This window comes from Scardinius erythrophthalmus (genome assembly GCF_964197995.2).
Source record: "Scardinius erythrophthalmus genome assembly, chromosome: 14".
NCBI lineage: Eukaryota > Metazoa > Chordata > Actinopteri > Cypriniformes > Leuciscidae > Scardinius > Scardinius erythrophthalmus.
The window spans coordinates 6,595,401-6,667,489 of NC_138234.1; the positions used below are offsets into that span (position 1 = coordinate 6,595,401).

At 41.4% G+C, this 72,089-nt stretch overlaps 2 protein-coding genes across 3 annotated transcripts; both read left to right on the forward strand.

Annotated features, from left to right (window-relative positions):
- Nucleotides 1-13,202: 13,202 nt before the first annotated feature.
- LOC308702117 (uncharacterized protein) lies at nt 13,203-19,117 on the forward strand (the record flags this gene model as incomplete). The annotated part of the gene is made up of 6 exons (XM_081384778.1): nt 13,203-13,215; nt 16,236-16,559; nt 16,821-17,114; nt 18,061-18,381; nt 18,604-18,747; nt 18,848-19,117. The coding sequence occupies 6 exons, from the start codon at nt 13,203-13,205 to the stop codon at nt 18,862-18,864; spliced, it is 1,113 nt and encodes a 370-aa protein (XP_081240904.1). The 3' UTR covers nt 18,865-19,117.
- Nucleotides 19,118-40,509: 21,392 nt separating this feature from the next.
- Nucleotides 40,510-46,280, forward strand: LOC308702288 (uncharacterized protein). 2 transcript variants are annotated; one of them, XM_081384999.1, is made up of 8 exons: nt 40,542-40,745; nt 41,189-41,297; nt 41,388-41,512; nt 41,822-42,115; nt 45,196-45,295; nt 45,380-45,513; nt 45,749-45,892; nt 45,992-46,279. In XM_081384999.1, the coding sequence occupies exons 1-8, from the start codon at nt 40,700-40,702 to the stop codon at nt 46,006-46,008; spliced, it is 969 nt and encodes a 322-aa protein (XP_081241125.1). In that variant the 5' UTR covers nt 40,542-40,699; the 3' UTR covers nt 46,009-46,279. The 2 variants fall into 2 exon arrangements, with proteins under 2 accessions (XP_081241124.1, XP_081241125.1); XM_081384998.1 differs by having other exon boundaries at nt 40,510-40,745; nt 41,189-41,512; nt 45,196-45,513; nt 45,992-46,280.
- Nucleotides 46,281-72,089: the final 25,809 nt, after the last annotated feature.

Consider the following 72,089-nt stretch of genomic DNA (forward strand, 5'->3'; position numbering starts at 1 on the left):
TCTTTGTTAGCTTGTTTTTAATAATGACTGGAGAAAAATCAGATTTCATCTTAATGTGCAACGTCACTCGATGTCCGAGTAAAAGTCAATGCTTTTTTCTTTGTTCAATGTGTACAGTTCAAGGATTGAAGCCAGTTGAAACTCTTAATTTGACCTCTCAAAGTGCATCAGATTGATGCATTTAACCTTAAAATGTACACAATTATGCGTTGAACACACTGTTCTGGTGTCGCTAGAGTTGCAACTATGGCAACTGAGAAGACCATTCTTTGTTTTCTTTATGAAGAATTTTCAGGGACTGATGAAGTCGGTATAAATATACTACAAAATAATACCAGTGTTGCTAATAAACTGGATGGTATTTAAGTTCTGTTGCTTTTATATGAAAATAAATATAATGAACAAGACATCGAAAGTAGTCTACTTATTTAATTCCATTCCAAATACATGTTTATCAGTCTTTTTCTTTAATACAGACATATGTTTTTAATAAAAATTACATTGCATAACCCATAGAGATCGCACTGAGATAGTTTGGGAATATTACCACATAACGTATACACATAAAACATAATATCAGTGTTTTATTAAAATCAAACCTTTTAAAAGAGAACAATACATCACGGTTGTTTAAACCAATGAACATCAAGCTGTGGCGTCTGTAAGTCGCGTCCCATCATGTTTTTGATCAGCGCAGTCAGTGGAGAGCAACTGCGTGCGACTGCAGAATCCGCCTGGAGCGCCTTGTGCTCGCGGGAGATTTTTGACATACGTCAGCATGACATCAGAGGAAGGCGGACCGCACTCGGATCCGTCTCTAACCGGCATGCATTTCGCACTGATCACCGGTGCAAGCCGTTTCCGGGAAACATGGCGTTATTATTATTATTTTACATTGAACAAACAAAATGCTCTGATTGTCCCAGATAAATGTCTTCTGTTACAATTCGCATAAAAAATCACAAGTACCCGACAAAAGTAAAATGTAGAATTCTGTTCAAAATGTTATAGGATTTATAGAATGACGATTTACTATGGTAAAATAAAACCATACAAGTGTAGTCGTTGTGCGTTTTTAAATCTGGTTCACACAAAGAAAATACATTAATTATGTTTGAAAAAGATACATGTATTTCCCCACACTAGGGATATATGCGTTTATTAAAAACTTTACACCCTATCTGTTTGTAACTTTACAGGTAGGTTATATTAAAAACGTCTTAGTTACTTCAGACATGAATTTATTTCGTAACACATCGTCCATCCACATTTCAAGAAAATATCAATAATAGTTTGAATATATTTAATATTGACGTTCTCTTTAGAGAATGCATGTATACAGACAGATCTGATAATCTTACGCCATATTCCTGTAACACAGTCTGTTTTAATCTATCTTTATAAGCACCAGAATCCGAAGGTTAGTCAAATATCTTTATTAGTTCTGCCATGTAGGCGCTATGAGATTTCAATCAATAAGAATCAATCATGTTACAAAGTTGTACATTATTTTATTTTAGAATATAAAAGTCACAAACATTTTTATTTCACAATATAAAAGTCACAAACATTTTTCACTACATAAAAGTTACAAAACATTTCCAAACAACAAAAATGTTTTTCTTTTATTAGAATGTAAGAAGTAGAAAGTTAAAAACATGTATAATATGAATTATATCACAAACAAACAAAATTCAATTTCACAGACATTTCAAATTCTTCTCCATGATGCATTCACCTAAAATATAAAATCATTTTACAAACATTTTTAATCATTTTACAAAACACTCAAGGACATATTATATATTGTCCAAACAAAAGGCAAATTTATACGTGTATTTTTAAAAAAGCAGGTTACATTGACAAATTATATAGTCTATTATCCACACAAAAATGAATTTCTAGAATGACACGCAAAATAGACTTGATAATCCGGTGACCTGTGAGTTCCATGGCATCCGACCGTCTCATCGACAGTTGTGTCGTGGGCCTCGGCGACTGTGGCAGGTGTTTCCAACTCCATACCTTGTAAGGAACACCAGTTTGTGATATCCAGGTTCAGTACAGAATTTATTTAGCCAATCGACGCTTTTCTGAGGTAATCCATTTGTCATAATAGGTAATCCATTTGCTGCATCCGGTAATCCTTTTGGTACGTATCCGTCGTAGCTCCCAGGGGTTGGAATGATGATGAAGAAGAGTCACCTCCTTGAGTCACGATACGTTTGAATGAATCGGCTAGTCCAGAGAGTAGTTTCTTAATGCTTGTAGAGAGTAGGTGGGGTTATATAAGATCCGCGTCTCTCTGGGACCTCCCACTCGGGATGGAAAAGTTTCACTTTAATGTTGGCGTAGCGTTCATACGCGTTGGTCCACTGGAAAAGCTGATTGATCTTGGAAAAAATCTCAGCCATCACAGGTAGATCCTTCCATTGGAACATGAATTTCAGATCATATAATTTTAAATGATCTTTTTCAGATATCGGCCAGGTGAATTCTGGGTACGTTCCAAAGTCACTACAAAGTATGTAAATAAAATCGTCTGGATATTTGTTAACTTGATCAGCTAAAATCCGGTATCTTGTACCCATGGTTAATCCATTCCACTCACCAATAAAAAGGGGCGTGTCCATCCCTTCCTGTAAATCTGGCCATACTTTTGAGTAGAATAAAAAACAATCTCTTTCAGTGAATTTTAATGCTGGATCATCCGTTGAATTCATGGTGAATCTCTCATTGTTATCCACGTTAAAAAATCTGACTTCTCTGTTGATTTTGTCATAATCATATGTACACGCACGTCCTTCAGACAAGTGAAAAGTATATTTCACAGAATCTGCAGGCTCGTGAAGAAATCGCGTTAAACATGGCCCATGGGTTTCCCGTTTTTTTCGTGGTGCTAAAGTCAAATCCTCCATAGCATCAGTAATCCTTCTCTCAGGTGTTTTCGGTGCCGCAGTAGCCATTGCAGGTTGTCCGGTATGCAAAATCAGAAGTATCTCTAGTAGTGCTTGAGTTCCTTTTTAAACACCTCTGTCACACTGTGGGAGGGAATTCCCACGTGATGTAACCATCGGCGTCATTTTTTACGCACACCTTTAAATCGCAACAGACCTCTCACCTTTGAGAGGCGTGTTAGTGGGTGGAGTCTGTGTCACGTTCTGGCCCGTTTATGTATATGTCATTTAAGTTCGGACGCTGTGCTGAACGGTCACTTTTCACGATAGGGTGTCTTTGCTGTTTCCCCTAGTGATTTGGTCTTTTGAATCTTACACAAATGTTTGGACACGCGTGATTCGTGTATAAAGATGATTTTTTAAAGTTAGTCCATAAGCGCAACTATTTACACACATACAAAGTAGGAGAATAACTCCTACTTGTGAACACTCCATTATCTGTTTATCTGGGGTCTGAGACTAGCCTTACCTCATATGTTTCTTTAATTTGTGGAGGATGTTGAAGTGTTTTAGTTAAAAAAGGTATTAGTTAATAACAAACAAACAAACATTAAAACATTAAACCCCAATGGATCCATACTATTAATACATAAAATATGGTATAATTACAGTTTGAAAATGACTTCCATAATATTTTCTTTTAGTAAAGTCGAGCATCCAACACAAAGTTCTGTGTTTGTGGGTATGATCTCACAAAGATTACATCAATATTACTTTTCTCGAACACAACATGTATGGACTATGTTTCGTTATCTAGGCATAACACATCAAACAATATTAGGCTAGAAAGATCTAATACCGGATTAATAACTAAATTAAATTAAATGTACAAAAATTTAAAATGTTGTTTTGATTAAGCCTTTTTTACCAAGATTTAAATCTGTAGCTATACCTCTACACATGTGTATTTGCATTGGCAAAGTTTTTAGGTGGGCGGAGACTCGCTTCACAGACCGATTTCTCATTCGTGTTGTGCTTTCGGAGCACAAGGATGCTTTGCGAGACAGTGAAAGATCTATTTTAGCTAAGATCTATACAAAAGTTTATAGCGAATTGTAATGTTAAAAAGTTTTGCTTAAAACTATTCACTTTATGTATTATTTTTTAACTGTTGTTGTTTGATATGTTGTTCACGTTTGAAACATAATTTACCATTTTTCTGGCATCTTTAAAAGTTGTTCGTGAAAGACATTCTATAACTTGTTTTAAAATATTTAACGTTGACTTTTTTGTTTTAACAGGGTTTAAAATCTGTATACGTAAGAAGACATTATTGTCTACATTTTTCTGATAGGCCTAGCGTTTTAAATACTAGCCTACACCTATGTATTTTTAACTAAAATCTAGCTATTAATTCTAGCTTTTTCAGATAACGTTGTAAACGTACGAATACTAAACCGTTGTATTTTAACTTTATACATACATTGTTTTTAAAAAGTTTTTAAATGATTGCGGAAAACAAAACTCTTTTTTAATTAAAGCAAAACATAGTTGGGTTGGGAGGGATCTTGATGTAGGAGGGGGTCTAGGTGTGGGAGGGGTCTAGGGGTGGGAGGTCTCTAGGGGTGGGAGGGGTCTAGGTGTGGGAGGGGTCTAGGGGTGGGTGGTCTCTAGGGGTGGGAGGGGTCTAGGGTGGGAGTGGTCTACCTGTGGCTACAGGGCAGATGTCACAGAGGTCAGTCTAACTTTTGGGATGTAACCGTGTGGACGCTTTTTGCTGAACTCCTCACGAGACTTTGTAACTTTTGTAAATAAAATCTCTAAACCTATGGTTCCGGATATACCCTTAATGTTGGATAAACCTCTGGTCTTGGATATACCTTTTGGATATATATTTGGATATACCTCTGGTCATGGATATATCCTTGTTGTTGGATAAACCTTTGGTCTTGGATATACCTTTTGGATATACATTTCATGTGGAATATACCTTTGGAGATAATAAGAGTTTTTGGTTCTCATTCAACAAATGGTATGTAAAAAGTGTAAGACTTTTTAACTATGTTTTTAAACTAGTTTGTGTTTTATGTAACAGTTTTACAAATACTGTGTGGATGGATGCACTTACTTTTCTGTAAATTATTGATTTTTAACATCTTAAAATAACGCTAACTCATTTTTAATAACTCTTTTAGAGAAAAATGCAATTTTAACTTATTTCATTAATGTTTTAAAAGTGATGGACACATGAATGAAATGAAATTACATCTGTCTTCTTTAATAAATAAAAAAAACACTGATCTCATCTCTGATTATGTCTTTATTGTACATTTCTTAAAAAAGTTTTAATATACATTGTCATAATGTTATCTGTTAAACAATACAGAAGTGGGGAGGGGTGGGGATGTTTGTAGGGAAGGGGGACCATGGGAAATTCCCACGGTCCGGAGCTGAATATTGCTTTTTCAATGTTTTAACATTTATGTTTTAACATAAAATGTTGTTTTAGATGTTTTAATACTATCACATTTTGATATCTTTAAGAAAATATAATTTAAACTTTTTTTCAACAGATGTTTTAACATCTTTAAAATGTTGTTTTAGACGTTTTAATGCTAACGCATTTTTTATATCTTTAAGAAAATATACACTTTTAAAGATACTTTATGTAAAATGTAACGTTTTATAAATAATGTGTGAAAGTTAAATGATTATGGTTCAACATTTTTAAAAATTATCTTTTTGTAATGAAAAACTCTCTTAACTCGTTATACTCTTATGTAAATGACTGAATATTGATTTTCAATGTCTTTAAACACAATGTAATTGTGAAAGTACAGCTTTTTTCTTGTAATTGTGAATGTACAACTTTTGTTCAAATGTATTAGAAAATAGAACTATTTGCTCGGTATAATTTTAATACATGTTGTTTTAAATGTTTTAATGTGGATCGTGGGAAAATTTCCCACGGTTTATGTTTTAACATAAAATGTTGTTTTAGATGTTTTTCATTGACATTTTAAAGTTTTTAATGTGCAACTAATGTGTTTTACAAATGTGTGAGAACACTAAACACATGTGTATTTTAACTTTATACAACGTTTTATATTATTAAATATATAATTTAATATATAATTTAGTTTATAATATCTCCCTGGTTCTGTTCACGCCCATAAGGGAGGAGCAACCGTGGGAAAATTCTCACGGTCACATGACTTGTCCGGAGGTGGGAGGGATGGGGTAGAAGGGGGGCGGGGCAAGCGTGGGAAAATTCCCACGGTCAAAAAGGGGGCGGGGCAAGCGTGGGAAAATTCTCACGGTCAGAAAGGGGGCGTGGCTTAAGGGCCATAAATCAATCAAAGTGACATATGTAGCCCTTTAACCTCTCTTACAACATTCAAATTACTAAACAAAAAATTATATCCTGAGAAAAGTGGATTTTTATTGGTATAGCGCCATAGACCTCCATTCATTCTGCACTCGTCCTGTGAGCGCCCTCATATGGAATCAGAGAGGAACTGCAACCAGTTCAGAAGCCGGAAGTGTACTGAGAGTGAAACTTCTCGCCATATTAGACATTGGCTGCGTCCGAAACCGCATACTTCCCTACTATTTAGTATGGGAAAAAGAGTAGGCGAGCGAAAAAGTATGTACGAATCCAAAAGAGTAGGCGAGAATTACCTGGATGACGTACTAATTATCGCGAGATTCGGACTTAAGTGCGTCCGAATATGCCTACTTTCCTACTATATAGTAGGCGAAAACAGTACGTGAAGGAAGCAGTACGTCCGAAACATCAGTATTCATAAAAGAGTAGGCAAGAAGTTCCCGGATGGCTTACTTCTTCCGGCCCATAGACAGTAAAAGAAATGGACACAGCGACCCCATTGGATTCAGCGGAGACAAAGTGAAGCCAATTAGAAAATCTTACTTCCTGGGGGTCCAGCGTACTGCGCAGACTCAAACTGAGCTCGACGACGTAGATGTGACGTGAGCAACCCGTCTGTCTTCTAGTAGCTGTGCCAAGAGAAATCTGAATCATTCCCTTCTGAAACTCGCAGAGACGGAGAGCGTGAGTAGGAGATGTCCATGATCTTGGAGCAGGAGAAACTTTTTGTAGGTGTTCTGATTAATTACTTTGTCATTTTGCCTCGACGTCCTCTCGATTGCCCGCGAGCTTCTCCTCCTGTCCATACGGTAATCTCTCTACTGTGCGACAAGGAGTCACGTGGCTGTGACGCAATCGTTAGCCTACTTTTACAAAAACTGCTTCTACAGGGCCATAACGTAAGATACAAGGTAATGGAGCCTTTTATACATTTTCGTGTTTCTTTAGAAATAAATAATGGACAAATGGAGTCTTTAAACGCCTCAGATGTGAAGTTATTCGCTGTCAAAGTGACGCCAAAATGAATGGGAGTCAATGGGATGCTAACTGCAGGCCAATGGCGGCGCCCGGGGGGACCTTCAAAATAATACAAATCCCTGCCCCCCTGTTTCGGCCAGATTAGGCTCTATGCACGAACGCTGCTAACCTATTTCCGGTAGGATCTCAGCCGGCGTCTTTACTTCCGCATAGCGCGTTCAATAGGACAATTCACTTTAATAAAATTCATTTTCTCAGAAACGGAGACAACGATTTTAGAAACTGATTCGCTAGTCGGATTTCGCGCGATATGAGAGAATACTCACCATCAAAGTTGTTGATGTAGCTCGAAATTTATAATTTAAAGAACTTCTCTATCTTACGTGACAGTTAGCCTCACAATATTGTTAACATCATTCAAGTTAACCGCAGGAAGTTCTTGTAAACAGCGAGTGTAATTTGCCATTATCTCCACCTAATGCAAAAACGGCTTCTGACGCAGCACCGGATGTAACTGGGCGGGCTGAGACAAAACGCGGAAGCGATCGTGCATAGAGCCTTTTTCGAGTGCTCAACGATGGATACTCTTCTATCCCAGGAGGCCACGCGAGAGGATACGTCATTATAAAACATCGCAGAGATCGGCGACGCGGGTGCTTTCAAATGTGAGTAAACACGGTTTCTTGTGTTAAAATTGCAAGTGTTGAACTACTGTAGAGTAAACTGTTGAATTGTTGAAGGTGTAAAGACGTTACACAGTATAGTATAGTTGTGATTTTGCTGTAAAAACACGTTTTATTATGTATAACGTTAGCTAACAGGGGAGCTCCAGTAAGGACACATAAGCTACGTCTCTAAAGTGGATTTACATAAACCATATATATCTTAAAGATGCTTATTTTAAATATCTATTTACATCTGACAGGAACATCTTCAGTAAGTATTGCAGAAGAGCACATCACAACATGATGAAATAGACATCTGAGTGATGAATGTGTGCTATTATGTAGAACAAATCTATAAAGTAATAAACATAAGTTATCTATTTTATTTGTCCATTACTGTTGATAAATTGAGGAACATTTATGTTGGATAAGAAGTTAAAACAACCTCAACATGAAAATGTTGTTGAGTTCATAAATGGTAACGTGGATCTTGTCTGGATGTTACAGGGACAGATGAACACGTGTGAGTTTATCTGGTGGAGAGTTGCTCATGAAGCTGAATGCTGCCATCAAAGGCTTTGAGTGAGTATACTACAGAAATGAACAAGAACAACTATTTAAATATTAAGTTGTAGTTTATTTTAATTATTGTAATTTCAAACAGAGCTATTACAGCACTTTTCTGATTTTTGATTTCTGTGCATTTGCTGCAGAGCTTTTGTGGAGCAGGACCTGCAAGAAGAGATGATGGCGGCGTTTGTGAAAAAAAAGCATTTTTGTCTTCTAATACTGAAATCAAATGACATTGTGCGGTTAAAATGACTGCTTTTGTGTTATGTTTGTGCATTTTTGTAGGATCTGAAATGTCAGCAGGCTGGTGTGAGCACTGAGGATGAGGAGCCCAGAGCTGAATCCTGGAGATGGTGCCATGGATGAGTCTCTCCATCACTCCACCTGCCCTTATGAGACCCTCCATCACTCCACCAGCCCTTATTGCCTCAGATTGTGAAGCACAACACATCACGCAACAACCTCCGGCACGAGGGAACGGCTCACCTCTGGCGGTCAGCTGATTCATCAGAGCTGCAGAATGGGAACCGCTGTGTTGAGATGGCAGAAGGATGTGGGGTTCAGCGCCTGTAGCCTACATACATGACTGTAGTTTGAATAAAGCTTTGTTTCATGTGTTGACTTGTATATGCATTTGTTTATTGTGTGATGGTGACTTTGATTCATTCTTTTATTAATTTATTAATATTTCTCATTGTTGTCAGTAAATAAAATATAATAATTTAATTATTGCTTTATTTAATTGTTTGAATGAAAATGTAGATATGTTCACTATATACACATCTAGAGTGTATTCAATCATGCATAGCTATGTCATATGACATACATTACATTTTGTTTTATTGAATTATATCATTTTCAGTAAAAAGTAATATAATTAAGTATTGGTCAGCATTTATCGTTGTTATTATTGTATGTTTTGGGGTGGGATAGCAATGCAATTCATTCTGGGGTAATATTAATTTTTAATATTAATGATACTTAAATTTTTTGAGTATAAAATCAACAGTTTTCTCCAAAGGCAAATCTTCGCACAGCGAAGTGCAGACATTACAAACATTAGTAGGGTTAAATATAAGAACTTTAATCAAATGTATATACATGTATTCACAAAATAAATGGGCAGCAGTTTCTTCAAAATGAGCAAGTTTAATCAATATCAAGATATTTACAGATAGATGAATTAAACGTGTCGTTCAAATCTTTTAAGTTGTTGCGCTTGTGATAATGCGTCGTAGGTCACATGATGATAACGTCAACATGGCAGATGTCCGGTTCGCATTCATACTCAATCTGATCTGGCTATAAAGTACCATACTCTTTTAGTGCTCGTTAAGTAAGTACTCATTGAAATGAAGTACCTACTCATTGAGTATGCGGTTTCGGACGCAGCCATTCTCCTCTTTTCGAACGCGGAAGTAAACATGGGTCCAATATCCGGTTTTTGTGTTCACTTCCGTTTCCTCGCTTCCCTGGGCTAAATAACGATATCGATCGCGAAGGATTATGCAGAGTTGACAGAAAAATGTTACACACGCCGTAGCAGATGAATACTACAAAGAACTAAAGCCCCGCCTCATTCAGTTAGGGTACCGGACCTGGTTGAAAACACTCATGCATCTAGCTGGCAGAGTGCCAAAACTTCGCCGGCGCCTTCAGCCCCGCCCTAAACACAGTCGAGCCAACGCTGGACTAATATATCTATGGAGGTATTTTGTCATGTCAAATGTATTAATAATGCCATCAGAGTGCAACCAAAGCATATAGCAATAAGTAGATGGCTATAAATAATTGTAAATCATACAAAACTAGATGTACCGCATCGCGGTACAAAATATGACCGCCGCTCAGGCCTGCACTGGCTTTCCACAAAAATAAATGACGTGGAGTAATTTGGCTGTATTGCGTGTTTATGTATATACCTAAAAAAAGTAATAGTATGTGCATGTCTGTCTGTGTGTGTGTGTGTGTTTGTGTGTGTGTTTTTGTATGTGTGTGTCTGTGTGTGTGTGTGTGTGTGTCTGTGCGTGTATGTATGTGTGCGTACATGTGTGCGCGTGTGTGTTTGTGTGTGTGTGTCTGTGCATGTGGATTTGTATGTGTGTGTATGGGTGTGTGTCTGTGCGTGTGGATGTCAGTGAGTGTGCATGCTTGCGTTTGTTTGTATTCCTGCATGTGTGTGTGTGTGACAGTATCATCCTAAACCAGCAACCCTTCGCTCAACAGCACCATCTACAGGCCGATGAGTGTACAGTCACTAAATGTGCACATAAATTAATTTATTTTATACCCCCCATGGATAGGAAGGGAGGGGAAGTGGCCCCCGGGGACCAAACGAAATTTTTCCGTAAAAGTCTAGTAGACCAACATACCATAAAAATTTCTTCATCCTCGGTGCCACGGTTCAGGTAGTTATTTAGGAAAAACTGCATTTTTTGGGGTTTGGGGGGGGGGCAGCGCGGGGGGGTTAGTGGCCCCTGGGGACCAAACGAAAGTCTAGAAGTCTAGTGGGGCTACATGCCCACCAAATTTCATGTTCCCCGGTGCTTCGGTGTCCCTGGTATCGTTGACGAAAAATGTACGGGGGCCCCAGCGCGGGGGGGGAAGTGGCCCCCGGGGACCAAACGAGATTTTTCCGTAAAAGTCTAGTAGACCAACATACCATAAAAATTTCTTCATCCTCGGTGCCACGGTTCTGGTAGTTATTTAGGAAAAACTGCATTTTTTGGGGTTTGGGGGGGCCCAGCACGGGGGGGGGGGAGTGGCCCCCGGGGACCAAACGAAATTTTTCCTTAGAAGTCTAGTGGGGCTACATGCCCACCAAATGTCATGTTCCCCGGTGCTTCGGTGTCCCTGGTATCGTTGACGAAAAATTCAGTAAGGTGACGAAAAAAAAAAAAAAAAAAAACTTTGACATTCCCTATATGACCGCTTTCGCTAGCTACGCTAGCGGCGGTCATAATAAATGCCATGATCATGCCATTATGCCATAATCACTAGATTTTATACAGGGGTTACTATAATGATTTTGTTTCTCCTTGGAGTTTTTATCATGGTTTTTATTGAGACTTCATAGCCCAGCCACTTTTCTGGTATCGGGTGGTCGATCTTCTGTAGGTGTTCACGAAATGAAAAGAACAAACATACGGTCGTTTCGATGGTTTCTTCAAATGTAAAGCTTTTAACCACAGGCGAAGGGATTCCTCAGGCCGGCGACACACTGGCTGCGTGGCGTGTCCGTTTTTATTTCGGCTCCCATGTTAAAGAGCAACTTGCAGGTTAGAAGACCCAACAAGTCAATGTATAGAAAAATAATGTAGGAACTAGATTTTCTTTAAAAAAAACTTATAAATATGCTACAGTGGCTTCTGGAGTCGTTTTTGTGAGAAAATTTTACTTCCGCATCTGAAAATGGGCGTGACGGGCGAGAGTCGTGACGTAGCACGAGGGAGAGCGGTCGATTCAAACAACAGGGAAAGGTGTTCGGCTCAAGATGGCGACGTGAGCGGTTGGTGTTTTTTGAGCTGAGACAGAGAAACATAGGGTCCGCTTAATTTAACAAAACATAAATCGCATGGTTGCTTAGTATTGCTAGTTACACATCTGTAAAGACACTTTTGGAGATTTTCAACTACAGGTTTGTGTATAAATGATACTTTCTCAGCCACTTGGTCGACATACACCGTGAAAGATGGAGACTTCTGTGGAGATGGAGACTGCATCTACGAAAGAAAAAAGGTGTATAAATGATCTCCATTCTTATAATTGTAAAGTGGCTGAAGGAGGTAACTGTAATACAAATCCTAATACTCCAATGAAACATCCACCAAAGAAAGCCAAGAATGATGGAGGAAATGAACTTTCTTTGACTGAGATGCAAGAGAACATCATTCGCGTTCTGACTGCGAAAATCGACGAACGATCCGATCAAATTGACATGGCAGTTAAACAAAACACTCTACAAATCGAAGGACTCAAAAAGTCACTCGATAACTTTATCAAGACATTGCTGATTTAAAGAAAGAAAGTGCATGTCTTAAAACACAGAGCGTGGAATCTCAAAAGAAGATTACTGAAATGGAGCAGAAGTTAAACGAGGCCGAGCGATACAACAGGCGATGGAACTTGCGTCTCTATGGTTCTCCTGAGAGACCAGAAGAAGACGTTAAAGCGGCTGTGAAAGAAATATGCAAAGAGATCCTTCCAGAAACTGAATGCTCATTTGTGACCGGTGCAATCGATGTAGTCCACAGGATTGGCAGACCTCCTGAGGTGAAGAGCAACGTCACACCGCGACCATTGATCATCAGGTTTCTTTCACGGACGGCAAGAGACTTGGTATGGAGAAATGCCAAAGAGGATCTGACCGCTGCAGACAAAGAAGCACGCACCAAGTTATGGTCTCTTGTTGAAAAAGCACGCAAAGAGGGAAAGAGAGCGTACTTTGTAGGTAACAAGGCTTACATAGACAAGAAAGAGGTTCGAGTTACCTGATGTTGCAGTAACTGAATGGAGTAAATGTCCTACTTTTGAGTAAGTAGGAGTCTTTGCTGTATAGGTAACAAGTTATGTTATAAGAACTGACGTCTGAGAATCTATTGGTTCCATTTCCTGTATTTATAAACATTAGAAAATGATAAAGGGTGTTTCTCAATATGCGTTCTTCAGCGATCTTGCGTCCTTGTGTTCTCGTTTTACGTCATCATGACCGTCGAAGGTCAGACCCAATAGAGAGCCTAAGTCCCTCCCCTTCCGGTCGACCACCATGGGACCTTATTTCGGAAAAATATTGTATGGTAGTAAATGGCGAGAGACAACAAATATTTTGATCTCGTTTGAATTGTGCCCTGATTTACACATATGATGTTTGTCAATTTAAAAGATCCATTTTAAAGTCAAGAAAGTCGCAGCTTGGTGTAAAACTGCTGAGGTATAAGACTGTGAAAATACGTAATTAGAAAGACTACAAACCCAGAAGGCGCACATGCGACGTCATACCTTTTCTCTCAATGAATGAAGCTAACTTCACTGAAGCTAACGTCTGTCATTTTTTCTATAGTCTTACATTATAATTGTAACGTTACGCCGTCATGCCTAAGAGTTTTGAGCCAGAATACACACATACGAGCAACAGATCTTGTGACGTACATAATGGGAGACGAGAGATGTAGTTCATTGAGCGATTTTCACATAAAACTAAACGTAACTCTTCTGTTTTATGACAAACTGCGACTTTCTTGACTTTCATAATTACCTTTTAAATTGACAAACATCATATGTGTAATTCAGGGCACAGTTCAGACGGAATAAAAAGATAAGTCATCTCTCGCCATTGACTTCCATACATATTTTTTCCGAAATAAGGTCCCATGAGCCGGAAGCGGAGGGGCGGGACTTAGGCTCTCTATTCCTCAGACTCTGTCCACTGTTGTGGTCCTACTGAAGCTGTGATCCGATTGGTCCTCTCTGCTCTGGTGGGCGTGGCTACTGTCATTATTATGGTTTATGACATCAGATCCAGAAGAGCTGAACAGGATCCGCTCCATCAGTGCTGCATAACGTCAGTTTGAGACTGAAGGTTGTTTAAATAGTTTGATGCTCATCTCTCATATCTTCTCTAACATTCTATTCTATTCTATATAAACATTTGATATGATTACAGCAGTATTTCCTGTTCCTGACACAGATATTCAACATCCTGGTGTGTTTGTATTAATTGAGCATATTTATCTGAATATTAATCATGTGAAGATATCAGAGAACACTTTCATACACACAGTTATAGCACGCGATCTGTTCCTGCTCCATAAAACCATTAGAGAAACTCTGAAATCAGTCTGAGAGGAGAAACAATAGAGACATTTGATCAGAAATGAACAACAAACGTCCTGAAGAGAGTTACAGGAGAGAGCAGAGCCAAACACTCACAGGATCTCATGACAAGATCAAACTGTTGCTTTAAGATGTTTTTAACACGTTATTGGTCAGTTTATTTCTGTTGAAAGTGATGTCATTGACTTACAGGAATTGTAGGCCTACTGGAGCTCAAAGTGACAATGATCAAAGTGTGAATTAATCATCCAAAATAGAGCTAGATGGTCACATGCATTAACACTGAATAAATAGGCAGATATTTTTACTTATTGTAGAGTTTCACTTCACTTTACTACAGAGCAGCTTCACATCAGTGCGTCTGTTTATTACTGAACCAGTCTTGAAGAGTTTGTCTTTTCATATTTGTGGACTGAAACTGATGAAGATGTTTCTCCCTGTTTTGCTCTGCTTGTGTTTCTGGCGTCTGGATGGTGAGTTTAAATGTGTTTTTATGACTTCAGTTGTTTCTGTTCTGATGTGATAAATTACTGGTTAAATTAGTCAGAGAGGATCAACATTCACTGTTATTCTCATATAAATAATTGAACTGTGATTTTACTGTCAGATCAAGTTTGAATTCTAAGCTGTAAACTCAGTTATCATGGATTGATTAAATAAAATAATATAAATATGAAGCTCAGATACTCAACAGCATTAGTTTTAGTGTGACATTAAACATTAAAGTAAAAGTGTCTTTTTAGTTATAAATCTATTTCTCCTTTCATTCATCATCTTTTCTCTTTGAACTGCTGCAGAATATTATTAATTTCACATTTAAATGATTAAAAGTATTTTAGTGAAGCTTCATCAAACCAACATCAAGTGATTTTAAAGCTTTAAAGGGGTCATATAATGCCATTTTTGTACAAGCTAATATGATTCTTTAGGGTCTAAATTAAAAGTTTGTAATATACTTTAATTAAAAATTCTCATTAGTATTGTAAGAAAACACTCATTTTACCTGGTCAAAAACAGCTCTGTTTTCAGCACGCCGTTTCAGTGCATGTGTCTTTAAATGATAACGAGCTTTGCTCACCCCGCCCCTCTGTTCTGTGCATACACCATTTCTAACACAATAACCACGTGTTGTTCATTATAAACGTGGGATTATGAAATATATTGAGAATGTCGTACATAGAAAACATGCTGTAATGTACCCTGAGTGTAAACCTTAGACGCATTCATCGTGAAGCCTGCAGCAAGGCTGGCAAATTTCGCAAAGATTAATATAAATACTAATATAAAGGTTAATAAAACATTACACTCACATCTTCTGGAGGTTCAGCAGGAGCACGTTGGTACCGATCCGTTTTTTCTCGTTTGTAAAGCTGTCTGGTGTGAAATGATTCGCGCAAACATGAAAGCATGGACGATCCTGGGGAATCCCCGTGAGGGAATCCCAGCGTCAATCCTTTGGGCATATCGCTTCAAAAACAAAACTCAGCCACTGCATCTTCAACGGCTCGGATTTAGGAACATCCAAATGACTGCTGTGTTCCTTATTACATCTAAGAACAGAACACCACAATCGCTTAGACGCCATTCTACTCCAGCATAACAACAATGGCGGACTACTATGACGGCTGTCACAGCTCGCTCAGGGCGGGTCTTGTGTTGAAACACGGCTGTCAATCTCAATAGCGGGAGGGGCGTACGATCTTATGACGTCACAATATCGAACGGCTTGATTTCAGAGAGGGTCAAACATATAAGGAGATTAAAACAAAACCACTGGATGGATTTTTATCATGATAGGATGGTTGTGTACAGGCACTGCCAACAGACATTTCAGTGCAATCAACTTGTAAAAGTGCATGTACCATTATATGACCCCTTTAATCTGTGAAAAACTCTGTTCTACAGGAGTGATTGGCGATGATGAAGTGAAGTTTGTGTTAGTGATGGAGGGAGATTCAGTCTCTCTAAACTCTAATCTTACTGAAATGAAGGATGATGATGTGATTCAGTGGAGGTTTGGAGATGAAGACACTTTAATAGCAGAAATCAATAAACGGGCCGACAGAATCACTGTATATGATGATGTTCTTGATGGGAGATTCAGAGACAGACTGAAGCTGGACAATCAAACTGGATCTCTGACCATCACAGACACCAGAGCTGAACATACTGGAGTTTATAATCTACAGATCAACAGTGAGATCAAGAGTTTCTTTCTCTCTGTCTATGGTGAGTTAAATATTTGTTTCACTTGTTTTGTTGTTGTTGTTTTTTTAATCAGCACAAAGATACAATTAATAATTCAAACTCCATTTTGCTTTATATTTAATGATGATATTAATTTCAATTTCAAATGTCAAACTATTTACTTTTATAAATCATTAACTGGTTGTCTTAATCTGTTTCTGTTTGTTCTGTGTGTGTGTGTGTGTGTGTGTGTGTGTGTGTGTGTGTGTGTGTGTGTGTGTGTGTGTGTGTTTGGTGATTCAGTGTCAGTGAAGGAGGGAGATTCAGTCTCTCTAAACTCTGATCTTACTGAAATGAAGGATGATGATGTGATTCAGTGGAGGTTTGGAGATGAAAACACTTTAATAGCAGAAATCAATAAACGGGCCGACAGAATCACTGTATATGATGATGTTCTTGATGGGAGATTCAGAGACAGACTGAAGCTGGACAATCACACTGGATCTCTGACCATCACAAACACCAGAGCTGATCATGCTGGAGATTATCAACTACAGATCAACAGTGAGAGAAAGAGTTTCAGTCTCTTTGTCTTTGGTGAGTTGAAAAAAATGTTTTTTAATGGCACAATTTAAATTAAATTAATTCATTCACCATTTTATTTTTGTTATTTTATATTGTTTATTTTTAATGTAAATTTTAAACCATTATTCAATTTAGTAAACCATTATAAAGTAGTTTTTCTACTAAAATTAATCTTTTTTTATTGCCTGTGTGTGAAGGGGTTGTAATCTCACATTAAAATGATCCACTTTGCGGGTTTTGCTATTACTTCGGAAAGCAAGTATTCTTATTTTTATGTGAAGGTGCGGGGTCGGATTTACCGCGAAATCCATTGACGTGACCTGCATGCGCGCTCCCGTGCCTCTCGACTCTTCTACTGACTTTGCACTCAACAGCGACGACACTGCAACTTATGACATAGACTTATGACTTATGCAACTTATGACATGTCTGATAACATTAAGAAACGACCTGCTCCCAGCACAACACAAACTCCACATATTGATTACAAAAAAAAAAAAAAACATGGATCAACATCGGCAGGGCATTTGAATCATGGAGAAACCTTATCTACAAACTTAGAATGTAGATTTCCTGAAGAAAATGTGAAGTTGTGCTTGCAGTGGCAAAATTTGGCACAGTTGCTAGGGTTCCATACTTATCATGGTACGAGCATGGACATAAGTTCAATGTCAAGCTGATAAAAGCTGATAAGTAGCCTATTATTGTAACGTTGCAGTGGGAGTTTACCTGAGTTTCCAGCATGCTGTGTGATGCTTTCTCCGGTGTGTTGCGTCTCAGTCTGGCCGGTACCCAGAGTGCTCGTTCATGAGTTTGAGCACGCGCACTAGCACTCGCTTGTAAACTTACTGGTTGCAATCTGAAACATCACTGCTAGAGGCCGCTGAAAACTATAGCCCCTTTAACAGTATTAATCTTTGCAAACCCTGTTTCTGTTTGTTCTGTGTGTGATTGACAGATGAAGTGAAGTCAGTGTCAGTGATGGAGGGAGATTCAGTCTCTCTATACTCTCCTCTTACTGAAATGAAGGATGATGATGTGATTCTGTGGAGGTTTGGAGATGAAAACACTGTAATAGCAGAAATCAATAAACGGGCCGACAGAATCACTGTATATGATGATGTTCTTGATGGGAGATTCAGAGACAGACTGAAGCTGGACAATCAAACTGGATCTCTGACCATCACAAACACCACAACTGAACATGCTGGAGAATATAAACTACTGATGTTTTCAGGAGGAAGATTCTCATCAAAAGTATTCATAGTTTCTGTCTATGGTGAGTAGAGATCATTAGTCTTGTCCATCAAATATTGCTATTTTATTCACTATTTGCACACTGAATTGTTGAATCTTAGAGTTTGAAATGACAAATCATATAAGAACTGAATATAATATTGTTGATCATATTTCTGTGTATTCAGAAATATTAGTTGATGTCAGCGCTGATATTAGTGTTTATTGACTGATCTGATCTCAGTTTGATGTGTTTATTCCTCAGACTCTGTCCACTGTTGTGGTCCTACTGAAGCTGTGATCCGATTGGTCCTCTCTGCTCTGGTGGGCGTGGCTACTGTCATTCTTGTGGTTTATGAGATCAGATCCAGAAGAGCTGAAGGAGATCAAGCACATATTCACACATCAGGTACATAATTGATGATGTCATTTCTCACAAACTGATACTGCATGTATAATTATCTGTGAAATTTATTAATTTATGGCTTTTTATGTTTCATCTTTTTCAGGAAGTATTGAAATCTAAAGCAAAACGCTGAACTTTAAAGGTTCTTCAAGTGTGTTTTTTTTCTTCTAGTGTTTTTTCATAATAAATCCTGATGATTATTTGAGTTTGTGCTCTCTTTCAGTGGCAGATTTTAACAGTCACTTTATTTTTTATAATTTCTCTCAGATACAAAAAAATGTATAAAGAGACCCACAGATCTCACTTTACTACTGCTGTATATTTGCTGTATGTATTTTCTGGCCTTTATCAATAAAGTTTCTCACTCTGAGGTTCAAGAGTCTCTCATGATTTATTCAGAGGAATACAAACTTTATGTATATTTAAAATATTTCAGCAGTGTACCATTTACTGCTTTATTTCTATTTTTTTCACAGGTGCGTCTTATAGCCTCTCCTTGAACTGCCACCTTAACGTGGTGGAGGGGTTTGAGTACCCGAATGACCCTAGGAGCTATGTTGTCCGGGGCTATATGCCCCTGGTAGGGTCTCACAAGGCAAACAGGTCCTAGGCGACGGGTCAGACTAAGAGCGGTTCAAAAACCCCTTATGATAAAAATTAAAACGAGGACTGTGACGTCGCGGAGCCAGGCCCGGGGTTGGGGCTCGTATGCGAGCGCCTGGTGGCCAGGCCTCCCCCCATGGGGTCCGGTCGGGCTCAGCCCGAAGGAGCGACATGGGGCCGCCTTCCCGTGGGCTCACCACCTGCAGGAGGGACCATAAGGGGCCAGTGCTGAGAGGATCGGGCGGCAGTCGAAGGCGGGGGCCTCGACAACCCGATCCCTGGACACGGAAGCTAGCTCTAGGGACGTGGAACGTCACCTCGCTGGCGGGGAAGGAGCCTGAGATTGTGCGTGAGGTTGAGAGGTTCTGACTAGAGATAGTCGGGATCACCTCTACGCACGGCTTGGGCTCTGGAACCACACTCCTTGAGAGAGGATGGACTCTTCACCACTCTGGAGTTGCCCATGGTGAAAGGCGGCGGGCTGGTGTGGGTTTGCTTATAGCCCCCCAGCTCAGCCGCCATGTGTTGGAGTTCACCCCGGTGAACGAGAGGGTCGTTTCTCTGCGCCTTTGGGGTTGGGGATAGGTCTCTCACTGTTGTTTGCGCAAACAGGCCAAACGGCAGTGCAGAGTACCCGGCCTTCTTGGGGTCTCTGGGAGGGGTGCTGGAAAGTGCTCCAACTGGGGACTCCGTCGTTCTACTGGGGGACTTCAATGCCCACGTGGACAGCGACAGTGACACCTGAGGGGCGTAATTGAGAGAAACGGCCCCCCTGATCTGAACCCGAGCGGTGTTCAGTTATTGGACTTCTGTGCTAGTTACAGTTTGTCCATAACGAACTCCATGTTCAAGCATAAGGGTGTCCATCAGTGCACGTGGCACCAGGACACCCTAGGCTGTAGGTCGATGATCGACTTTGTGGTCGTTTCATCTGACCTGCGGCCGTATGTCTTGGACACACGGGTAAAGATGGGGCGGAGCTGTCAACTGATCACCACCTGGTGGTGAGTTGGATCCGATGGCGAGGGAGGAAGCTGGACAGACTCGGCAGACCCAAGCGTACTGTGAGGGTCTGCTGGGAACGTTTGGCCGGGTCTCCTGTCAGAGAGATCTTCAACTCCCACCTCCGGCGGAGCTTCGACCGGATCCCAAGGGAGGCTGGAGATCCCCACCTCCATTGTCGAAGCGGCCGCTCGGAGCTGTGGCCGTAAGGTCTCCGGTGCCTGTCGAGGCGGCAATCCCCGAACCCGGTGGTGGGCACCGCAAGTAAGGGATGCCGTCAAGCTGAAGAAGGAGTTCTATCGGGCCTGGTTGGCTTGCGGGACTCCTGAGGCAGCTGACGGATACCGGCAGGCCAAGCGCACTGCAGCCCGGGTGGTTGTGGAGGCATAATTCGGGCCTGGGAGGAGTTTGGTGAGGCCATGGAGAAGGACTGTCAGCTGGCCTCGAAGAGATTCTGGCAAACCGTCCGGCGCCTCAGGAGGGGGAAGCAGTACCCTACCAACGCTGTCTACAGTAGAGGTGGGAAGCTGTTGACCTCAACTGGGGATGTTGTTGGACGGTGGAAGGAATACTTCGAGGATCTCCTCAATCCCGCTGTCACGTCTTCCATTGAGGAAGCAGAGGCTGAGGGCTCAGAGGTGGACTCGTCCATCACCCAAGCTGAAGTCACTGAAGTAGTCAAGAAACTGCCCGGTGGCAAGGCACCGGGGGTGGATGAGATCCGCCCTGAGTACCTCAAGTATCTGGATGTTGTGGGGCTGTCTTGGCTGACACGCCTCTGCAGCATCGGGTGGCGGTCGGGGACAGTGCCTCTGGGATGGCAGACTGGGGTGGTGGTCCCCCTTTTTAAGAAGGGGGACCGGAGGGTGTGTTCCAACTACAGGGGGATCACACTTCTCAGCCTCCCTGGGAAAGTCTATGCCAGGGTACTGGAGAGGAGAATACGGCCGATAGTAGAACCTCGGATTCAGGAGGAACAGTGTGGTTTTCGTCCAGGCCGTGGAACACTGGACCAGCTCTATAACCTCTACAGGGTGCTGGAGGGTTCATGGGAGTTTGCCCAACCAGTCCACATGTGCTTTGTGGATTTGGAGAAGGCATTCGACTGTGTCCCTCGTGGCGGCCTGTGGAGGGTGCTCCGGGAGTATGGGGTCCGGGGTCCTTTACTAAGGGCTGTCCGGTCCCTGTACGACCGAAGCAGGAGCTTGTTCCCGGTGCATGTTGGACTCCGGCAGGGCTGCCCTTTGTCACCGGTTCTGTTCATAATTTTTATGGACAGAATTTCCAGGCGCAGCCAGGGGCCGGAGGGGGTCAGGTTTGGGGACAACACGATTTCGTCTCTGCTCTTTGCAGGCCAAGCGCACTGCAGAAGTCTAAAACTGGTCCTCACTGGTCCTCACAAAGATAGTCTTCCTGTTTCGAATGCGCATGCGTCGCGTCTGAGCGCGTTGTTGTCTTTGGAGCTCCATCGATTGATTTATAATTCTTGATTTCTCTTTAAACTCACTTACAACGAACATTTTCTACTTTTCCTCACCTCATAGTTACAACGCGGATTGTTGAGCAGACGCGTCTCAAGCCTAGTGATCCAACGCTGGATACTCTTATAGGTTACGTCCGTGGATCACGGCTGAACGCGTCTTCTCCGCACTCATTTACAAACAAAAATTTTTTCGCCTATCGTGCGTCTACTCTACACCCGTACCACTGAAAAGACGGATTATATCCAAGACTTAAGCCATAAATTAGTATCAATATTGATAGCACCACTGGTAGCGTCATTGCTAACTTAACTTACTGTCCATCTGTTAAAATGGCGAATATATCAAATGTAAGTAGTCTACCTTTTGGTGCAGGTGAGGACACATTTGAGCTGCACGCGGTGCAGTCTGAGCTGGAAGCTGTTGAGAAACAGATCCACGACCTTTTAGTAAGAAAAGCCGAGCTGATAGACCGGCGGTTAGCTCTTGAAACATCACGTGCCGAGGCACACAAATCAGAGATTAACGTTACTAACCCGCTGACTCCGACTTCGTCTACTCCGTGCGTTCCTCAACATCGGTCCCGAACGTCGAGGTCGCGATCAGCCATGGTCTCGTTCACTCCGGCTCCAACATGCCATCACGAAGCCTGGATTTTTCCGCAGCGGAAGACGCGAGTCAGGTCTAGACCAAGAAAACTCTCTCCGACCCTCCCGGTTTTCGAGATATCCACACAAAACCGCTTCTCCCCTCTTCGCGAAACAGAACGCGATGCTGTGATCATCGGCGATTCCATCGTTCGACACGTACACGTTACGTTAAATAAAAGTAAGGTGCATAGTCACTGCTTTCCTGGTGCTCGTGTTTCTGAAATCGCTGCTCACGTTCCCGAGATTCTGAACGAGCGCGTCGGAACCGTGGTCCTGCACGCGGGAGGGGCCGACATCAGACTGCGCCAGACGGAGGTTCTGAAGAAAGACTTCAGGAATCTGATCGATACGGTACGCAGCACATCGCCTGATATAACGATTATTGTGTCAGGACCGCTTCCCACGTACCGACTAGGTCATGAAAAGTTTAGTAGATTATTCGCGCTAAATGAATGGTTAATGTCATGGTGCAATGAGCAGAAACTGCTCTTTGTAAATAATTGGAATCTGTTTTGGGAGCGTCCTAGGCTTTACCGTGCTGATGGCTTACACCCAAGCAGATTCGGATCGGATCTTCTGTCAGATAACATCTCCAAAATGTTAAATACCTTTTGACTAGTAACCAAAAGTCCAAATCATAGTCTCTGCTGCACCAATTTAACTGATATAAATAGTGTAGAACATTGCATAGAAACTGTGTCTATTCCTCGTTTAGTGAGATCAAATCATAAATCTACAGCAGGATCTAGAAAAAATCTAATTGTTATTAAACCAGAAAATGTTGCTATTGGTAATCAAAAACAATTTTTAAAGCTAGGTCTTCTAAACATTAGATCACTCACACCTAAGGCAGTTATTGTGAATGAAATAGTCACAGATAATAGCTTCGATGTACTTTGCCTTACTGAAACCTGGCTTAAACCAAATGATTATTTCGGTCTAAATGAGTCTACTCCATCAGGATACTCCTATAAGCACGAGCCCCGTCTGAATGGTCGTGGCGGCGGTGTTGCAACAATCTATAAAGATTTTCTCAATGTTACTCAGAAAACGGGTTATAAGTTTATTTCATTTGAAGTACTTGTACTAAATGTTACGCTCTTAGATGTTCGAAAAACATCCCTATTATCTCTAGCCTTGGCTACCGTATATAGACCGCCTGGGCCTTACGCTGATTTCCTAAAAGAGTTTGCAGATTTTCTCTCAGACCTATTAGTTAACTTCGATAAAGCATTAATTGTTGGAGACTTTAATATCCATGTAGATAATCAAAATGATGCGTTAAGGGGTGCGTTTACTGATTTATTAAACTCCTTTGGGGTCAAGCAAAACATTACCGGACCGACTCATCGATTTAATCATACACTCGATTTAATTATATCACATGGAACCGATCCAACCGATATAGATATCATTCCACAAAGTGACGATGTCACTGACCATTACATGGTAACTTGCATATTACGTACCCCGGTAATATATCATGCTGCGCCGCGTTATCAACTAGGCAGAACAATCCTTCCATCCACCATAGATAATTTTTCAAACAGCTTATCGGATCTGTCTCAGCTGCTCAGTGAACCCAAACAAACAGATGAACTTGAGGAATTAACTAGCACTATGAGCACCATTCTCTCTGGATCATTGGATATTGTTGCGCCCATTAGATTAAAAAAGGTCAGAGAGAAAAGTAAAGCACCATGGTACAACAATACTATGCGTGTTCTAAAGAGAGAAACCCGTAATTTAGAGCGTAAATGGAAACAAACCAACTTAGAGGTCTTTAGAATCGCTTGGAAAGACAGTATGTCACGTTATAAAAAGGCCCTAAAAGCGGCCAGGGCTGAGCATCTACGCAAACTAATAGAAAACAACCATAACAATCCTAAGTTCTTATTTAACACCGTGGCGAGACTAACAAATAAACAGATGTCTCCTGAACAAAATATTCCATTACAGTTTAGTAGTAATGATTTCATGAAGTTCTTCACTGAGAAAATAGAAAACATCAGAACCACAATTGTAAACGTTCAATCCTCAATCGCGCCTTATAATTCAGCCTCAATTATCACCCCGCAAGAACAGTTACAGTGCTTTACAACTATAGAACAAAAAGAGTTAAATAAACTTTTTACTTCATCTAAAACAACAACATGTTTACTAGATCCTATACCAACTAAATTATTGAAAGAAGTGTTACCTATAGTGGAAGAGCCTCTCCTCAATATTATTAACTCGTCTTTATCTTTAGGTTATGTTCCAAAAACATTTAAACTGGCAGTTATAAAACCTCTCATTAAGAAACCACAATTAGATCCGAATAATCTAGTAAATTATAGACCCATTTCAAATCTACCTTTTATGTCTAAAATACTAGAAAAAATTGTGTCCGCTCAACTGGGCTCTTTCTTACAAGAAAATGACACCTATGAAAAGTTTCAGTCTGGGTTCAGGCCGCATCATAGCACTGAAACTGCGCTTGTTAAAATCACAAATGATTTACTTTTAGCTTCTGACCAAGGCTGTATCTCAATATTAGTTTTACTTGATCTTAGTGCTGCGTTCGATACTATAGATCATACAATACTCTTAGATCGACTACAAAATTATACTGGTGTTCAAGGACAAGCATTAAGCTGGTTTAGATCGTATTTATCTGACCGCTACCATTTTGTTTATTTAAATGGAGAAAAATCTATCATAACTCCAGTAAACTATGGAGTGCCGCAGGGATCTGTGTTAGGCCCTCTATTATTCTCAATATATATGCTGCCACTTGGAAATATTATAAGGAAACATGGAATTAGTTTCCATTGTTATGCTGATGACACTCAAATCTATATTTCATCACGGCCAGATGAAAACGCTAAATTATCCAAATTGACAGAGTGTGTTAAAGATATAAAAGATTGGATGACGCATAATTTTCTTTTATTAAATCCAAACAAGACAGAGGTACTACTTATCGGTTCAAAAAACCACCCACAAAACCTCTTACAATACAACTTTAACATAGTAGGATGTCCTGTTACTTCATCCTCTACAGTAAAAGACCTGGGTGTTATATTAGACTGCAACCTGTCTTTTGAAAATCATATTTCATATGTTACAAGAACAGCCTTTTTCCACCTTAGAAACATTGCTAAGCTACGTAATATGCTATCTGTTTCTGATGCAGAAAAGTTAGTTCATGCATTCATGACCTCGAGACTAGATTACTGTAATGCGTTATTAGCCGGTTGTCCTGCATCCTCAATAAACAAGCTACAGTTAGTCCAAAATGCCGCCGCTAGAGTTCTAACTAGATCAAGAAAATATGATCATATAACACCGATTTTATCATCTCTACATTGGTTACCTATAAAGTCCCGTATTAATTACAAGGTATTGCTACTGACTTATAAAGCCCTAAACGGCTTAGCTCCAGTCTATTTAACGGATCTTCTATCGCCCTATAATCCATCGCGCTCTTTAAGGTCACTAAATTCGAGGCTTTTGGTCATACCTAGGATATCTAGGTCCACCAAAGGAGGGAGAGCATTTTCACATTTAGCACCAAAACTCTGGAATAGTCTTCCGGATACTGTTCGTTGCTCAGACTCGCTCTCCCAGTTTAAAACTAGATTAAAGACGCATCTCTTCAGCCAGGCATTCATATAATACTTTTAATCCTACAGTTAAATCCGACCTCTAGTTCATAAACGCCAGAGGAGAACTGGCCCCCGACTGAGCCTGGGTTCTCCCAAGGTTTTTTTTTTCTCCATTAGGTCACCTGATGGAGTTTTTCGGTTCCTTGCCACTGTTGCCTTAGGCTTGCTCAGTTGGGGATATTTGGGAATATTTAATTTAATTAATCAATCAACGATACTATTGATCAGCATTACCAAACGTAGACGTTCCACTAGAAACAAACATTGATGTATTGTTCTAATTTATTACTGTGAAGCTGCTTTGATACAACCTGTGTTGTGAAAAGCGCTATATAAATAAACTTGACTTGACTTGACTTGACTCTTTGCAGATGATGTTGTCGTGTTGGCCTCATCAAACCAGGACCTTCAGAATGCACTGGGACGGTTTGCAGCCGAGTGTGAAGCGGCTGGGATGAGAATCAGCACCTCCAAATCCGAGGCCATGGTCCTCAGTCAAGATCCCGGATACAGGCGGCCGAAATGAGCTTCCTCCGCAGGGTGGCTGGGCGATCCCTTAGAGATAGGTTGAGAAGCTCGGTCACTCGGGAGGAGCTCAGAGTAGAGCCGCTGCTCCTCCACATCGAGAGGGGTCAGCTGAGGTGGCTCGGGCATCTGTTCCGAATGCTTCCTGGACGCCTTCCCGGGAAGGTGTTCCGGGCGCGTCCCACTGGGAGGAGACCCCGGGGAAGACCTAGGACACGCTGGAGAGACTATGTCTCCCGGCTGGCCTGGGAACGCCTCAGTGTCCCCCGGAAGTAGGGCTGGGTACCGAGTTTCGATACTTTTTAGGTACCGATCGAATTGCCTCGATACTATCGAGTATCGAAAAATGACATGTTGTTCGGTACCAGATTTCGATACCTAAGGGGTTAACTCGTCAACGTCAGTGCTCAAACAAATACATATGAAATGCACAACGACACACATAAAGTCGCTCATGCACATACATGTGTAGAGTTTGCGTAACTCTACACACACGAGAAGCCCGGAACTCTCCGCGCACATACTCATATGAGACGCGCGCGCGCAAGCACAAACTCTCCACGCACATTTTCATGAGACGCAAGCACACACACATAATACCTTAAAGATGTGGATAAGTCGATCAAAAGTGTGGCTACATTTCTCCAGGCTCGATGCCAACAGCGCGCGATGCAGTATTTGCGGTAAAATAATTGCTGCAAAGACCGGAACCACGACAGATGAAGCCCTTGACAGTGCACGGAGCAAACATAAGAGCAGAAAGTTGCTTCGCCTTCAACTGGTAAATGAAGAGATACCTTGTTGATCACTCTGACAGTGTTTATATTGCAATAATAACCTACTAAATGTACACAGCCGTTCAAAAATGTGTTGGTTAGTCAGATTTTTTTTCCAGTAAGGATGCATTAAAGTGATCAAAATCGTGACATTAAAACATGTGTAATGTTACAAAATATTTCGTTTTTAAATAAATCTTAAAATAGTTCTTTTGACATTTTTATTCATCAAAGAATCATGAAAAAAATGTATCATAGTTTCCAAAATATTAAGCAGCAAACTGTCTTCATATTTCTGAAGGATCATGTGACACTGAAGTAATGATTTAGAAAATTCAGCTTTGACATCACAGGAATAAATTACATTTTGAAATATATTCAAATAAGATTTTAAATTGTAATACTATTTCACAATATTACAAGTTTTACTGTATTTTTTTATTTAAAAAAATTCAGCTTTGGTGAGCATGAGCTCTTTATAAAACATTTTTTGTTCCTTTGTGCTTTTTTTGGTTCCTTTGTGCACTGGCTAAGGAGCATGAGTCAAACTGAAAAAATAAACCCCAAAATTTTCTGAGGTAATGTGTTATGTAATCTTGTTAAAATGGATTTCATAAAATTGGTATCGAAAAAAGTATCGTTAGGAACCGGTATCGAAACTGAGGTATCGAAAATGGCAACGGATTGAAAGATTTTGAACGATACCCAGCCCTACCCGGAAGAGCTGGAGGAAGTGTCTAAGGAGAGGGAAGTCTGGTGCTGCGTTCCAGTCCACTTTTAGACATGCACTTGCGAACTTCCCTAAGCACTTCCCCTCGGGGGAATCCCTGCCGCCATTTTGAAGTGCGTTCCACTTCGTGAAGTGGACGAGGGAAGTTTATATGGACAGACCCTCGTTCCCTCGATTTTGACCGAGGGAGCGAGTCTGCTTCAAATGTACACTTCAGGCACCTATATGTCCCACAATGCAACACGATTGTGACGTCACCGCATATCTCGTCTAATCACCACCACACAGACAACTCTATGATATATTAATTATAATTTTTTTTTAATTTAAAACAACCCAAACACACCTATAAACATTTGGATGCTGCATTAAACAAATTCTTAAAGGGAAAAAAATGTAAATAATAAATCATCAACTCCACAGCTGATTCCAAGTGATCAAGGGCTTAGGACGTTCCAGTTCAGCCCATTGGAGTTTCCGCCAGTAGTGGGCACTCGCAATGACGTACATCCGAGTGAACGAGACGAAGGGAAGTTAGCAAGTGAAGGGCATGACAATTTTGGACTGGAACGCAGCCCGGGCATCTCTGCACAGACTGCTGCCCCCGCGACCCGGCCCCGGATAAGCGGAAGAAGATGGATGGATGGATGCTTTAGCCTATCTGTAATAACATTATTTATTTATTTGTAATATTACCAATTAGTTTTTTTTTCAATATATTCCGGTATAAACAGCATATACAGCTAAAATATTATTTTAAAAAGTTTTTATATTGTATTAACTCATAAATCTAACTGTTACATGTTGTAGTTGCAGATTTACTTCAAGAAAAATATACAATACAGTGTTAAGTTCGTGTTTCAGATCACATGCAGCATCACATATATTTGACTTTTCATGTCAACGATCTCACGATACTTGTTTTTTAATTTTTGTATAAATTTTAATAACAACGAAACATAATCTACATACAAGAGTACATATAACCATACATGTCAGGGGGAAACAAAAGGGGAAAAGGAAGAAAGAAAGAGAGAAAAAGAAAGGCGTTTTACAGAAAAAAACTTGTAGGGGAGAGGCGGGACGATTGAAACGCGGGATGGATGAAACACTGAGATTTTCTTGAAAACCACTCACATCATGTAGCCTACATCAAATTTCGTCAGCACGAGCACGTACAGCACGCAATGCCTAACATACCCGCGAAAACATTTCTTCTTTACGTCGTGCATGTCGTTTTGGAGTTAAAGCTGCAAAGCTGTTTTTGAATGCGGTGAGTGAATTCTTTGCGGTACTTTTTTTTGACTGACAAGTTGGATTTATTGTTTCATGTGCCATTGTAATGATAATACAGCAGGTGTATTAGTACTGCAACACACCCTTAAGTGGGCAATATCAGAGTTTTTTAGTTTAAGAGCAAAAGAGGTTTAAATGACAGGATGCGCTGTTGGGGCGGTCCCGCCCGCGCGTCCTGCCCGTTAAACCTGCATAGCCTATACTGTTCATATAGGCCTACTGTTTCTGTGTTTCTTTTAATGCAAATTAATTTTCAATTACGCAACATATGCTATCTCTGTAATAATCATCAATTGTCCAATCTTCAATATTAAATAAATGTAAATTATCGTAGTCTGGTTGACCTCGTTTTCTTCATAATAACAGGCTATTCAACTAGCAAACACTCAATATGACTCAAGGAAGAAATGTAAGAAAATTAATTGTAAACTGATTTGTCTGTCTTCGTCAAAATAGCCTGTTAGAAAGATTACAAAATGCGCATAGGCTTATCGCCTATTGTTTATTGGGCGACAGAACAAAAATGGTTAATATGAACCTTTAAATGAAAATAAATTACAAAATATGTTTGTAACAATATGTACATAAGTTACTTGTCAGGTGTTGTTCACAAAAAAAAAGCATTAGATGAATAGTTGCCATTTAAACTGTCATGTTTCATCCGTCCCACCCCTGTGTTTCAACTGTCCCGCACAGGCGGGACGATTGAAACAAAGCACAACTCCCGTTCAAAGTCATATTTTACTTAAATCATTCTATATTTGTACCGAATAACACATGATACTAAGAGAACACATATGTGAGTTGTTAATCACAAAAAAATAAATAATCTATCTGTAACCTTATCTTAGAAAACGACATTTATCTGAAAAGTGTTTCAACTGTCCCGGCTCTCCCCTACCTATTAAACAGCTGTGTAGTTCCCTTTCGTAGGGAACTCTCGCACTGTGTCGTTGAAAACGACACTTTGGGGACGCTCACTTAGCGTGCGCCTCTGAAGTATGAATGAAACTAATCCAATCCTGATTGGTGTTGCGTCATGACCTAACATGTGACGGCATAACCAGATGCATAAAAGTGACGCTGGCACTAGTGGTGGGCAGATCGAGGCTTCGTCAGATCCTGTCTACGGAGAGCCACTTCCTATTAGCCCCATTGTATCGATCTTGGTTGCAGTTCCATTAAAATTCCACTGGAGGTGATCGCGGGCGAGTGCAGACTGAATGGGAGTCTATGGGGCTAGACGGCTAAATGTGTCTCTTTCACCCGATTGCCGTTGAAAAATCTCAGATTTTATTGTAGGTTTTGCAAGTTCAACATGGGTTATAGGTCGAAAGTTGAATGAATGAGTACTTATTTCTTTTCGATTTCTTACAGGTTGAGTTGTTGTTGCCCATAACACGCTAGCATTCTGCTAAAGACGTCAGCATTCTGACGTCATTGACATTTTAAAAGACTTTTTAAACCAAATAAGTGACTCTAAAAAATCTAACACCCAGCAATGTGTAATTTCTTTGCATCTCCTTTCGAATACAACATTCAAATTACTAGACAAAAAATTATATCCTGAGAAAAGTGGATTTTGAGGGTTTTTCGCCATAGACCTCCATTCATTCTGCACTCGCCTGCGAGCTCCCCCGCATGGACAGAGACGTGTTACTGCAGCCAGTCCAGAAACCGGAAGAAAGCTGAGAGTGCCAATTCTCTTCCTATTAGACATTCTGTTTCTCAATTCCAAGAACGCAGAGAACGGACTTGTGTTCTCGTGGAGACCGGTCTTGACAAGCTTCCTTGGAAGAACGAACTCGGAACCGGCCGCAATGACTTCTGGGACACCAGGCGAGTACTAGCTCAAGTCTGCATTCGATGCATCCTCGGTATCAAGAACACATCCGGGTTCTTTCATGCGTCCTCTGTACTTGCGTTCTTGAGAATTGGGTCTGAACTTCGATTGTTATGATGACGTAAAACGAGAACACAAGGACGCAAGATCGCTGAAGAACGCATATTGAGAAACACCCTCTGTCTTCGTGAAGCAATGAAACAGTTACCAAATTAACACAGTCTCACCCCCAAACGTCACATACTGACGCGTCTTGACCAAACGGCAATATACGACGAAAAGGGTACCCCTAAAACGTCCGTATGTGACTATTCGGGTTATGGGTAGGTTTAGGTATGCGTTAGGGTACCGCTAAAGGCCAATTTATACTTCTGCGTCGGGTGCGCGTAGAAGGTACGGCGTAGCATACGCATTGACGTGTACCATACGTCGTACCCTTCGCCGTACCCTGACGCGCACCTCCTCAAAAATGTAACTACGCGTCGCGGCGACACGGACCGCAAGATCTGTGATTGGTCGGCTTGGTAGCATCGCATTTCCGGCTACGCATTTCCGGCGTGTTCTTCTGCACCGCCCGCCATTTTTAAATTCAGAAGTTCAGGTGAAAGTTCAGTGAAGAAAATGGAAATGGACCAAGTGACCGAGCGATTAGTTGAAGAAGTGCGGAAATACAGCCATCTGTATGACTCGTCTTCTGCAGAATACAAAGACTGCCAGATGGCAGCGAATTCGTGGAGAGAGATTTCCTCCAACGTCGGTTTGGATGTAGCGGATTGTATGAAGAGATGGAAGAACTGTCGAGACAAGTACGTTCGCCTCCGTAAAAAGCTCGCCACAAGGAGCGGGGATCCAGGAGGGAAAAAAGTCCCAGCGTTTTATTTATTCCTGTCTTGGCTGGCACCTCATGTGAAACACCGGCTTACGGAGTCAAACTTTGACGATAAGGTAAATAATGCACGTCCTTTATGAACCTCTGTTGTTTTTAGGTTAGCTAACTTAACTAGCAATGCTACCACGCCGTAACGTTATTGATTAGTGCAAAAATAATATACCTGGGAAACAAAAAGCATGTGTAATGGGTTTTAATTATATTGTATTTATATTATATGTAATAGATTGTAATTATATTGGGCTTGCAGATAATACAAACGCAACAACGTAGCATTTGCAATGTAGGAATATGCAGTATTCATAGCTCTGTTTATCTGTGAATTAACACTGGATGCATCAGCTTTTATATATAAAAGACTAACTTACACTATTTGCTATTTCTTTCATAATCGCAGGATGGGAGCGATTCAAGCTCAAACTCCAATGGTTCGGCTGTTTTGAGACCTTCAGCCAATAACGACCAACTAGCATGTCCACCGTCCCCCCAGCCATCTCTTCAGTCCCCCCAGCCATCTCTTCAGTCCCCCCAGACATCTCTTCAGTCCCCCCAGCCATCTCTTCAGCCCCCCCAGACATCGCTTCAGTCCCCCCAGACATCGCTTCAGTCCCCCCAGACATCTCAGTCCCCCCAGACATCGCTTCAGTCCCCCCAGACATCTCAGTCCCCCCAGACATCTCTTCAGTCCCCCAGTCCAAGGATGGCACAGAAAAGGAAGAGGAAGGAACAAGAGGACTGGGTCCAAATGCAAGTTGCTCGGTTGGAGGCTCAGTTGGAGGAACGGCGGGTCGAGCTGCAACAGAGACTGAGTCATGGAAATGACGAGAGCGACCGGTTTGGGCACACTGTTGCCGACATGCTGCGAAGGGTGCCGGAGGAGCACAGGGCGCAGGCAAGGTTTGATGTGTCCAAGGTCCTGTTTGAGTGGCAGCAGAAAAAATAAACAATTGTGCCTACTTCTACAACATTGCACCTTTTAATTCTGTGCACTATCTTTATATAGTTTGCACTTTTGCATCTTTTAGTAAGTTGTCTGTTAGCACATTTGTGTATATAGTTTGCACTTTTGCATTTATTCATATTTTGCTTGTTTGCACTTATTTGTGCAGGTTTTATTGTTTGCACATTTTTGTAAATAGTATGCACTTTAGTATTTTGTTTTTTAATAATTTTGTCTGTTTGCACCTATTTGTGCAGGTTATACTATATAGTTTGTAGCTTTTGTGTACAGTTTTCTCGTGCATTTTTATTGTTAATAGTGTATCATTGCACTTTAATACTTTGTACTAACTTGTACATAGTATGCCCGTTTGTGTATATAGTTTGCATACAAAAAATTGCCTGTTCCTGCTGTTTGCACATTGTTTTGTGCAGGTTACTGCAAATAAAGATTAATGTATAGTTTACCCATTTGTGTGTGTTTGCTCTTTAGCATCTATTTTTAATCTACAATTCTAGACCATTGCACCTTTATACATTGCACTTTTACATATTTTAACCTATTTGTATATATAGTTTGAAACCAATTATGTCATTTCCTGCTGTATGCATATTGTATGGTTCAGGTTACAGAAAATTAAGATCAATAACAGTATTTATTTGTGTATAGTTTGCTCTTTTGCATCTATATTTAATATAAACAATTCTAGACCATTGCACCTTTACATGTTACATTATTTTATACATAGTTTGCACATTGTATTGTGCAGGTTACTGTAATTAAAGAAGAAACAACGTGAACAGTTAAAACTGGTCTTTATTTACATGGTTGCATGTCATTTATTGGTGTATATATTTTACACCAGTACAATTTACTGACCAAGTTGACCACGACACACTATGTTGTTCTGCCATGGCACAATTCCGTGGGGTGACTGAAAGAAGGCCGTCAGGTCATTCCGTACACCAACTGCAGCTCTGGTGGAGCGGGCCCTTGAAAGGTGACGTGGATCTAGTGGTTCCAAAAGATTTGTGTCCCCTGACACCACTCTGCGCCACTCCCCGAGCTGAGGTGACCCTGTAGTGTCAGTGTCTGTGAAATTAGCAGGGATGTATCTGCTAACAGGTGTGCTGACCTCATCTGTGTAGGCCAGGAAGTTGTGTAAAACAGAACAAGCTTTCACAATATCAACTGCTTTGTCTGGCAGACATTCTAGAGGTCGTCCAAGGATTCGCCACCTTGCAACCAAAATGCCAAATGCATTCTCAATCACGCGTCTGGCTCTGGAGTGACGGTAATTGTAGGTCTGCTTATCCATTGGTAGGTTCATCCCTATGTAGAAAAATAAAACAGTATTAATTGATAGGCAATCATTGAGTGTCAATGTAGCTGTGATCAGGAATGAATATATATATATATATATATATATATATATATATATATCTATATAAAATTCAGGTTGATTGGGACACTTTTTCCAAGTTATCTCAATGGCAAAAAGTGTCCCACTCAACCTGAATTCACCACCATATATACACATACATGAAGTACTATTACATTAAATAAATCTTGTCTGTGACATACCTGGAAAGGGACGCATGAGGTTGTTGTGTAGGAGAAATGCAGCATCACCAATGATCACATGTGGGAAGTGACTCCTGTTCCAGGCAGATTGGCTGGTGGGGGCAGGTTCAGTTTGTGTTCAAGAAGCCTAGAACCAAATCGGCTCTCCTTGAAGACACCACCGTCACTTTCCCGTCCGTATCCCCCCACATCCACCATGGTGAAGCGATATCTGGCGTCACAGGTAGCCATCAGAACAATGGAGTGTGCACCCTTGTAGTTGTAGTAGTCGCTACCTGCGTGCGGTGGTGCTTTTATGTTGACATGCTTTCCGTCTACGCTGCCAACACAGTTCGGAAAGTTCCACAGTCGCCAAAAATCGGCAGCAATAGTTTCCCATTGGGCGACTGAAGGGCAGGGAAGAAACTCTGGCTGCAGTGCTTTCCACAAAGCTTTACATACCTCGGCGACTATGGAAGACACTGTGCTGGACGACAGTTTGTAGCTAGCTGCTACAGCCTGTTGGCTTCCACCTGAAGCTAAAACTCGAAGGGTGATTGCCAGTCTCTGCGTAATGTCTACAGGCATACTGTGCGTACACTGATGTACGATAAATGGCTGCACACGACGAACTAAATCGTCGAATCTACCTGCAGACATTCGGAAATATCTGAAGTGCATTTCCTCGTCCATGTCTCTCAGTGGCCGGACAAGCACAGAAAATTCACCCTCCTTCTGCCTCATCAGGTTCACGGGTCGCACGTACCATCTCCTCCGACGCCTTCTCTCGTTTCTGCCTTTTAAGGTGTAAAATAGTTATTTCTACTCTCTGGCACACACAAATTCCGTCATCTTAAGCCGCTCACTCAATTTCATTTCTCTTTTCTCCATAAAGTACATGTGCCATTCACTATAATGAACAAGTGAACTTGTGACCGATTTCAGATGCATCTCAGACGAAACTGCAAAGTAAATGACAAATTATGAACCACAGACAAAACTTCATAATAAAAGTCAGACAAAAACAATAGCTGAAAACCAAAAAGAGCAGAATTAGACTGTGGACCGACTAGACGTTACAATTTAAGATATTTTTATGGGCTGGCCCCACTCTCATGGAACCAATGAATACTGCTATTTGATAGAAGACTATAGTGGGCCACACATGGTTGCTGCTACTACATACAATGTGGGAGAAAGGGTTTGAGGTTAGAGAAAATATTTTTTGACACATTGTCCCAAATGTCCAAGGCGTCTGAGAGGGGGGCGTAAAACGTCTCGGTTACATATGTAACCCTTGTTCCGAGTAGGGAACGCAGACGTTACATCATGGTTCCACTTCAACGCGTAGGCATGTCTCGTGGACGATGCTCTAGCGGAAGTGATGGTAGCCACTACCGCTGGTGGTTGGGTACTCAAACCTGCCTCATCCCGTCCAGGAGCCACACGTGAAGGTTCCAAAGATCGGGATGAGGGTACCATAGGGTGCACCGTCCCTGAGAAAGCAGGTCGTTCCTCAGAGGGATTGGCCAGGGAGGTGCTGTCGCGAGGAGGACTAGTTTGGAGAACCAGGTCCAGTTGTGTCAATGAGGGGCAACCAAAATGACCTTCTTCCTGTCCTCCCTGAGCTTGCACAGGGTCTGTGCAAGAAGGCTCACTAGGGGAAATGCATACTTGCAAAGGCCCCGCGGCCAGCTGTGCACCAGTGTGTCCGTGCCGAGCGTGCCCTCGGTCAGGGAGTAAAACAGGTCGCAATGGGACGAGTCGTGGGAGGCAAACAGGTCTACCTGTACCTGTCCGAACTGATCCCAAATCAGCTGAACTGTCTTTGGATGGAGTCTCCATTCTTCAGGGAGAGGCTGAAGCCATAAAAGCACATGAGCATCTTGAACGGAAGCCTGTGAAGGGATCGGTTCAAGACGTGCAGGTCCAGGATTGGCCGTAACCCACCGGTTTTCTTCGGTACAATGAAGTAAGGGCTGTAGAACCCGGACTTCATTTCGGCTGGAGGGACAATCTCGACTGCACCTTTCGCCAGTAACAGGGGCATTGCCACCCACCATAGTGTAACGGACTCCCCGGAGGCGGGGAGGAGATCGTGCGAACTGAATCGCATAGCCGAGCCTGGTGGTTCTCTCAACCCAGCGTGACAGGTTGGGAAGCTCTAGCCAGGCTCCCAAGAACTGAACCAGCGGGGTCATGGGAACCACAGACGTACCCTCGGTAGGGCAGCGAAGTGGAATGAACGGTCCGGACGTGGGCGGCGTAGCGACCCGGTGTGGGGGCACGGTCATTGCCGCATCCTGACAGAAGAGGCCAGGGAAGGACCAGTGTTCCACGGGGGGCCTGCTCTGACAGAGGTCTGGCGACAGAGGGGGACAAGAGTGGCGAGGCAGAGCGTCGCACACTGCCATCCATGGCCTCTTGGGACTCGGAGGAAGGGGCATCAGTTCTTAGAAAAAAGATTCTCCCCCTCCACCGGGGGAAGGAGTGGTCCTGCTACCAGCTCCTGAGAAGAACTGAGCCCTAACTCCAAGCAGCCCATCTCAGGAGTGCCCTGGCGTTTTGGCCGGCTAAGGGGCGGAGACGGGCGGTGCCGTCCTCCTGCTTGGGCCCGGTGAAGGCTTCGGAAGCAGACTAAGGAAACCACATGGATGACGCTCCACTTCAGTAGCACCTATACACCAAACTTTCCAGTCTTGTACCTAGTTATATTATGAAGACATTTACAGAGGGATTTGTAAATATATTAATCCTAGCCTGATTTATATAACATTTTATTCCAAAAAACATGGCGAAAAAAATTTTTTTAAGGCTATTGACAGTATTTTCTGATTTACAGGATAACAAAAGTAGATATCCATAAATCCCTCTGTAATTTTTTCCCATCTAATATGTGAACACAATGAAAAAATCATTTTTAACCTGGCTTTATCCAATACTCAGATTTCGTTGTTTTAAATATATGCAAATTAGTGCACATTTGATTAGATATTGCCTAATTTGCATATTTAAACATTAAATTACAGAAAACTTGTAATACATTTTTTTTCTCATCTTAATGTAGGTAATCAACTGTGAAAGTTTCATGGTGATATCTGCTAGTTAAAAATTTTACCCTATTCACCTGTAGTGTAATTTGAATAAAAAATGAAATCTCAGACAACTTGCAATGGTGTTTTTCTTAGTTATTATGTAATATGGAATACATCACATATCATATATACACTGGGAACATTTAAGAGTGATATTGATTGAATATGTATGTCTGCCTTAAAAAATGACACATATAATGCTTAATTTCACCTTAAAAGTTGGTATTTTGCATAAATATATACATAAAAAAGGCAGTGAGCCTCCATTATATCTTTGCTCTGACCCTTGACTATCGATCTAGAAACTTAATTTCCTCATCTTGATTGCCTACTTTCAAAAAAACTTGGGGAAAATGGTCCAACGACTGAGCAAGATAGGCAATTTGGCGGCCATTTTGATATGCAAATTAGAAGGTCAAAAACTAAATTTTTTGCTTGGGAACCAGTTTTTTTTGGACTCAGCACTCTTGAAATATGTAAGGTAGGCCAGTTCCCGACTTGTACCCATAAATGTTCCTCACTTTCACTTTTCGGGTACATCCCATCTAGACTAATAGCACAAACTGACATTGTATAATACAGTACTTTGTGAGTCAGAGTTAACAATACATTACAGTCAATAATAACCACATATAATCAATAAAATAGGGTTAATATATAGTGCACATTCAAATATATTTTCATATTAATATAATACCTAATCAATATCATTCCTCTATTATAAAGTTAATATCTGTGACAACCAGGTTCTGTTTTTGTCATGTTTTTGTTTGTGTTTGGACTTTGTTTTATTTCATTCAGTCTCCTTGATTCTGCCTGTGCTTATTGTGTTCAATTATCCCTAGCTTGCTTAATCATTAGTTCCCTTGTTTCAGGTGTGTTGTCTTGTTAGTCTGTATGGTCCCTCTCGTTGTTCTCATTTGCCCCAGCTGTGTCTCGTTCCCTGATCCCCTCTGTGTATTTAAACCCTGTGTGCTCTCTTGTTCCTGGTCAGTTATTGTATGTAGGTTCTGTGTGCATGTACCTGTTTCCTGTTCTGAGTCTATGAAAGTCTACTGCTGCATTTAGATCCGACTACCGTTTCTGCTTCTATGAGAATCATGACAATATCCCCATGTTCAATAAATAAAAATGGACTCAGACCCTCTTAAATTCGTCTTCTTTGCCTTTAAAGGATAATTTAGTACGTTTACCTTTTTTTACATGACAATTGCGTTGAATACTGCTAGTTAAGCATTTTATATTTTAGAAAATAATTAAAATGTATGAAATATTGTTAATGTGCATCTTTTTGGTGTTGGGGTCCATCAGGAATATTCAAGGACTACCTCGTCTGACCTTTTTCCCCAGATTTATTTATTTATTGATTTATTTATTGATTTATTTATTGATTTATTTATTGATTTATTGATTTATTGATTTATTTATCAAAACACTCAAAATCAGTTACATTTGGGGTGTGCTGTACAATTTTTCATATAAACAATAAATTACAGTAGACTATACAAAAAAAAGTTATATTTTTTAATAAAATTTCTGTCATGGCTAGATTAAATAAATTAATGTTTATAAAATACAAGAAATTCTGTATATTTGTTTGTATCCTCACAGAGTAATCAATGAGTCATGAGTCATTTTTCCTATAAATTATTTTCAAAAATAAAAAAGTCACATTAAATAATGAATTGCTTAGTTATTGGTCCATATACATTTATTTTAATCTATTTATCTTTTCATTTATCATCTTTTGTTTGTGTTTACTGCTGCAGAATATTATTCACTTCCGTTAAAGGAATAAAAGTATTTGATATCTTAAAATTATTGAGAATATTGAGAAATCTGAGAAATTATTGAGAAATCTGAGATTATTTATTTTCATTAACTATTCAGATGTTGGCCTCTCAGGAAGTGTAACTTTTAATATATATATATAAAATCACAATAAACACTCACAGAATGACTTTACAAACCGTTTATTGACTGATCTGATCTCAGTTTGATGTGTTTATTCCTCAGACTACTGAAGCTGTGATCCGATTGGTCCTCTCTGCTCTGGTGGGCGTGGCTACTGTCATTATTCTTATGACATCAGATCCAGAAGAGAGAACAGGATCCGCTCCATCAGTGCTCTATGACCTCAGTGTGAGATTGAAGGTTGTTTAAATCTCAACATTAAGATGTTTGATGTTCATCTCTCATATTCTTCTATTCTATTCTATTCTATTCTATTCTATTCTATTCTATTCTATTCTATTCTATTCTATTCTATTCTATTCTATTCTATATAAGCATTTGATATGATTACAGCAGTATTTCCGGTTCCTGACACAGATATTCAACATCCTGGTGTGTTTGTATGAATTGAGCATATTTATTTGAATATTAATCGTATGAAGATATCAGAGGACACTTTCATACACACAGTTATAGCAGGCGATCTGTTCCTGCTCCATAAAACCATTAGAGAAACTCTGAAATCAGTCTGAGAGGAGAAACAATCGAGACATTTGATCAGAAATGAACAACAAACGTCCTGAAGAGAGTTACAGGAGAGAGCAGAGCCAAACACTCACAGGATCTCATGACAAGATCAAACTGTTGCTTTAAGATGTTTTTAACACGTTATTGGTCAGTTTATTTCTGTTGAAAGTGTCACCAGTGACTTACAGGAAGTTGAGGCCTACTGGAGCTCAAAGTGACAAACTGACAATGTTCAGAGTGTGAATTAATCAGCTAAGATAGAGCTAGATGGTCACACCCATTAACACTGAATAAATAGGCAGATATTTTAACTGATTGTAGAGTTTCACTTCACTTTACTACAGAGCACCTTCACATCAGTGCGTCTGTTTATTACTGAACCAGTTTTGAAGAGTTTGTCTTTTCATATTTGTGGACTGAAACCGTTGAAGATGTTTCTCCCTGTTTTGCTCTGCTTGTGTTTCTGGCGTCTGGATGGTGAGTTTAAATGTGTTTTTATGGCTTCAGTTGTTTCTGTTCTGATGTGATAAATTACTGGTTAAATTAGTCAGAGAGGATCAACATTCACTGTTATTCTCATATAGAAATAATTGAACTGTGATTTTACTGTCAGATCAAGCTTGAATTCAGCTCTAAAATCAGTTATTATGGATTAAATAAAATAATATAAATATGAAGCTCAGATACTCAACAGCATTAGTTTTAGTGTGACATTAAACATTACAGTAAAAGTGTATTTTTTTAGTCATTGTTCCATATATAAATCTATTTATCTTTTTATTCATCATCTTTTGTCTTTGAACTGCTGCAGAATATTATTCATTTCACATTTAAATGAATAAAAGTATTTTAGTGAAGCTTCATCAAACCAATATCAAGTGATTTTAAAGCTTTAATCTGTGAAAAACTCTGTTCTTCAGGAGTGTTTGGTCAGCCAGTGTTAGTGATTGAGGGAGATTCAGTCTCTCTAAACTCTCCTCTTACTGAAATGAAGGATGATGATGAGATTCAGTGGAGGTTTGAATACAGGTTTGGATATGAAAACACTTTAATAGCTGAAATCAATGTAACGGCTGACAGAATCACTGTATATGATGATGTTCTTGATGGGAGATTCAGAGACAGACTGAAGCTGGACAATCAAACTGGATCTCTGACCATCACAAACATCAGACCTGAACATGCTGGAGATTATAAACTACAGATCAACAGTGAGATCAAGACGTTCAGGCTTATTGTCTATGGTGAGTTAAATATCAGTTTCACTTGTTTTATATTTTAATCAGCACAAAGATACAATTAATAATTCAATATCCATTTTACTTTTGGTTTTAATGATGATATTCATTTCAAATTTAAATTTCAAACTATTTACTTTTATAAACCATCAAGTGACCGTCTAAATCTGTGACGAACCCTGTGTGTGTGTGTGTGTGTGTGTGTGTGTGTGTGTGTGTGTGTGTTTGTGTATGTGTGTATGTGTGTGTGTGTGTGTGTGTGTGTGTGTGTGTGCGTGTATGTGTGTGTGTGTGTGTGTGTGTGTGGTGTTTCAGTCCTGGAGACACTGATGGAGGGAGATTCAGTCTCTCTTAAGTCTCGTCTTACTGAAATAAAGGATGATGATCGGATTCAGTGGAGTTTTGAACACACTTTAATAGCAGAAATCAATGTAACGGCCGACAGAATCACTGTATATGATGATGTTCTTGATGGGAGATTCAGAGACAGACTGAAGCTGGACAAACACACTGGATCTCTGACCATCACAAACACCACAACTGAACATGCTGGAGAATATAAACTACAGATCAACAGTGAGAGCAAGGGTTTCTGGCTCGCTGTCTTTGGTGAGTTCAAAAAAGTTTACACCTATTTTTTAATGAAAAAAAAAATGTAATGAATTCATACACAATTTTGTTTATTTTATTTTATATTGTTTATTTTTAATGTCAATTTTAAACTATTCGATTATTAAACCACTATAAAGGGATTTAACAGTATTTGCAGTAGCTTTTTCCAGTCAGATTGTTCTCTATTTGCTACTGTGTGCTGAGCTGGATATAGTTTGACGTGTGCAGTTGTAAAGATGAGGAGTAGAAGTTGATCCAGTCGGTCCAATGACCATTTATTGTTATTGAGAATGTTACAAAAAACTTGAGGTAAATAAAACAAACAATTGACCCTTCGCTAAGCCCCGCCCTCCTTAGTTACTGTTGCTACGCCTGTCAAGCTTTTGCGCCTGGCACGTCTATTACAGTATGTATGCACCGGTTTCAGACATTCCCAAGGAGATAATTAGTCATTTTTGGCGAACAGGTGAAAATCTGAGAGAGCAAGACAAAAGGGACTGCAGTATGCATTCGAGGGATATATCCACGACATAATATGCAAACGATTAGAGAATAATTTCATCAAAATTGAAGCTAAAGCCTAGATCGTTAGGTCCCAGCACAAGCAGCAGCGCCTCATTCGCCATTCAAATGGGAAACACACAAATTGAGGAACAGCTTTGTGCATGCACAGCAGGGTGAGTGAAATTTGAAAATCTAATATTTATAAATCAAACAGCTTATCCATAAGTATTGTGGAATAAACACAAGACATTAGCCTGACCATTTTGCAATGATAACATTCTCCCGCTTATATTTCTAGCGCGCCAGGCTACTGCTCACACGTCGTGGGTCACATAAGTGACTAACGTTACTGTTATGAACTGATTAAGTTTGCATACCAACCTTTTCCTTGGAGATCTCCGGCAAGCCCCCTGATGTTCCCTCCTTTTACTAACTACCTTATACTTATACTAGAACTAACACCGGGAGAGTCGCGATCGGATTGGGGTACTAGTTTAGCCGTCGATTAACAAAATGCTGAAATATATTTTTAAGTAACGTTAAGTTATGTCAGTGAGCCTCCGTCTTGCCTTAAATCACACTGCTTGATCCACGAGCTGGACAATAACTTTATTCTAGAGCTGCTATAAAGCCAAAACACTTTACTTTTAATTTCCTATTATCAATGTAAAGCTGCTTTGGAACAATCTACATTGTTAAAAACGCTATATAAATAAAGATGACGCCCGGCATTTCTCCCCTTGGGTTTTAGGTTCCGGGAAGGGAACAAAATCCACCACCCCGTCCAAACTTTTAGGATACCGGGTATCAGATTTGCACAATCCATACGCACAACGCATGGGCATGTTTCCCTCGCTCGAAAGCTTGCCAGACCTCCCGCGCCTAGTTACGGTTGCTAAGCCACGATTGGCCAGTGGCGGTTTTCGGGCGTGGCTTAGCGAAGGGTCAATTAAACCAGAGAATGTCTAATAGGAAGAGAATTGGCACTCTCTGCTTACTTCCGGGTTCTGGATTGGTTGCAGTAACACGTCTCTGTCCATGCGGGGGCGCTCGCGAGCGAGTGCAGAATGAATGGAGGTCTATGGCGAAATACCCCTCAAAACCCACTTTTCTCAGGATATAATTTTTTGTCTAGTAATTTGAATGTTGTATTCGAAAGGAGATGCAAAGAAATTACACATTGCTGGGTGTTCGATTTTTTCAGAGTCACTTAGTTGGTTTAAAAAGTATTTTAAAATGTCAATGACGTCAGAATGCTGACGTCATTAGCAGAATGCTAGCGTGTTATGGGCAACAACAACTCAACCTGTAAGAAATAGAAAAGAAATAAGTACTCGTTCATTCAACTTTCGACCTATAACCCATGTTGAACTTGCAAAACCTACAATAAAATCTGAGATTTCTCAACGGCATTTGGGTGAAAGAGACACATTTAGCCGTCTAGCCCCATTGACTCCCATTCAGTCTGCACTCGCTCGCGATCACCCCCAGTGGAATTCTAATGGAACTGCAACCAAAATCAATACAATGGGGCTGAATAGGGAGTGCCAAGGCTCTCCGTAGACGGGCTCTGATTAAACTAAAGTAGTTTCTTATAGAGAGCCTAAGTCCCGCCCCTCCGCTTCCGGCTCATGGGACCTTCATTCGGAAAAAATATGTATGGAAGTCAATGGCGAGAGATAACTTATCTTTTTATTCCGTCTGAACTGTGCCCTGAACTACACATATGATGTTTGTCAATTTAAAAGGTAATTATGAAAGTCAAGAAAGTCGCAGTTTGTCATAAAACAGAAGAGTAACGTTTAGTTTTATGTGAAAATCGCTCAATGAACTACATCTCTCGTCTCGCACTATGTACGTCACAAGATCCGTTGCTCGTATGTGTGTATTCTGGCTCAAAACACTCAGGCATGACGGCGTAACGTTACGATTATAATGTAAGACTATAGAAAAAATGTCAGACGTTAGCTTCAGTGAAGTTAGCTTCATTCATTGAGAGAAAAGGTATGATGTCGCATGTGCGCCTTCTGGGTTTGTAGTCTCTGTAATTACGTATTTTCACAGTCTTATACCTCAACAGTTTTACATCAAGCTGCGACTTTCTTGACTTTAAAATGTATCTTTTAAATTGACAAACATCATATGTGTAAATCAGGGCACAATTCAAACGAGATCAAAATATTTGTTGTCTCTCGCCATTTACTACCATACAATATTTTTCCGAAATAAGGTCCCATGGTGGTCGACCGGAAGGGGAGGGACTTAGGCTCTCTATATGGTAGCAAACGGCTTGTCACGTCATCGAACCAATACCGCACACACACACACACACACACACACACACACACACACACACACACACACACACACACACACACACACACACACACACACCTATTCACAAGAAAGAAACATGAAATCAACTCAAAGCTCAATTTTGGTTTTGTTATTTTATATTGTTTATTTTTAATGTAAATTTTAAACTGTTCAAATTTAGTAAACCATTATAAAGCTATTTAACAGTATTAATCTTTGCAAACCCTGTTTCTGTTTGTTCTCTGTGTGTTTGACAGATGAAGTGAAGTCAGTGTCAGTGAAGGAGGGAGATTCAGTCTCTCTAAACTCTAGTCTTACTGAAATGAAGGAGGATGAATATTATCTGATTCAGTGGAGGTTTGAAAACACTTTAATTGCTGAAATCGATAAATGGTCCGACAGAATCACTGTATATGATGATGTTCTTGATGGGAGATTCAGAGACAGACTGAAGCTGGACAATCAAACTGGATCTCTGACCATCACAAACACCAGAACTGAACATGATGGAGATTATCAACTACCGATGATTACAAGAAGATTCTCATCAAAAGTATTCAGAGTTTCTGTCTATGGTGAGTAGAAATTATTTTTCTTCTCCTTCAAATATTCTTATTTACTATTTACATGTTGAATTGTTGAATCGTTTACAGTTTGAGAGGACAGACCGTATAAAAACTGGAACCGAATATAATATTGTTGATTAGATTTGATCATATTTCTGTGTATTCAGAAATATTAGTTGATGTCAGCGCTGATATTAGTGTTTATTGACTGATCTGATCTCAGTTTGATGTGTTTATTCCTCAGACTCTGTCCACTGTTGTGGTCCTACTGAAGCTGTGATCCGATTGGTCCTCTCTGTTCTGGTGGGCGTGGCTACTGTCATTATTGTGGTTTATGAGATCAGATCCAGAAGAGCTGAAGGAGATCAAGCACATATTCACACATCAGGTACATGATTGATGATGTCATTTCTCACAAACTGATTTTGCATGTATAATTATCTGTGAGATTTATTAATTTATGGCTTTTTATGTTCATCTTTTTCAGGAAGTATCGAAATCTAAAGCAGAACGCTGAACTTTAAAGGTTCTTCAAGTGTGTTTTTGTTCTTCTAGTGTTTTTTTCATAATAAATACTGATGATTAATTGAGTTTGTGCTCTCTTTCAGTGTCAGATTTTAACAGTGTCACTTTATAGTTTAAATTTCACTTTATTGTTTATAACTTCTCTCAAGTACAAAAATAATTATAGAGACACAGATCTCTCTTTACTACTGCAGTATATTTGTCATATGTATTTTCTTGCTTTATCAATAAAGTTTCTCACTCTGAGGTTCAAGAGTCTCTCATGATTTATTCAGAGGAATACAAACTTTATGTATATTTTAAATATTTCAGCAGTGTACCATATACAGCTTTATTTCTACTTTTTTAACAGGTGCTTCTTATAGTCTATCTGTAAAAACATTATTTATTTATTTTTAATATTACCAATTAGTTTGTTTTTATTTCAATATATTCCGGTATAAACAAAATGTACAGCTAAAATATTATTTCAAAAAGTTTTTATATTGTATTAACTCATAAAACTAACTCTGTTACATGTTGTAGTTTCAGATTTACTGCAAGAAAAATATACAATACCGTGTTAAGTTTGTGTTACAGATCACATGCAGCATCACATATATTTTGTTGTTGTTTATTATTACGTCAACGATCTCACGGTACTTGTTTTTAAAATATTTTATGCATTTTAACAACAACAAAACATAATGTACATACAGGAGTACATATAACCATACATGTCAGGAGTAAACAAGGGGGAAAAGGAAGAAAGAAACAGAAAGAAAGGCATTTTACAGAAAAAAATTGAACCTATTAAAATTCTGTGTAGTTTTCCTTGCTTTTAGGTTTTTACAATTGGATATTGTTTCTAAATATATTTTAATATCAATTTTAAATTGTTCAAAATGTGGCTTTTTCATTCCATTTGACTTTATGAATATAGTAACAGGCAATCATAATAATTAAATCAAATTTAAACAAAAGATTTTTATTACCATCAAATGAAAAACATTTTAGTATAACATCAACTTCTTCAAAGTTAACAAGAATTATAGTTTTTCTTTGTAAGTAATAAATGAGTTCTCTCCAAAATACTCGGGTCTCACTGATATCCATTTCCTCCAACAGGGAACGATAAAGTCTTTAAATCTCTAGTGTGATTTGTCTCTGTGGTCTCGTCTGAGGAGCAACACCTCCATCTAGTGGCTCACCCTGAACTCACATGTTATCAGGAGTTATTTACTCAGTCTCTGTAATGAGATCCAGTGATTGTGTCTGTTACTCAAGAAAGCCACTAGATGGCGCTGTGTTCAGTATTATGTGACGAATACTGTGAAACGAGTAATGAAGAATAAAACCACATGTTGAAGTTTTTTTGTTTTTTTTTTATACTTTTTTTTTATATATATTTTTTTATTCAGTATTAACAATACAATACAACAACATCTGTTTATGCCAGGGTTGATACACAAAATACACCACTAAAACAGGCATACAAGACAAACAATAACCACAAAATAAAATAAAAATATAAATAAAACGAGACCAAATTACATAAAAGGATGCAAATTAAACATATTTAGAGAGTACAAGATCGGTCTTAATAGCCTTTCTATTTTTAAGACCTCTTACAGTGGTGTGATATTGTTTTAGCTCTGCTAAAAGGTGTTCAAAATTTGGTTTGGACTCTGCCCATTTCTTCTTATGAATATGGAATTTTCCTAAGACTAAAAACAATTGGACAAAAAAAGAAAAATCCTTATCTGTTCCACCATCTTCAAAGTAAATAAACACATCTTTTCCCCTCAATGTCAAAGTTTGTCCAGTTTTACGTCTTATATAGTTTTCAACATCTCTCCAAAATATCTTACTGTATGTACAATCATAAAACAGATGACAAATTGTTTCATCATAATTACCACAAAAGGTACAGGAATATTCAATGTCAATTTTAAATCTCCACTAAAGTTTTCTTTGCTGGGTATATTCTATGTACAATTTTATAAGACACCTCCTTTATTTTATTATTTAAGAGGAACTTGTCCCCAATTAACCACATTCTTTCCCATTTGATTCCTTCAAACTGAGAAGCCCAAAAGGATCTCGCTGCAGGAAGTGTTTTAATGTGCATTAGATTCCTAATGTATTTGTTTGGGCATTTTTTGGTAGTGATGTCAATGTCGCCAAGGACAATTTCTTGTGTAGTCAAATAATTGCCACTTACACCAGTTGAGTTATATTTTAAAATCTGAATGATATTTCTTGGCACAGCATCAAAAACGATAGCATACTCCTTAGGGGAGACAGGACATTTTGCTTTTGAAAGAAACTCGTCGTATGTTAGTAACTGACCTTCTGTGTTCACGAGTTGTTCAACTAATAGAATGTTGTTATCAACCCATCTTTGGTAATATATAGATTTATTTTTATATTGAATATTCCTGTTGTTCCAAATATAACAGTTCGTGGGAGAAAAATTGTGTTTGTAGACCATTTTCCAGGCTAACAGGGCATGCTTGTGAAAGTTGGCCAACTTCACAGGTAACTTCTCAATTTTAAAATCACATTTCAACAAGAAGTTTAATCCTCCCAGTGAATCAAAAATCTTTTTGGGAAATAGTCAGGGGGCCAAAACTGATATTAAAACTTTGTTGGACACTTTTTGGTACAAGTATACAACCTATCCAGTATTAATATTTAACCCCTCAACATGTGTTCTAGCCAGGTTGTCAGCTTAGAAAATGTTTTTTTGTCCATTTTAACACTATATTCTTAAAAGTGGTAAAAGCGGATTTTTTTCCCAAAGTGCTTCCATTTTCTTCCATGTTACCTATTGTAATTTTGGGCAAATGTGCAATATAATCCAACTTATGTGCAAGCATGATCATTAAAAAATAATAATCAATAAATACCACAAGAGTATCACACCACAAGGGGCACTGTTGTGTCAGCACAGCTGTGATTTGGCAGCAGATTGAGACAGCAGGTGTCAACAGTACAGTCTGAACAAAACTTATATAGGAGTGAATCACACAATCACACAACAGATTAACTTGATCTATTTGTCTACACAAACATTTACCTCAAGATTCTACCATCAAATGTTGCCAGAAACAGGTAAGCTAAACTGTGTTCCAACTAGCTATATACTTACCAGACATACACTCACCTAAAGGATTATTAGGAACACCATACTAATACTGTGTTTGACCCTCTTTCGCCTTCAGAACTGCCTTAATTCTATGTGGCATTGATTCAACAAGGTGCTGAAAGCATTCTTTAGAAATGTTGGCCCATATTGATAGGATAGCATCTTGCAGTTGATGGAGATTTGTGGGATGCACATCCAGGGCACGAAGCTCCCGTTCCACCACATCCCAAAGATGCTCTATTGGGTTGAGATCTGGTGACTGTGGGGGCCATTTTAGTACAGTGAACTCATTGTCATGTTCAAGAAACCAATTTGAAATGATTCGAGCTTTGTGACATGATGCATTATCCTGCTGGAAGTAGCCATCAGAGGATGGGTACATGGTGGTCATAAAGGGATGGACATGGTCAGAAACAATGCTCAGGTAGGCCGTAGCATTTAAACGATGCCCAATTGGCACTAAGGGGCCTAAAGTGTGCCAAGAAAACATCCCCCACACCATTACACCACCACCACCAGCCTGCACAGTGGTAACAAGGCATGATGGATCCATGTTCTCATTCTGTTTACGCCAAATTCTGACTCTACCATCTGAATGTCTCAACAGAAATCGAGACTCATCAGACCAGGCAACATTTTTCCAGTCTTCAACTGTCCAATTTTGGTTAGCTCGTGCAAATTGTAGCCTCTTTTTCCTATTTGTAGTGGAGATGAGTGGTACCCAGTGGGGTCTTCTGCTGTTGTAGCCCATCCGCCTCAAGGTTGTGTGTGTTGTGGCTTCACAAATGCTTTGCTGCATACCTCGGTTGTAACGAGTGGTTATTTCAGTCAAAGTTGCTCTTCTATCAGCTTGAATCAGTCGGCCCATTCTCCTCTGACCTCTAGCATCAACAAGGCATTTTCGCCCACAGGACTGCCGCATACTGGATATTTTTCCCTTTTCACACCATTCTTTGTAAACCCTAGAAATGGTTGTGCGTGAAAATCCCAGTAACTGAGCAGATTGTGAAATACTCAGACCGGCCCGTCTGGCACCAACAACCATTCCACGCTCAAAATTGCTTAAATCACCTTTCTTTCCCATTCTGACATTCAGTTTGGAGTTCAGGAGATTGTCTTGACCAGGACCACACCCATAAATGCATTGAAGCAACTGCCATGTGATTGGTTGATTAGATAATTGCATTAATGAGAAATTGAACAGGTGTTCCTAATAATCCTTTAGGTGAGTGTATAGCTAGGCTAATTTACTTTCATAATTACTAGCTTACTTACTAATAGGTAAATTAAGTTTTGTGCAGATGTGTAATGGAAATACTATGTTTTTAATTTATTTGCTGCACAGCAGCCTATTTTACAGTCTTCTATAACTAAAAGTGTTAATAAGTTTGTTAGATAGCAAAGCCCTCAGCTTATGTCAGAGGACATTGTAGTGATCCACTCAGAAACCAATCAGACTAGTGTAGTGAAAAATTTCTTTGCCTTCAGATGAGATATGAGTCTCCTGTATAAAATAAAAATCAGCACCTTTGTTTTGAATAAACATTTCCTTTTCAATTGGTCTCTAGCACCTCTGGCATTTACAGATAGAACAGATACAGACATAAAAACTCAGAACAAATAACGTTAACTGTATAAACTTCTTTGCAAAAACTGCAGAGATAACTGCTCTAATGTAATCATTAGCTGCCTCAATGCCCCTTATTACACATGGGGGGTTACCTTAAGATATGGTTGCACTTCAACAGAGCATACAGGATCTTTCTTTTTCAGGTGTCTTTAATTTCGTTTCCATTCACAAATGATCTGATCCCCACGAAATAAGCCTTCTCTCCTCTCTTTCTTGCCGCTTCTACAGTTGGCCAGAGCCGGCCGCGAATGGCTCTGTCTTCAGCGGTCAGGTCTTCTTTGAAACGAAGCTTCTTGCTGCTCAGGAACTCACTCTTCTTAGATGCCCTCCAGATTAAGTCTCTCGCTGTTCTCGACACAAACCGGATGATCAATGGTTGCTGATTGGAATTGCCATCTTTGCGTCTCCCAATTCTGTGGACAACGTCGATTGCCTCCATCACTCCTCCAACCTCACTAGCCGACAGCACCGCACGGCAGACCTCTTGCACACGAAACTTCAAGTTGTCATCCTCTCTCTCTGGGATCCCGTGCAAACGTAGGTTCTGTCGTCGGCTGTACCGATCACTCTCATTTACTTTAGTTTCCATTTCACTGACTTTTCTCTGGAGTGTCTCGCATGAAGCTTTTAAGATGCTATTCTGTTTTTTCAGATCTGCCACTTCTTTATGACAAAAGTCCAAAGACTTTTTCAGACCATCTATCTGGACTGTATTGTAGTGTACCGCCTTGTCTGTCTGATCCGCCCGTTCGTTTATCTTGTCGATGACGGCAGAGATGATGGTATCCTGAAGTTCCAGAAGCGATGGCTGTTCTTCGTTGCCTCTTGCCTTTTTCATTTGAGGTTTTGTAGGCGTGTTAGGAGATGAGACACACTCCTCAAAAACACTGGCCTGGCATGCATAAGAGTGTGTTTCTCGGGCAGTTCGTTTTTCCTTATTTGTCACCACTTCCATTGCGCTGTTATGCTAGCTGCAGAGTTAGCAATGACTAGCTTGAATAAAAACGCGATTTTTCCGAAAACCGGCAGAAAAAAACTATGAAATTCAATAACACTGCAGTCGAGCAATCAGTGAAAAAAAACTTTTAGCAGCAAAATTAAATTCTAAATGTTAATTTGAGCAGCAATCTTCAACAGTCGTTACAGGTCTATTCAAATCGCGTCTGGTCTCGCCGCCATCTTGAATCGGCCTCCATTGACCAAGTACTCCTCGCTACCACATGTTGAAGTGTTCAGAGAAAATAAACAGTCATGTTGAGACTGCACTGATAAATATTTTCTGCAGTGGAGAGAACGCACCCCTGGGGGCGCCAGTGCTGATTATACAGGAGCTGGATGAGGATTTTGCCTGTCGGTCAGGAAGCTGGTGATCCACTGACAGATGGAGGCGGGCACAGGGAGCTGGTGATCCACTGACAGATGGAGGCGAGCACAGGGAGCTGGTGATCCACTGACAGATGGAGGCGAGCACAGGGAGCTGGTGATCCACTGACAGATGGAGGCGGGCACAGGGAGCTGGTGATCCACTGACAGATGGAGGCGGGCACAGGGAGCTGGTGATCCACTGACAGATGGAGGCGGGCACAGGGAGCTGGTGATCCACTGACAGATGGAGGCGAGCACAGGGAGCTGGTGATCCACTGACAGATGGAGGCGAGCACAGGGAGCTGGTGATCCACTGACAGATGGAGGCGGGCACAGGGAGCTGGTGATCCACTGACAGATGGAGGCGGGCACAGGGAGCTGGTGATCCACTGACAGATGGAGGCGGGCACAGGGAGCTGGTGATCCACTGACAGATGGAGGCGGGCACAGGGAGCTGGTGATCCACTGACAGATGGAGGCGGGCACAGGGAGCTGGTGATCCACTGACAGATGGAGGCGAGCACAGGGAGCTGGTGATCCACTGACAGATGGAGGCGGGCACAGGGACCTGGTGATCCACTGACAGATGGAGGCGAGCACAGGGAGCTGGTGATCCACTGACAGATGGAGGCGAGCACAGGGAGCTGGTGATCCACTGACAGATGGAGGCGGGCACAGGGAGCTGGTGATCCACTGACAGATGGAGGCGAGCACAGGGAGCTGGTGATCCACTGACAGATGGAGGCGGGCACAGGGAGCTGGTGATCCACTGACAGATGGAGGCGGGCACAGGGAGCTGGTGATCCACTGACAGATGGAGGCGGGCACAGGGAGCTGGTGATCCACTGACAGATGGAGGCGGGCACAGGGAGCTGGTGATCCACTGACAGATGGAGGCGAGCACAGGGAGCTGGGTTCATTTGGACAGGAGGATGTTTGGTATGATGGTGTTGAAGGCCGAGCTGAAGTCCACATATAGGATCCTCACATAAGTCCCTGGTTTGTCCAGAGGTTGTAGGATATAATGCAGTCCCAAGTTGACTGCATCATCCACAGACCTGATTGCTCAATAAGCAAACTGTCCAGCAAGGGTCCAGTGAGGTCCTCCAGGTGGGCCAGCACCAGTCTTTCAAATGACTTCATTACCACAGATGTTAAGGCAACAGCTCAGTAGTCATTCAGTCCAGTGATTTTGGGTTTCTTTGCTCTGTAAAAAATTATTTTGTTGACTTAACTCATTATTTTTTGTTATGTTTTTGCATGGATATTTTTAAGTTAAACTAACTTATTTATAAAAGTGAACCTGACAAATTTGGAAAAGTTTACCTGACAAGTTATGAAGTAAAATAAACGGATTTAATTTAGTTAAGTTAACTTCGAATTTAAGTTAAGTCAACTAAAGTTAAGTTTTCTAAACTACATCCAATAAGTTCACCAAACTAAAGTTAAGTTTTCTAAACTACATCCAATAAGTTCACCAAAGTAAAGTTAAGTTTTCTAAACTACATCCAATAAGTTCACCAAACTAAAGTTAAGTTTTCTAAACTACATCCAATAAGTTCAGCCAGCTAAAGTAGTGTTTTGAAACCTGCAGCAGTACCAAATAATTAATTACTACTAGAACATTAATTAGTAAAATACTGTACATTTGATTTTTTTTAAAAAATTATGGAAAATTAACGATCACTGATACAATTTGCAATAGTTAAGTCACCTTTATTTATATAGCACCTTTTTACAATACAGATTGTATCAAAGCAGCTTTACAGTGATAACATGAAAATAATACAACAAAGTTTGTTTCTAGAAGAAAATTGCGTCATCTTCCACCTTAAGTAAGGCAGATCAATAATATTGTTGAATATTAAATGTCCGCAACTAAGCAAGCCAAAAGCCAAGGCAACAGTGGCAAGGAACCAAAACTCAATCAGGTGACATGAGACAGAATGGAGAAAAAACCCTTGGGAGAACCCAGGCTCAGTCAGGGGCCAGTTCTCCTCTGGCCAACGAGCGAACAGTGTATGATTATGATCCCGGCAGCATTACAGATCAGAAGTCAGATTGGATCAGAACATTCCGAATATTTATCCAGTTCCATCTGATTGGAAGTCGGAGTCACGCCAGTATGTAGACGAGTTTGTTGAGGATCAGTGCTGATGGCTGTCGTGTCGATGAGGCCTTCACAGGGCTGATGAGGCTGGCACTTCAGGGATGCGTTGTGGATGGGTCCAGGCACAGGTCCACCACCTGATCTGGATATGGCCCGGATCCGGCTGACTTCAGTAAACCTAGGAATAAACAGAAAGACTAACATTAGCATAGATGCCATTCTTATGATGTTACGAGTATATCAGGTGTTATATACAATAAAAAAAATTTTTGCAATGAAATTGCAGAAAACAACCTCATGGAAAGGTGTTTTACACCTGTCTCAATGCATGTCTTGTGGGTTAATTTGTTAAATAACATTAAACAAGATCAACCCACAGCATTCAATATAGAAACATCCTTTGTTCCAAAAGAAACCGTTTAAACATTGTTAAACTCATTAAAGACCTATGAATTGGCTTAAGTACCATTTTAATATCAACTAAGTTACCAATTATTTATCCTCTCAAGCTTCAACAAATTCATCAATTAAACTATAAACACTCTAAAATGCCATTCCCACAACATACCAACACATGAAACATCCTGTTCACAACATTCCTTTCAAAAAGAAACTCTGAAAAGCATTAAAGGTGTTGTTCCAACCCTGTAAGACTTTCGTTCATCTTAGGAACACAAATTAAGATATTTTTGATGAAATCTGAGAGCTGGGGCCCGTTCTTCGTACGTTGCTTATTACATCCGAGATCAAATGACACATCCAAGATGATATCATCGTGCTAATCATGATCTGGCTAACTCGGTTCTTCGAACACACCTGTTGTTTATGATTAGTATCGCTGGATTGAGTTATCTGAGATAATTGCGCGTTCATGCGCTGGCTTAAAAGGGGATATGTATCGATAGTAGAAACATTGATCAGCAACGCTGCTATTGGCTGTTCAGTGTGGCCAAAGAGCGCGCTCAGTTTTTCTCCTCAGCAGAGCAAGAACAGTCGAAGTTTATTCGGAATTTTAATGTTTAATCAAAACGCCAGGGAACACCTCAAAGTCTGCAAAAGCCAGGAGAGAGGGCTGGCAAAAAGTAGCAGACAATTTAAATCCGTTAGAAGTGGCCATGTTAGATGTTTTTATCACTTATTAGCCTATATTCTTGTATTTTAATAATTGCATAATTACTTTGTTCATTGTAATGTCAGAGTCACCACACTAGAACATGGGAACAAATAAAAGTGAAGTACAAAAATATTCTACATAATGGTAATTTTTAGTTATTATAGTCTCTTTTATAAAAGGCACTGTTAAATAAATGGTTGTCTGTTTATAAAAGCAACCAAGAAAAAGGCTGGAAAAAAAGAAAAGATCTTAATAGTATAGTCATTTCAACTGTTAAATCTTGAGTAATGATGAATTGCTTTGACTTGTGAAAGTGAAAACTGATAAACTTATGTTAATGTAAAAATATTTTGCCATGAGTTATTGATCACATGTTTCCCGAGTGTAGTTCATTGTAATGACATTGTGTTTTCCTCTTTTGTACACTTTTACATAATACACCAACACTTGTATCTGTTCCCAAGAAAGTGGTGGCTGAAATATGTGCAGTAAGTGGACATTTTCTAACTTTACAAAGGAAAGAATAAGACTTTGTAATGTCCATTTGTTTCCATTGCACTGGACAGTGAATAAACCCTCTCAGATAACTGTCATATGGAGGAACTAGCCTACCTGCAAGTGCATAAAGAACTTTACTTAATTTGTACTTGTATGCTTTATGGCTGCAATATAAGTAGCAGGATTCCACATCTACAGAAAGGCCTACAGAAGAGTCTGCACAGACAGAGGAGACATAGGCCTACAGGTGGGCAGTGTATAGCCAACTTTTCCTTTTTATTTGTTGCATGAGGCATGTGTCTAATATCTCTTGTTGCAGGCACTTGACCACTGGCTTTTCTTTACAAAGAACAATTGAAATAAAACTCAAGGAACTAAGTATATTTGTCTTTTATTAAACATTTAATGAAAAGTGTTATTTTTTTTTTTGGCAATGTTGTGTAATATGGCACATGCAACAATGTCACAGGCCCTGTCAGGTGTGCAACCCTCAGACTTTTCAGACACTGAAATCTTCCCTTTAGTTAGCCAAAGTTCATTTCATTGTGTGCCCTTGTCCTGGCTAGAGCTGCATTGTAACTGGTTTGGGTCAGGGAATGGGGTCATAAAACACCTGTCTGCTGGCAGGAACATGTCATAATCACCTATGAAAAAATGCAGTTCTGTTAGGATCAGCATAAGTGTATGTAATACAGTGAGCTTGATATTTAATTGTGGAACTTTCCTTACCACTTTCAAATAATGTGCATAAATGTGAATTTCTGAAAATTCTTAAGTCATGCACAGATCCTGGCCATTTTGCTTTCACATTTGTGATATGGAAGATTTTATTCAACTGCCTTTTTTAAATTTGATAAAATATTATTAATCTGGAATATTAAGAATCCCAATAGTAACTGGGCTGCACATTTACATTGTGAACCCCCTTTCTGTTCACATAATCCCCTTCATTGAGGCCTTGATGGCAGTCTATGGTAGCCTATAGTCTATGGTACCAATCACGTTAGTGAAGCCTGAGTGACATATACTGTAATCGGCATGGTCATGATGGCATGATCTTCATAAAAAATTATGATAGCCTAAAAAAAAAAAAACTGCTTTAAAAAAAACTGCTTTACAAGATTGGGTCTTAAGTGGCTTGGAAATGCCACAAAAAAAACCTACAACTGATTTTTAAACCTAAAAGCGCCAGGTAAACTCCGAATGACACGACAGACAGCACTTAACATCAAGTTCTCCGCATCTCCAATAGTGTAAAGGAAAGAGACACTCGCAAATAATCTTAGGGCAATGCAAACAGTTTGTGCTGTAGTTAAAGCCAGACTCCGAAAAGTCGAAAATAAATGTGCGTTTCCAACAAATTTATAATGTAAACGACAATCTCACGAGTCACGAAAAAAAATATACATCTCAGAAAGTGCACTATCGCGCTGCGCTGGACTTCCCGTATCAGCTCCGCTTATGAAGCCGCAGTCTAATCCTGTTTACATGAAATAAGATGCTCACGAGCAGGTTTAAGATTGCGCACCTGTTGCTATGACAGCAAGTCCAGGATGAGCGTCGAAGAACCAAACAATCCAAGATCATGCCAAATCGCCAACAATCAAATCCAGCTAACTGAGTTAGCGACGTACGAAGAACGGGCCCCAGGCTCACTTCTTCATAGACTGCTGGGTAATCGATGTCTGCCAGCCCAGAAAAGTTCAGGTTTTACTACTGTAAAAACATCGTTACAATAGTCCAAGTGACTACAGTGGCTCAACCTTAAGTTTATCAAGCGACGAGAATACTTTTTGTGCAAAAAAACACCTAGACTTTTTTCAACTATTCATTTTATTTTGTGTGGGCCTCTGAATGAGCTCATGAGAGCGCCACAACGCATGTGCGAGAACTGAGAAGATGACGCTCGCGATCATTTGATGGGAAAGTGTGAAAGGTAAGCCATTCATTTTGCGTCACTGGTAAGGCACTTTTACGTTTTCTTCTTGGTTTCTCACGATTCGAACATCCAGGAAATGCACACTTTAGAACCATTTTAAATACTACATCGAGACCCATAGCATCATCTTCTCAGTTCTCGCGCATGCATCGTGGCGCTGTAGAAAATGAAGAGTTGAATAAAGTCATTATTTTTGTTTGTTTTTTTGCGCACAAAAAGTATTCTCGTCGCTTGATAAACTTAAGGTTGAGCCACTGTAGTCACTTGGACTATTTTACCAATGTTTGTACTAACTTTTCTGGACCGGCAGAATGAAATTGCCTAGAAGCCTATGGAGGAGTGAGACAGCTCACAGATTTAATTAAAAAAATCTTAATTTGTGCTCCAAAGATGAACTAAAGTCTTACCCCGGATTTTCACCAACTGCGGAACGGCTGCGGATCAGCTCCGCTGCGTGTCGGCTCTGTGCTCCATCATCCTTCAATACCCACCAGGTCCAGATTTGTTGCGGAATGGCTGCGGCCATGACTGACAGCTGAGGTCCCAAGGACCCACGAGATCTCGCGAATTCACGTATATGATCGTGCGATATAAGTGCTGAATTGCTGCGGAGCTCTACGGCATCCGGCAAAAATATAAGCTCTGCGTATCTGCTCCGGAGGGCTGCGGATCGCCGGAGTCGGAACACAGCCGTTCCGCATTCAGGGAAAATGACTTTAATGGAAAGCTATTGACTCTACCACCGTTCCGGAGCGGATCCACAGCCGTTCCGCAGTTGGTACAAATTAGGGGTTATGGGGTTGGAACAACATGAGGATGAGTAATTACAGAATTATTTTACAAGAAATGATTAATGCATGACAGAATTTTCATTTTTGGGTGAACTAACCCTTTCATTTTTTGCTTTCAAATGCCTAAAACTTCAGACTACAGGTTTATAAACGATTCACATTATGAATTTAGGAAGATGGTTGAAATGTGTTCTCAAATTACAAGTGACTCAAACACGCATCACTGAAACATGCAGTGTGTCAATCACAACCATTTCCCATATTAATAAAAACAGTCACATTTAAAAGTACAGATATAATAAGTTACTTATACCCACATCAATTCAAATTGATAGTTAATTTTAAGAATTCCCAAAGATTACAGTGAAAACTGTACCTGTATCTGGTGCTCTGCAACTGTTATGTAACGTTAGTGACTGAAGTAAAAAAAATCCGGTTGGTGAACAAGCTTTTAGTTAACTTGACAGAACCTGTAAGTCGACACGAGGAAATACAATGAGATAATCTTCTATGTGCAAAACACTCTGATTCGAAATACACTCAATAATCTTAAATTCGTGACAACATCGTGACTAATTCATTATCATTTTCTTAAAACATGAACATAAGCGCGACGACATGGCACAAGATCCAAACTCCGAATAGTAACTTAATAATGAAAACATTCAAACCACAGACGTATTAGCTTAAAGGGATAGTTCACTTTGAAATTAAATTTTGGTATGTTTTAGCTTACCTCAAGGGCATCCAAGATGTAGGTGTCTTTTTTTCCGCAGTAGTTTCAATTTTGATATTTTTAGGTCAAACCGTTCTTGTCTGTCAGTCATATAATGCAGGTCGATGGTCACTTGTCTCAAACAGCATGCACAGAGTCCAAATTAAAACAATTCCCCGTCATCCAAATTAAACAATTCCCCATCGTAAGTACACATTGATGGCCTAAGACACGAAACGAGCGGTTTGTGTGAGAAAACGAACAGTTTTTATATCGTTTTTACCTCTTGAACTCAGCCACGTCCAAGTGATCTGAGAGCGCGGGCGGGTATAGATATATACACTAGATGTCGCCTTGGCTACTGCGAAACCGTAGCCAAGGCGACATCTATTGTATATATCTATAACCGCCCACACTCTTAACACTAAAGTCCCAAGGGCAGGTGCCCGGGGCTCATACAGTGCCTAATCACAAGGGACTCACAGAGAATCCGGGAAGAGGGGCTAGAATAGCATCATTCCTGTAATATAGAGCTCTGATAAGAGCATAATATATCAAGTGTTCCACACAGCCAGGGCGAACTCGGCCTGGGCTGATAAATATGGGGGACTTACGCACTGCCCACCGAAGTATACAGACGATCAGTGATCGATGCTCTAGCAGTTTCAGCATCCTGGGCCGATAGCATCGGGCGAGCAATACTGAAAAATCAAACCGAGAGCAACCTAGCTTGCAAAGCGGGAACCTCGAGGTTATAAAACCTTATAAATGTAGACGGTGAGGCCCAGCCTGCCGCCATACAGATATCTTGCAAGGCAATCCCACTGGACCAAGCCCACGACGAGGCCATGCCTCTTGTGGAGTGCGCTTTGACACCTATCGGGCACTGCAGACCCCTGGATGTGTAAGCTAGCGCAATAGCATCAACTATCCATCTGGATAGACTCTGTTTTGACGCAGCTAGTCCCTTAGAACGTCCGCTGAACAAAACAAAGAGCTGCTCCGTCTGTCTGAAAACAGATGAGCGAGACACATAGGCTCTTAACGCCCTGACCGGGCAAAGGAAGCCTGCGTCCCCTTCCTCTTCAGATACCGGCAGGGCCGACAGGGAGATAACCTGTGCCCTAAACGGTGTATTGAGGGATTTAGGAACATATCCGTGCTTTGGTTTGAGTATGACTCTCGAGTCATTAGGCCCAAACTCCATACACGTCGCGCTCACTGAGAGCGCTTGCAGATCCCCTATGCGCTTCACTGAAGCGAGAGCCAGAAGAAACACTGTTTTGAAAGACAAGAGTTTCAGGTCTATTGACTGTATTGGCTCGAATGGGGCACCTTTCATGGCTTCCAGAACCGTGGAAAGGTCCCAAACAGAAACTGAGGGGGGTCTGGGAGGGTTCAGCCTCTTAGCTCCTCTAAGGTAGCGAATGACCAGATCGTTCCTTCCTAATGACTGGCCTAGCGGTGGCTCAGTGAACGCTGCTATGGCCGCCACATAAACTTTGAGCGTGGATGGGGTTCTGCCCTTATCCAGAAGCTCTTGTAAAAAGGAGAGAACCTCCGTCACCCCACAGCATGAGGGCGGAGTACCACTCGCTGTGCACCAGCTAGTGAACACAGACCATTTTGAGGCATAGAGCCGCCTCGTAGACGGAGCTCTAGCCTGTGTGATCGTGTTTAACCCTCTGGGGTCTAAGGTGTTTTTGGGGTCCTTGAGATGTTCTGACATGCCCTGACATTTGTGCTTTTTTCAGTTGCTTATAAACATATTAATGGCAAAAAAAAATGACACACTATTTAGCACAAACAGGGCTACCATAATATGTGAGCAACAAGAATGTACATGTCTGCATTTTTGAGAGAATAATGTTTATGCGTGGTTATTGAAAAAACTAAAAACTAAAGTTTCTGAAATAAGGCCATATAGTCAGGTCCGAATCTTCAAGATTGTGTAACCCTGTAGGCATTTTTGAGGAAAAGTTGTTATACCACATTTTTAGAAAGTTCAATGTCTCCTGAATAAGGATCCACCGTATAACATTGAAATAAGGGTCCCATTTTCTTGTAATTGTTATTGAAACAATAGGTGCATTATTCACAGCCGAAACACTACAGGTGGATAGGGTAAAAATTTTAAGTTATAGATATCACCATAAAACCTTTCCAGTTTTTCACTTACATAGAGACAGACATTTTTTGTATTACAAGTTTTCTGAAATGTCATGTTTACATATGCAAATGAGGCATACCAGTATATATATATATATATATATATAATTCGAGGGGCAGGCATACCAGTACGCGGTTCTCCCTTTCGGGCTAGCCCTGTCTCCTCGCGTCTTCATGAAGGTTGTCGAGGCAGCCCTTGTTCCTCTCGACGACTGGCTGATCCTAGCTCACTCTCGAGACAAGGTTTGTGAACACAGGGACCTAGTGCTCCGGCACCTAGCTTGTCTGGGCCTTCGGGTCAACTGGGAGAAGAGCAAACTCTGCTCCGTGCAGAGGATCTCTTTTCTCGGTATGGAAATCGACTCGGTCGCCATGTGCGCGCAGCTTACGAGCGAGCGCGCGCAGTCACTGCTAACTTGCCTTCGTCAGTTCGAGGGCAAGAGTGCGGTTCCACTGAAACTATTTCAGAGGCTCCTGGGGCATATGGCATCCGCAGCCGCAGTAACGTCGCTCGGTTTGCTTCATATGAGACCGCTTTGCGATCAAGTCCCGAGGTGGGCATGGCAACACGGCACGCTCCGAGTCCCAGTGACTTCGACCTGCCGTCAGACCTTCACCCCGTGGACGAACCTCAGTTTTCTATGGGCTGGAGTGCCCATAGAACGAGTTTCCTGGCATGTTGTTATATCAACAGATGCCTCCACAATGGGCTGGGGCGCCATGTGCAATGGACATGCTGCCGCGGGCTCCTGGACAAGACCCCAGCGCCTTTGGCATGTCAATTGCCTCGAGTTGCAGGCTGTACGTCTCGCCCTGCACCGCTTCTGTGCGTTGCTCAGGGGTCAGCACGTATTAGTCCGATCAGACAATACCGCCACAGTAGTGTACATCAACCGACAAGGTGGTCTGCGCTCCCGTCGTATGTCGCAACTCGCCCGCCACCTCCTCATATGGAGTCAGAAGCATCTGAGGTCGCTTCGAGCCATTTATATCCCGGGAGACCTGAACCGTGCAGCCGATCTGTCTCGGTTTCGGCCTCTCGCTGGAGAATGGAGACTCCATCCCCAGTCGGTTCAGCTGATTTGGGATCAGTTCGGGGACGCACAGGTAGATCTGTTTGCCTCCCACGACTCGTCCCACTGCGACCTGTTTTATTCTCTGACCGAGGGCACGCTCGGCACGGATGCACTGGCGCACAGCTGGCCGCGGGGCCTCTGCAAGTATGCGTTTCCCCCAGTGAGCCTTCTTGCGCAGACTTTGCGCAAGATCAGGGAGGACGAGGAGCAGGTAATTTTGGTTGCCCCGTATTGGCACAACCGCACCTGGTTCCAAGAACTAGTACTCCTCGCGACAGCACCTCCCTGGCCAATTCCTCTGAGAAAGAACCTGCTTTCTCAGGGACGGGGCACCCTATGGCACCCTCGTCCCGATCTTTGAAATCTCCATGTGTGGTTCCTGGACGGGACGAGGCAGGTTTGAGTACCCTACCACCAGCGGTGGTGGCTACCATCACTTCCGCTAGAGCATCGTCCACGAGACATGCCTATGCGTTGAAGTGGAACCTCTTCGTCAACTGGTGTTCTTCTAAACTTCAAGAACCCACGAAAGGCCTGATCAGTGTCGTGCTTTCCTTCCTGCAAGAAGGGTTGGAGCGAAGGCTGTCTCCCTCCACCCTGAAAGTGTATGGTGCCGCCATTGCCACACATCATGATGCAGTTGATGGTAAGTCCATTGGAAAGCACGACATGATCATCGGTTTCCTGAGAGGAGCGAGGAGACTGAATCCTCCTCGTCCTCCCCTCGTACCCTCTTGGGACCTCTCAGTGGTTTTAACTGCCCTGCAGAGTGCTCCCTTTGAGCCTCTGCAATCAGTGGAGCTTAAGTTCCTGTCAATGAAGACAGCGCTCCTGGTTGCATTGGCCTCCATCAAGAGGGTAGGGGACCTGCAGGCATTTTCGGTTGACGAAGCGTGCCTGGAATTTGGACCGGCTAACTCTTACGTGATCCTGAGACCCCGGCCTGGATATGTGCCCAAGGTTCCCACCACACCCTTTCGAGACCAGGTGGTGAACCTGCAAGCGCTGCCCTCGGAGGAGGCAGACCCAGCCTTGGCACTGCTCTGTCCAGTACGCACCCTCCATGCTTACGTAGACAGAACGCAGTGTTTCAGGACTTCAGACCAGCTCTTTGTCTGTCATGGTGGGAAGCTGAAGGGAAAGGCTCTCTCCAAGCAAAGGTTGTCTCACTGGATAGTGGACGCCATTGCTTTGGCTTACCAGCAGCAAGGTCGACCATGCCCCCTTGGTGTGACGGCCCACTCCACCCGGAGTGTGGCATCCTCTTGGGCTCTAGCGCATGGCGCCTCGCTAACAGACATCTGTAGAGCTGCAGGCTGGGCGACACCTAACACGGCCTCTGGGCGACCCCCACGTGTGTAGGCCACTGTAAGCCTCTCTGAGCATGTGTCTTTCCCTCGGCAAGCCACCTTGCCAGCCCTGGGTTTGAAATATTCCACCTGCGGCTGGACACCCCAGTGATTCTCAATATGCAGCCCCCTGGGGTCATGTGTATTCCAAGTTCCCCCCTTCGGGCTGGGCATAATTGCATATTTCCACTGATATATGCTTCCCAGTGTACCTTGGTACCTTGGCATAATTCCAGCAGCCATTAAAAACTGTCCCTTTCATGTTAATGTTGTTTTTTCATTGTTTACATGTTTAAATATTCTGAGAATGCATAGTTTAGTTATAATGTTTAATGTTTAAACTGCAATAACTGCATTAAAAGTTTTTTTTTTTTTTTGGCAGCCATTTTGTTTTTATTGTTTATGCCAAAACAGTGATGTTTACAACTTGTTATACGGCAGAAATGGATTCAGCACCTAAAAATCATATAGAAACAACACTTGAAGTACTTTTCCTCAAAAATGCCTACTGCATCTTATCCAGGGCTATTTATCTATTTTGGGACTCGACTAATAAAACACATACTAAATATGTGCCAATAAGACTTTTGTCTAATACAGGGGTTTTCAAACTGGGGGCCGCCAGGGGGCGCCAGGGGGGCCGCAGAAAGTTGAAAAAAAAAGCGGAAAAAAAAGTTTAAAACGTCAAAAATAAAAAAGTGTTAATATGAGTATTGTTATGAAATAACATTATAATAATTTGTTGCATAGCCTATCTGAACATTATACTTTTAATGCTAATCTTTTAGAGATGAACTGATTGATCGGCTGGTGACCAGAATTTGCCGATTTTTGGGCGATTTTCAGTCTGACATATGCCGATTCAAATGCACTTGGGCGCCGCATGATTAACATCGCGTAACATCAGCATCACACGTGCACAGAACGCACATGTAGGAAACCTTGTGAATTACGGCCGTTTCAGACCGCAAGCGGCGCGTGAGCAGCGCAAATTTTTTTCCGGCGTGCATGTTCATTGAGTGCGTTCACAAAATAAATATGATTTCACACAAAAAGTACCAAAAATGCACATAATTTGCATGTAGGCTATAGTGTGTTTTAACAAGAACTGGAGTAGGCTATGTCAGAAAAGAAAATGAAGACTCAAAAATATTTATAGAAAATGTACCCATTTAAACTTGTTTTTATTAATCAGTTTGGGTAAAAGTGGTGTTTTATAAAAAATATATTTATAGAAAATAAATATTTGTGTGTGCTGTAAAGTGGTTAGAAAAAATGAAATCAGAATCGGCTAAAATCTGTATCTGCAGGTCAAACTCAATGAAAAATCGGAATCGGTCTTGAAAATTGTAATCGGTTCATCTCTATAATCTTTCTGATTGGCTGGTATCAAACACCATCACATAATCTGATGTTCACCTAGATGTTTTATTTATTTATTTCTACATTTGCCGCAGTATTGTCGATGGGTTCAATAACACATCCTGCAAAAGGGGGGCCTTGGCCAGAACCTAGTAGTATTTGGGGGGCCTTGTCATGGAAAAGTTTGGGAACCCCTGGTCTAATAGATGTCATTGCCTAGTGTTTTTTCTTCAAAATGATGTGAAAATCATCCTGCCCTTATCATTCACATAACACAATACATTGATTTGAATTTTGCAAATACTTTCTGTTTGGAAAGGCAATATGCGGAGTGGGCGTCAACGATCATGCATATTTAGGTGGTTCACACCTTAGGAGACAATGGGGCCTGCATACTTAATGACCCTTTCATTCAGGTGAGTCACTGAGCCACAAGAATGCAAGAGCAACAGTTGGAAGCATCTCAATTATTTTTTATTTTTCCACATATTGTGCTTGCAATTTGGCCTATAATATCCAAGGAAAACATGTCTAGTAATTGTGCAGTTAATTCTCAAACTGTATTTTCAGTTTTGGAATATTTATCCTCTCCCCAAATTTGTCACTAATAAAACACAATAAAAATTATTTAAAGAAAAGGCTTATAACCTTATTACCTTTTAATAGTTTGTTTACATCTACCTTGTAAATATATTTTTTTATTAAAAAGGTTACAATTACAACAACAATTCAAGTGTCATCTTTTTTTGTAAAAACTAAAGTATACATTTTATCATACATATTTCAAAGTTAAGGATTTGATTGATTATTTGATTACTTTATTTTTGACAAAACATACTATATTTAACATGAGCAAATATTGGCAAACAAATATTGGCTTATTTGAGTTGGCAGATATTTTACAGTAAAAATGTATAATCTATCCAAAACTAATCAACGAAATGTTGTCTTTCATATGTCTGTAACATAGCTCTTTTTTTATTATAAGAAATATAAATGTTAATTTGCAGTTTAATACGTTGCTTATACAAATACATTTTATTTCAACATTTCAGTCGATTTTTACTCAGTATAGCAATACAGTTTGCTAAAATCGAAACATTCATTCACAAACAGAAACGCCTGACTGTAACGTTGTTTTTATGAAATATTAGGGCATATAAATGTTAATTTTCAGTTTACTCATCTCAGTATAGCAATACAGTTTGCTAAAACATCATCATTCATTCACACAGAGACGCAATTTAAATTTAAACTGTCTTTTTGCGAGCTGTGATAAACAGCGCGCATCTCTGCGGCTGCCGTTCATTCATTCACAGAAACGCGATTAACTTGAGAAGGAAAAAAAACCTACTACATATTCGGATCCTCTCTCCTGCAATACCCGCACTCTGAGGTAGATTTTCCGTTATTATTATTCCTCACAGCGCTGCCAGATGGTGTAAACACGTAGGCTACAATGATATGATTAAACTTGTGTTTTCTCGAGCTGATATGGGGGCGTTCACAGGTTTGCCTCAGTAATTTGCGTTTGAATAGCACGCGCTCTCCGTGGGCGGAGTCACATTACCTTTGAATGAGCTCTAATTAGCTCGACTGGAATCGCTCTTTTAATACAGATTTCACAAGATGAGAATATTTGTTTTTTATATAAATTACCTCATTTTAAAGAAGAGAATTCAAGCTTCATGCCTGTGTGTCTGTATGCCTGTTTGACTCAGTATTCGCTGAGTTATTGTTCATTTTCGGACGCGTTTCAGAATGGTCTTCACTGACAGAGAGAAGGCAGAACTCGCATCACGTTTATTTTTCTTTATTTGGCAAAAAGCACAACACTTTGTTTTTATTGTGAGTATACACAAAAATAATACACATTTAACAGAATCGATTGATGTATGAAACTTGCTTGTAATATCAAAGTCAACAGAGCAAAATTAATTTCTTTTGAACTGAACTGAAAAAAATCCAGCAAAACGCGCGGGCGCGTTTGTCGACCTCAGAGGGTTAACACTCCCGCTGGGAGGTTAACGGGTACCCGTTGATGGCCCACACGTGTAGGGACCAACGCTCCGGGCAAGGATGCAAGATTGAGCCGTTCGCCTGCGCGAGGAGATCCCTCCTCACCGGTATCGGCCACGGGGCGGTGCTCGTCAGCTGCATCAGGACTGGAAACCAGGCTTAGTTCGTCCAAAATGGGGCGACGAGCAGCACTGGGCATCCGCTCTCCCTGATTCGCTCTAACACCTGGGGTAGGAGCGTGACAGGGGAAACGCATAGAGCGGGCAGCGGGGCCAGACGTGAGCCAGCGCGTCCCTGCTCTTGGAGAAAAATTCCTGACAATGAGCGTTCTCTTGAGACGCAAATAGGTCTATTTTCGCTCTGCCAAATGTCCTCCATAGCAGTTCGACTGTCTGTGGGTGTAAAGACCATTCTCCTGTCGGAAGATTGTTTCTGGACAGTCTGTCTGGTCCCACATTCAGATGGCCGGGCACATGCGCTGCCCTGAGCGAGCGCAGATTGTGCTGAGCCCAGACCAGGAGGCGTTCCGTCAGCCTGTGAAGGATTCTGGATCTGATACCTCCTTGGTGATTTATATAAGCCACCACTGACATGTTGTCCGAACGGACCAAGACGTGGTGTCTTTTTATCTGGGGACAAAAGCGCCTCAGCGCGTTGTCGACTGCCATCATTTCCAGGCAGTTTATATGCAGAAGCTTCTCCCGTTCCGACCACTGGCCGAATAACGGTCTGCCCTCGAGCAGCGCTCCCCATCCCGAGGTTGAGGCGTCCGTAGACACCACCTTCACACTCGCGGAAGTCCCCAGGCTTACTCCTGACCGGTACCAGTCGGTCACTGTCCAAGGTTTCAGAGCTGCGACGCATTTCTGATCGACCTTGAGGCGCGCGAGACCGGAGGTCCAAGCTCTGCGCGGCGCGCGCGCTTTTAACCAATACTGCAGCGGGCGCATGCGAAGCAGACCCAGCTGAAGCACTGAGGATGCTGAAGCCATGAGACCCAGCATCCTTTGAAAACTTTTTGAGCGGGACTAAAGCGCCGTGGCGAAAATTCTCTGTCATGCGCTGAATACTTAGTCTGCGCTGCGGCGACAGCTGTGCTGTCATAGACAGCGAGTCCAGATCTGTGCCCAGAAAAGATATTTTCTGACTGGGCGACAGCGAACTCTTCGCCCAATTGACTGTGAGACCTAAAATCTCGAGGTGATCGAGTAATATGGTCCTGTGTTCTATGAGCCCCGACTGTGATCGAGCTAGAACCAGCCAATCATCCAAATAATTCAGCACTCGTATGCCTCAGAGCCTGAGGGGTGCGAGCGCTGCATCCATGCACATTGTGAATGCGCGAGGTGCCAGGGATAGGCCAAATGGCAGGACTGTGTACTGATATGCCTGACCCTCGAAGGCGAATCTCAAAAAATCGCCTGTGACGTGACGCTATTTGTATTTGAAAATAAGCGTCTTTCAGATCTATCGACATGAACCAGTCCCCTTGGCAAATTTGCGAGAGGATTTTCTTGGTCATGAGCATTCTGAACCGTCATTTCAGAAGTGCTTTGTTTAGTCGTCTTAGATCTAGAATGGGTCAGAGACCCCCGTCTTTTTTGGGTACCAGAAAATATCTGCTGTACATGCCCCCTTCGCTCTGAGCTTGTGATAAGGGTTCTATAGCCCCTTTGCTCAGTAACTTCGCTATTTCGGCCCGAAGTAGGTGTGCTACTTCCTTTTTCACCGTAGTATCGATTCGCACCGCTTTGCGTTGCGGGCGTCGACCGAACTGTAGCGAATAGCCTCTTTCTATAATGTCTAGCACCCACTTCGAAAAACCCCGGGTAGCCTTGCCCATGCATTTGCACGAATGGCTAGGGGTTGAATGCGAAGCGCGCTCTGGTCGCTCAGCGACAGAGGGGCTTCAGTGTGCTGCAACATAAGCGTCGCGCTTATGACATTTGAGGCAGGGGGCGCGCTGATAACAGCGGGCAGATTGCCCGCGCTCGACTCCTCTGCGGTGGTCAACTGAGAGGGGGAGGGCTGGGCGAGTCCCGTAAGACCTGTCATGTCTATGTGTGAATGTGGGCGTGGGATAGCGGGCACATTTACAACACTGAGAGCATTGTCTGCCTGAGCAGAGCGAATGCATGTAGGTTTCGTTTTACAGAAACCTTGAGACATGCAGAACGTAGTGTTTGTGGGCACTGGGCAGTGGGCACATTTACCACATTTAATGCGTAATCGATCTGGGTCGATTTCATGTGCGCGAGCCCTGTGCGACGGGCTGTGTTTCTGTGTAGGAATGAGCACTGGGCAGCGGGCATTTTGTCCACACTCATAACACCATCGGCCGTGGCCGGAACACCAGAAAATACACTCTTATGGGATTTATCTGGGTAGCCGTAAAAGCGGCGTTTGTGTGCAGGCAAGCGGGCTGTGTCGCCGACTTGCTTACTGCAGAATACACTGGAACAGTCGCATTTACTGGAACTGAACGAGCGAGAAGTTGCCATAGAAACAGAGAGCGTCAACATGCTGGAGGTAGTGAGGCACGGGAACCATAGAAACGGTGCTTGGGTGCAGGCGAGCGGGTTGTACAACGCGCTCGTTGGCTGCAAAAATACACATCTGCAGTCGCCTTTTCAGGGAACTGACAGAGCGAGCATTGACGGCATAACATTTTTATTTTATTTTTTTTTGCCGGTAGACCCGGGATCGAACACGGGTCTCTCGCGTGAAATCTGAGAATCTGCCACTAGGCCACAGGGGAAGACACATAGGCATTTAGATAGCGCGAGTATTATCAGAGAGCGTCAACATGCTGGCGTTTGTTTGCAGGCGTGCGTGCATTACAACAGGCTCGCTCACTGCAGTATGACATTTCCAGTCGCCTGAACTTCAGAGGGGAATGAGAAATGTGTGAGAAATAGAATTCGGCCCGGCCGCAGCGGGACATTAGCACTCTTTTCTCCTTTCGCCAGTGACGCACGGGAACCATAGAAACGGTGTTTGGGTGCAGGCGAGCGGGTTGTACAACGCGCTCGTTGGCTGCAAAATGCACATCTGCAGTCGCCTTTCAGGGAACTGACAGAGCGAAGCATTGGAGGCATAATTTATCTGCCGTTAGACCGGGATTCGAACACCGGTCTCTCGTGTGAAAAACCAAAAATTCCGCCACTGAGCCACAGGGAGGAACACAAAGGCTTTCAGATGCACGAGCATATAAGAGCGTCAACATGTTTTCTTCGGCGTTTGCTTGCAGGCGCTGCAATATTTATATTTCCAGTCGCCTGATCAGGGAACTGAGAAATGTGTGAGAAAATTCAGGTCAGTCCGGCGGGACTAAACACTATTTTCTCCTTTCGCCGGTGAGTGACGCGTGAATGGGGCGCAGGGGCAGGGTAGCTTTCTAGTACGTAAAGAAAAACTAACCCCGACCGTCCGCTTTCAGCCTCCCCTGTGAACGGCGCATTTTGTGCGGCTCGAACAGAGGGAGAGAGAAAGCTAGCCCCGTGACCGTCCGCTCCTAACATCCCCTGTGAACGGCACGGTTTGCGCGGCTCGAACAGAGGGAGAGCAGGTATCATCCTCCAAGCAGGCAAGGCAAGCGGGCGCACCGGCGAGCTTTGCGGGTTGGGGGGGAAAGGGGCGTCTTGAAAAAGACGCCCGGCTCTTTTAGTGCAATGAGAGTGTGTGTCGCGGCGGCGAACACACACACATACACAAAACACAGTAGCAGAGAAAAGGATATGTACGCCGGAAAGCGTCAGCAGAAACGGCGACTGAAGGCGGCGAGATGTCGACCAGCAGCTTCAGATGCACTAATCCCGCTGGGTGCTTGACTCAGACGGCGCGGCTTCCTCTCAGGATCCAGCGATGCGAAGGCCCGCTGAAGAGATGAAAAACTGACCAAACCAGCCTCTCTGGGCCGTATTTATAGCCCTCGCCCCACCCGCTTTCGGCGGGACATGACGTAATGGGCGCAAAGCGCCCTCATTGGTTCTGACGTCATGAGGGGCCTCTATCGATAGGCTGGTGCAGTTGCCGCAGAGCAGCCAATGGGCGCGCGAGCTGTCTCGCCCATGTCTGCATGCTGCTGCAATGCGTTTTACATTATTACAAAATTAAGGATAATTTTTGGCTTCAATATCTCGAGGAAAAGAGGTTTTCCCCTAGCGTAAGATACTTACGCAAGTACGAGAGACCTCTCGTAAGAGAACCGTGACATTTCAAACCACAGACATATTACTTGATATTTATATCACCCATATCGATTCAATTTGACAGTTACTTTTTTTAATTCAAATATTTTGGTGAAAACTTACCTATATCTTGCGCTCTGCAACTGAGATGAAACTGAGGTAAAAAAAAATAAAAATTCCGGTTTGGTCCGGTTGGTGAACGAGGCGAGCAGCTTTTAACTTGACTGAAGCTTGAACACAAGGAAGTAAAAAAAATCTGTGAATCTTCTATGTGCAAAAACACTCTGACTCGAAATGGATAATATAAAACGAACTAAAAACTTGCATCCTCTTTCACTTACTCTGTATCACTCCTTCTGAACACACGTAAGGTCCAACAGGGAAAATCATCCAGTTTCCGCGGGCTTCTCGAAAATTCTCAGAGAGAAAAAAATGATTCACCGAATCATCTTGAGAGGTTCATTTTCATGAATCGCTCAAATCCGCCTATGATGGATTGAATCTGACCATGAATAAAAACTGAAACAGCTAGACAATTTTTTTGTGTAATTTAATTAATTTGTGCTCATAATTTTAAATAACAGTAATGTTTTTAATGTAGGC

Coding starts and splice junctions, on each gene's coding strand:
- LOC308702288 (XM_081384998.1), top strand. CDS start 40,700: ATGTTTCTCCCTGTTTTGCTCTGCTTGTGTTTCTGGCGTCTGGATG. Junction 40,746..41,188: donor GTGTTTCTGGCGTCTGGATG/GTGAGTTTAAAT, acceptor TCTGTTCTTCAG/GAGTGTTTGGTCAGCCAGTG. Junction 41,513..41,821: donor GTTCAGGCTTATTGTCTATG/GTGAGTTAAATA, acceptor GTGGTGTTTCAG/TCCTGGAGACACTGATGGAG.